The following is a 72,089-nucleotide window of genomic DNA, read 5'->3' as shown; positions in this document are numbered from 1 at the left end:
AGATCAGCTCCATGCTTTTTGTCCACCTAGAGGGGTGGGATAGGGAGGGCGGGAGGGAGATGAAAGAGGGAGGGGATATGGGGATATATGTATACATATAGCTGATTCAGTTTGTTATATAGCAGAAACTAACACACCATTGTAAAACAATTATGCTCTAATAAAGATGTTAAAAAAAAAAAAAGACTCCTCCAACCAAGTTCTGACCAGTAGAGGCACTGATGCAGAATTAGCCACTCTCTCGTCACAGGATGGTCATCTACACTTCTGTGGCCCTCCAGGATCATTCCTGGTTCCTGGGGAAGTTCCTTGTACTCATGTAGCAACACAGGAAGGGGGTGGGTATTAGGCGAATTGGGAGTGATTGAAGGATCTATCGTAGATAGAGCTCCAAGTCTGAGGAAAGTAGAAGGATGTGACTGGAGAGCACCAAGAATGCCAAATGTGAAATCTTTCCAGGGGAAGAAAGAGTACCATGATGGTTTCTGAACTGGTGAAATCAAATGACAGCTCTTGTTTCTCTCCACTTCTTCGCCTCAGAACTGTAACCTTCCCTTTAGGAAAGAAAGATGGTTTCTCTAGTCTCACAGAATTCTAGGCTCTTAGTATTGGGAGGTCATCTACTGGTCATCTAGTCCAGGCTACCACCAAAGCAGCAGGCGCTTCTGAAATTGCCTTGGTAGCTGGCTGGTTAGCACTTCCTCAAACCTTCCTGGGGCTGCGAGCTGTTCACTGCTGGTGAAGAAGTCCATTACTTTCTGGAAACTCCTGATTTCTTAGACAACTGTCCCTGACGTGGGATTGTCATTTACAACACTTCCCTGTAGCTCTCATTTATTTGTCCCAGTTTCATCCTCTGGTGCCTCATGAGGTAGAGATTTTCCCTTTCTCAAATGAGGGTCCTTCCAATGTTTCAGTGCTTCTCTCAGGTTGCCACTAATACTTTTTCTTGAGACCAAACACCCCCAGTCCTTTAACTTCCCCTTCAGTGGCATGGCTTTGGGACTCCTCACCACGCTGGTCTTCATCTCTCAGTTGGTCATGCAAGAATGACACACCCAGACCTGGACACCACATTTAGGCTGCAGGCTGACCAGGATGAGGAACAGTGGAACTATTCCCTCCTCTAAACTGGACACTCATGATACAACTACTCTAGCCTAAGATTGCATTCGTCTCTTTAGTCTGATGAGGCTATAACCCCATCTTCTGGGATTTCAGTGTACTACCACTTAGCTCTGCTTTCTTCCTGTGGTTTCGGAACCAAAATTATGTACGAAACTTGTCCTGAATCCTCTTTCTCCAAAGTCTTGGGCTAAATTCCACACCTCATTCGGATCCCTGGGAAATTTCTCATTACCAAGTGTCATGTTTGTTGCTTCCATTTCCCCAACTGAGATGTTACTTCAGTTTCGTTTAGCGATATTTGTTGAGTCATTGCCGTGTGCCAGGAATTGTACTGGATGCTAAAGTCGGAGGAGAGGATACAAATGAATCAGGGTATGCTTTCTACCCTAGCACAGCTTGCAACACAAAAACACAGCATAATAATGCGATACAGGAAGAATTGTAACATATAAACACAGTGTTTATGGGGGTCCAGATGAGCGACTCTTGGCCCAAAATGGAAATTCAGGGAAGGGTTCCCAGAAAGAGAAGTATCTTGACTGTTGGGTAAGAATTAGAGGGCACTGGGAACTATGTGGGAAGACAGCAAGGACAGAAAGAGTGAAGTCAAGGAGGCAGAAAGCATGCTGGTGTATGTGAGGAGCTACAGGCTCTTTGGAAGTACTAGAGCATCAAGGACCAGAAAAGGAGGGGTGAGGTCACCGAAAACCTTAATCTCCACCTTGGGCTTGACTCAGTAGGCATTGGCGAGCTCTCAAAATGTTTCAAGAAGATGGGAGAGTGATCAAATTTGCCTTTATCACTTTGGTCTCAATATAAAAAATAGATTTCAAGAAGGTTAATCTGGAGGCAGGCAAATGGGTCGGGAGTACTTAAAAGTCTAATGTGATAATTTAAGCAAGAGATGTTGAGGACCTTAACGAAGACAGTGGTAGTAGGATTAGACAGATCAAGCAATATAATGGGTACAATGGACAGGCCTTGGTTTTGGAGAGCTATGAATGACAGAGAATAACAATAACAACAAAAATTCAGATTAGCTCCCCAAAATCTGGATTGAATGGCTAGGAGAATGGTGATACAACCAGCTGAGAGGGTAGCGAGATGTCTGGGGAACGATGAGTTCAAGTTTGAACATGTGGAACTTGAATTGCTTATCGAACATGCAATTATAATGTCCAACAAGTAATTGGGTTTATGTACCTGAGTGTCACAGGAGAGACCAGACTGGGAGATGAGGGGCTTTGGTTCCTTGGTGGGAGTTAAAATCATGAGAATAGTTGAGCCAGTATAAGGAGAGTATGTAAAGAGATAGCCATGGCGCCAGAACACAACTGTGAGGTACACCAATATTTAAGGTAGATTTTACAAACAAGTTCAGCATGTTTTCTTTGATTCTGTGGCCAACATTTAACATCAGAAATTTCATCTGAAAATGAGAATTTCCAGATTCTCTTAAAGTCAGGGGCTCTGGACCCCCTGGACTTGCATTTTCACACAGCAACATTCTACCAAAACTGAGCAGCAGCTTCCCGTTTTGAATGGGATACATGTTCTCCAACTGTTTACAGCCCCCACCACTCACCGCTGTCTTTCTAACGCCAAGGCTAATGTCAACTCCCATTAATTATTACTATGGTGCTGCTGTTTCATATACTTGCTTCATTTATTTATATTACTTCCCTGGTCCTGGTAGATACTTGAGTTTTTAATTCCCAGCTTAAAAGGTGAGTAAAGGAAGAGGAGGCCCCTAGAGAGATCAAGAAGCACAGTCAGAAATGGCAAGGAACCAGGAGATAAATATTCTAGTTGCCAAGAAATTTCAAGAATGAGAAGATCAATAGTGTCAAGTACTACAGAGAGGTCTAATAAGATAAAGATTAAAAGTGACTATTGGTTTTGTCAATATGAAGACCATTCGAAATCTTTGCCAGAGTAGAGATCTTGGCCAGAATCATTTTCAGCAGAAGGATGGGTGAAGGAAGTGAGATCTCAGGGATGTGAGGACTGAACGCAAGGTGAGCAAGTGGAAAAACAAGTGAATTTTCTTCTTTCCAGAAACTTGACTAGAAAGGGAAGCTTGACTAGAAAGATCTGGGCAGCGGCCAGAGGCATTGGAAGGTGGAGAGGGTCAAAAGAGATTGTTTCTTTCCAAAAGAAGTCTTTGAACATATTTACGGATTGTATGCAAAGAGCCAGTAGAAAGGAGAACAACTGGTGATGTGTAGGAGAGATGATAGGCATAGAAGACGATGCCAGAGATGAGAGGAAAAGGATCAAGAATACAGGTGAAGGGGCTGGCTTTGAACTAAAAAGGGAATTCTTTATCCCCATGAATGGTGGAGAGGAGAAAGTTATGGGAAAAGGGAAGTTTGTAAGGTCAAACTGTTTATGGATAATCACTTTCTTGATAAAGTAGAGGGAGGGTCATCTGCTGAATGTGAGAACTATTGGTTGGAAGGGCTGTCAGAATTCCTGGGTGGGAAGGGGAGTAGGGGCTCACTGAGAATCATCACAAGGGTTGTTGAAAGGTCCCAAGGGCCCAGCTGAGGCTGGAGGTCAGTAATTCCCAGTGACGCCAGTGGTTTGAGTGGTTGAGTGATCTTCTCTAGCACCTGAGGGACATGCTCAGCTACGCAGCGTATTTACTACAGCACATGGCAGTACTATCTTTAGGGGTGGCAAATACTATGGCTAAAAATACAGACCTAGTGAAAAAGCATGGATGACTGTCATCTTCAAAGCAGGAACTGTTCAAGAAACCTCAGTTGAACTCTTGGTATCATCTTTGACACATTCCCCAAGTTTTAGCATCAGGAGGAAGGTAATACTTGGCTCAAGAAGGCTCTTACTACAATTGTTTTTTCCAATTTTCAGCTGACTGAAGGTGCTCATTCTCATCCAGGGTAAGTGGACCATGTTTCAGGGAACTTCAAGACAGAAGACGGAAGCAGAGTCCGGAACCTAGCCAAGGGGCGGGTTAAAACTTGAACTGAGAAGACGGCATCAAGAAAGAGCCAGAGAGAAGGCAGTAAAAATTAAGGGACAAAGACTGAGGTGGAGAAGGGTTAGGGACAGAGGGGACAAAAGAAAGTGAGAAAACAAAGAAAGAAGGGGGGAAGGGAGAAGTCTGAAAAGACAGAGAGACGGAGAGGTACTCCAAAGAAAAGTGAGGAATGAAGCAAGAAGGAAGAGGCTAACTCCGACTCTGGAACCAAGAAGGCTGCCTGGGAACCAGCCGCTCCCATCCATCTGCCTTGGGATTTGGGTCTGGGGCCTCACCTGCAAAGCTCTCCTGTTGGTACCACAGATGCACACCCCTTCCCACCCATGGCCTCCACCAACTGCTCAAAGTCCAGGCCTTTTTCTTTTAAGGTCTCTGTCAATTAAATGGACAGTGGTGTCCAAGAAGCTACAAGTATATAACTCAGCAGAAATTTCTCCCCTTTTTATTTTTTAACCTCCATGTAACCATAATAGGACCCCGCTAAGCCTCAAAACCAGTCTATTTTGCTGACAAAAGTTAAAACAAATTGAGAGTTATAAAACTTCCTTCAGGGCTTCCCTGGTGGCACAGTGGTTGAGAGTCCGCCTGCCGATGCAGGGTACACGGGTTCGTGCCCCGGTCCGGGAAAATCCCACATGCCGCGGAGCGGCTGGGCCCGTGAGCCATGGCCGCTGGGCCTGCGTGTCTGGAGCCTGTGGCCACAGCAGTGAGAGGCCCACGTACCACAAAAAAAAAAGAAAAAAAAAACTTTCTTCAGCCATTGGCTGGTTAGGTAATCCTGGGTCCTCCACTTAAACTCTGAGTCCCTGTAAACTTTTTTTTAAAAGTCTGTAAATCCATTCATCTCATCAGTCTACAAAATGACCTTCTCTGAGTATGAAGGTACAAAGACCTTGTAACACCCTGTTTTCAAGGAGCTTATTAATCCGTAGAGGGTGAACATATGTGTGGCCACAATTTTTTTAGGTTATGTCACCCTCAGGGTGTCTCTTATTCAAGGAGCTGTTAGCTTCCTCTAAATATCCCTTAGGTGTTACTCCAGTTTTTTTAATTGTTATTTTGTATTTGTTTTAAATAACAGCTTTATTGAGACCCACACTAGCTTTTTATGTGGTGTCCTAAGCTACACCACCACCATCTTCCAAATGGTTTGCCTTCTTAATCCCCTTGTTCTAGAAATTCCGGAGTTCCCAACTGTGTCATAGGTCCCCAAGACCACACCCAGTTTTGGTGATTCACTAGGACTCACAGGACTCAGCAAATAATCATATTCATGGCTGCGATTGATTATGGAGAAAGGATATAAAGCAATCAGCAAAGGGAAGAGGCACATGGGTGGAAATCTGGAGGAAACCAGCATAGGCTTCTAAGAGGCCTCTCCCAATGGAGTCACACAGGATGTGCTTAGTTCCTCCCACAATAAATTGTGACGTCACAGGCTTCCCAGGTGGCGCAGTGGTTGAGAATCTGCCTGCCAATGCAGGGGACACAGGTTCGAGCCCTGGTCTGGGAAGATCCCAAGTGCCACGGAGCAACTAGGCCCATGAGCCACAACTACTGAGCCTGCGCATCTGGAGCCTGTGCTCCACAACAAGAGAGGCCGCGACAGTGAGAGGCCCGTGCACCGCGAGGAAGAGTGGCCCCCGCTCGCCGCAACTAGAGAAAGCCCTCGCACAGAAACGAAGACCCAACACAGCCATAAATAAATAAAAATTAAAAAAAAAAATTGTGACATCACATGTGAAATGTTGTTTCCCAGGGAAGCTCACTGAAGATTCAGTGCCAGGGTTTTTACTGGGGGCTGGTCACACAGACATCCTCTGCCCAGCACATACCAAAATTCCAGACTCCCAGAAGGAAAGCAGCTGTTCAGACAGTTTAGGCAAGTAAGCCACTCTTACCGCTCGATTTTCTTCCAGTGTAGAGAACGGTTTACCATTCAAGTTCCCAGATACCAGCCAAGGACCAACCTGGCAAGCGGCCTTTTTAGGCATAGCAGCCTCAGCCTTGCTAGTTCATTATTTTCTGCACACCAACATTATTGAGATATTTATTGGTTATAATAAATTCACTCCGCAATACTACCTTGGAATACCTGTCACTAACTAAAATCATAATATATTGTATATGTTATTCAGTTGCCTACTTGTTTATTTTCTGCCTCCCCTACTAGAACGTAAGCCTTGGGAAGGTAAGGACATTGTCACGTTCACTGCAGTATCTTTCACACCTTGAACAGGGCCTCCCCCACCATAGGCACTCAACAAATAATGGTTGAAGGAATAAAAGGAGAGATCAACAGTCCAGCCTGGGCCAGATTCAGGTGTGAGCTTCCCGGGAACATCTGGGGAGTAAAACTCCTTCATGGGTGACAATGACCATCAGATAAGACATGGGCCTAAGGAGTACTTTTCAAAGGCAGTTTTGTCGCAGAGATCCCTGGTCTGGTAGGCTTCTAAAGTCAGAGTCTCTGCCATGCAAGCAACGTAAATGTCCATCAACAGATGAATGGACAAAGAAGATGTGGTATATATATACACAATGGAATATTACTCAGCCATTAAAAAGAATGAAATTATGCCATTTGCAGCAATATGGATGGACCTGGAGATTATCATACTAAGTGAAGTAAGTCAGACAGAGAAAGACAAATCTCATATGATATCGCTTATATGAGAAATCTAAAAAAAAAAAAGACACAAATAAACTTATTTACGAAACAGAAACAGACTCACAGACATAGAAAACAAACTTATGATTACCGAAGGGGAAAGGTCGGGGGGAGGGATAAGTTGGGAGTTTGGGATTGACATATGCACACTACTACATGTAAAATAGATAACCAACAAGGACCTACTATATAGCACAGGGAACTCTGCTCAGTAATCTGTAATAACCTAAATGGGAAAAGAATTTGAAAAAGAATAGATATTTATGTATATGTATAACTGAATCACTTTGCTGTACATCTGAAACTAACACAACATTTTAAATCAGCTATAGTCCAATATAAAATACAATTTAAAGAAATAAATTAATTAAATTAAAAACATAAAAATAAATAAAGGTCAGGTCGACTGTCAAAAAATAAATAAAGTCAGAGTCTCTGGGATCTCACCTGCAGCTGAGTCAAGAACAAAATATAAGAATGTTCTGTATCTGCTTATTCCTTTCCCTCTCTTACAAAAGATAAACACGGCGCCAGTGAGGTTTTCACGTGTTCCTCCCCACTCTCGGAAACATTTCCAATGCCCAGATTACGTAGCTCCTGGGGGTAGGAAAAACCATGTTCCTTGCAAAAAATGGCAATCTGTGCAGCCTTGGAGAAACCCTCAAGGACTCATGAATGGAAAGGGATCTCCGGACCGAAAATCAGTTCTCACTTAATGTCTCCTCTCGCTGTTGCTCTGACAGTTGAATGGGGTCAGTCTTTCATCTTATGTAATATGATGGGACAATTCAGCTTCCAATGAGTGTAGCAAATTTCCCTAGAGCTACACAGGACGGAGCGAAGCAGTTACATAAACACATATGGAGACTTCGAAATTTTAAAGAGAGGCCAGATACTCGGAGGGACGTGTTGCCCGCGGGGGAAATTAACAGCTGGGTCAACAAGCAGAACCCTCCAAGTTCCACGCGGATCTGGACACTTTACGACTGCACCTCAAGAAGAGGAAATGGCTTTAGGTACACATTCTTTGCGCTCACTCTGAGAAGAAGAAAATAAACAACAACATTTTATCTCAGGACACCAGGAGGAAGAAAAAGTAATACTGCCAGAAATGACCACCAGGTGAAGGATTTGGGGTCAGAACAATGTATCAGTTGGGGAAACACACACTCAGAAGGACTGGCTGAAAGAATTGAATGAAGGGACTTGTTACAGGAGTGTGGACAGGTTAAGTGAACAAGGAGTGGTCAGGCACCTAGGCACTAACAGCAGCCGGAAGCTTATACTACGTTTAGGCCTGATGAGAGCAAAGGGCAGAAGGGGCGTCATTGGAGCCAGCAAGCTCCGTAGTCCTGGAAGAGGAGCCACCCATTAGAGCTGCAGCTGGACGCCGACAGGGTCGGAACCATAAGAAAATTTGGGGGGAGCAGGGAAGGGGGATGATAAGTATCCCAGTCTCTTTTTCCTCCTACTCGTCAATCTCCCACTGATGCCTCTCACTGGCCAAGGGCAACGGGAAGCCAGGGGCAAGGAACTCTGTGTGAGACAGAACACAGAGGTCAGCTTCCTTGGGCTCAATCAAGTCAGAGAAGGGATGAGCAAGCCGGAGAGCGCATGTGCACAAAAGTCAGCACAAGTGAGCTCTGCTACCCTCACCAGCCCTCAGCTGCCAACAATGGTTGACATCTGTGGAATGGGTTAGGCACTGTCCTGTGTCCTTTACACGGATAATCCTACTGCCTACTCGTGAAGTGATTTACCATGAAACGAACCAGCTTGAAGCTTCAGGGCCTCTCACTTGCACAGACATCTTTGAAGATCTGTAGTGGGATCCTAAAAATGAGTTCACACAGTCACATTTTTAGAAAGTGTGTAAGCGGAAGACATATTTACCTTAATCAAGATGACTGACCAGGCTTCCCTTCTTGTCAGGGGGCATTAAGTATCTGTGGGAATTTTTTGGATCTGACTAATGAGAAGTTGAGTTGGGATGACACTTAATTTGGATGCAGTGGAATCTTTTGAGGTGGTTTATAATCATCCCAGTGTAGGGATGGCTTCTAGGAATGCTCCTTCTGTCCACTCTGCTGATTCATCATAAAACAAAGCTCAGGATGAGGGATCATATCCTGAGATGAAACTGACCTACAGCACATGGTAGTGGATATGTGGGTGTGGAAGAGAAGCAAGATTTGAAAGAAACAGAGCCAGAAGCTAGTCTTTGGAAAATTCTTCCAATCATCAGATGTGAATTCTCATTGATGCCTAGACAAGATGGAAGTTCTCTCTTGGCAAGAATGATTCAGTGCATACAGTTGTAACTTCATTGTACTTTTCCCTCCATTTTTGATGGGAATTGTGTGAAATAATAGAGTTCCTGTGCCTGTGGGGCATAAACCAATATCACCACCAATTATACGCAAGTTATATAAGTTATTCTATATCTTACTATGTATTTTGTAAATTATATAAATAAAACTAGAGAAAAATATGTAAATATATTCTAAAATAATGTATAATAATAACAGCTAATATTTACAGAAACTATACGATGTGTCTGGAACTGTATTAAGCACTTGATAGATAATTCATTTAATCTTCACAAGAAATTTCTGAGGTAGGTATTGCCGTTATCCTCTTCCTGGCTTTTATTTTCAAAAGCCGAAACCCATTGTGGAGACCAAAATTAAAGGTGAGAGATGAGTACTTTTCCGAGAAGCATGATCAAAGAAGGACTTTTCTAGAACAAAGCCCCAGGGACTGGACCTCAGTGGCTGGGCCCCAGGCTGTAGCCATGATGTGCTATAAGGATCAGCGAGGCCAAAGTGTGGTATGGAAATAGCTATAAATTAAAACAGGATAACCATTAAAACATTGTACAATGGATAACCATGTTTTATGAATTCAACGAGTACATGGAATATTTTCATGTCTGTCCTAAACAGTACTTTAAACACACGTAAGAATACTCAGTGGTCATCAAGATCAAATGAAATCAGCCACCATCCCATGTAAAATAGTAACATTTAGCAAATACTAATGTATGTGTGTGTGTATATAAATATATATGTATATTTTTTATACAAAACATGCATTAGCAAATAACACTAATACTTGCAGACCCTAAGGAAACACTTGGTCTGGAACAATGAGGACTTCAGCAGAAATTAGTCGAACATCTAACAGGACAGAGGCCTGAAATTGTGATAAAGTTGCTTTATGAACATTTTAAAAATGAATTTTTTTAGACCTCTGAGTTTGAGGACTAAGATGTATATCTGCTATCTAAGTTTAACGCTGAAAGCTGAGTCGAAAGAATTATACAGCTTAGCTTCACCTCCTTTAGTATCTGGGTTAACTGACAAAAAGAACATTGGCTTTGAGCCAAAAATAACTAGCTTCAAATCCCAGTTCTGCTATTTATCAGGTAAGTGACCTTGGAAAATTTACAAAGTCTCCCTGAGCCTCAGTTTCCTCAACTGTAAAATGGGCGTCATTGTAGGAAATCACTTAGGTAGTACCTTTAAAACTCCCAGCTAGCTACTATGTAACAGGCACTTAAAGATCGGTTCCCCTTTTAAAAGAAAATAAAATCAACACATTTTCCGGAGGAAAGTGTTACAGAAGCACAAATTATATAGTCCTGTTCCAACACCACCTAGCTAATATGTTTTATGAAGAAACCCAACTGTAATTAAAAGAAATTTTGACTCACCCAACATTTTCCCCCTGCTTTCTAAAACTGGAAACCAAGGAGGTAACATGTATCCATCTGTGCACCCACACCCTTCTGAATATGAAATTTACATAAAAGCCTTCTCAGTCTGTTTATCCAGCCCTCCTTGGCTTTGAGGCAGATATATCTGCTTCAATTAGAACCTAATCCTGCTCACCTCATACTAAAACCAGTGAGAAAGAAAAACAATAGTCCATTTAATTAAATTATGCTAAAGCCTGAATTCAATCCATCGGTGTATTAAGAAGGAAGATTTTGAATATTGATTACTGTTCCCTGCATAAAAGCCCCACTACCTGCTCCCCACTCTCCCCCTAGTAAACAGTGATGTTTCCCCTCCCCCCCAACCCCGCCCTCTACCCTGGCAGATTTTATTTTATTTAAAAACAAATTAAATAGGTCCAGTTGTAGACAAAAAAAGAATGAGAGCTTCCCCTTCTCCCTTCTTTCAACAGTCTGTTTCTGGTTTCTGGGACTTTCTGTCTGTCCTTATCCCAACCACACGATGCTGGGGGAGGAGGGGCACCGTCCTCCTGGTGCCCACTGTGACTTTTCATTCCTTGGACAGCACCCTGGCCTACTAGGGTCTCTTTCCTCTCTGCCTGCCCTGTTTGTTCTGCTAACTACCCTTAAAGAGAGGCTTGGCTCTGCTTGGGCCCAGACCCTGAGCTACACCAGGCATCTCCCTTTTTTGTTTGCCTACAAGTTACGCAAACGGTTGTGCATAGAAACCTTGAGTTAACTGATGTCCTGCTTCTCACCTGTTTGGGATGATTTGGAGGCTCATACAGAATCTGCACCCCAACCCAGCTCTGAAGGAAGGTGCACAATAAACTTCAGATTCCATACTGCTCTGTGTGAAAGAGGAAGGGGCTCCCCCTTGCAGGAGTTGGCTAAGGAGGAAGAATTGCACAAACAGATTGGATTCCGGATTAGAGATTAGGGCAGTTACTTGCAAATCTGATTGTACCATGGAATCATTCTGGGAACTTTTAAATAATATTGAAGTCCTAGCCCCATTTCACCCGATTTAATTCATCTGGTTGGGACTTAGGATGTTATATATATATTTTTTAATTGTGGTAAAAAAAAACTCCACATAACATTTCCACCATAACCATTTTAAAGTGTATACGTTCATTAGTGCTGTGAAAGAGATCACCAGTTCTCTTTTATCTTGCGGCTCTGAACTCTAACCCCACTAAATATCAATTCCTCTTTTTCCCCCCTCTCTCCAGACCCTGGTAACCACCATACCACTTTCTGTCTCTATGAATTTGACTACTTTAGATATTTCATTTAAATGGACTCATGCAGTATTTGTCCTTTTGTGACTGGCATATTTCACTTAGTATAATGTCCTCAAGTTTCATCCATGTTGTAGCATGTGACTAGTTTCCCCCTTTTTTTTTAAAGGCTGAATAATATTCCTTTGTATGTTTGCACCATATCTTGTTTATCCATCTGTCTTTTGATGGATATTTGGTTTGCTTCCACCTCTTGGCTATTGTGAATAATGCTGCTTATGAACACGAGTGTGCAAATCTCTCTTCAAGACCCTACTTTAGATTCTTTTGGATACACATCCAGAAGTAGGATTGCTGGACCGTATGATAGTTCTATTTTTAAGTTGTTGAGAAACCTCCATACTGTTTTCCATGATGGCTGCACAATTTTACATTCTTATCAATGGTGTACAAGAGTTCTAATCTCTTCACATCCTTGCCCACATTTGCTATCTTGTGGGGTGTTTTTTGGTTTGGTTTGTAATAGCCATCTTAATGGGCGTGAGGAATGATGGTGATATCTCATTGTGATTTTGATATGAATTTCTCTAATTAGTGATATTGAGCATCTTTTGATATGCCTGTTGGCCATTTATATATCACCTTTGGAGAAATATCTATTCAAGTCCTTTAGCCAATTTTTAATCAGGTTATTTAATTTTCTGTTGTTTTCGAGTTGTAGGAGTTCATTATATATTCTGGATATCAATCGCTTACCAGATATTATGATTTGCAAATATTTTCTTCCATTCCATCGATTGCTTTTTCACTCTGTTGATTGCATCCTTTGATGCACAAAAGTTTTAAGTTTGACGTATTCCCATTTGTCTATTTTTGCTTTTGTTGTCTGCGCTTTTGATGTCATATCCAAGACACCATTGTCAAATCCAATGTCATTAAGGTTTTCCCCTATGTTTTCTTCTAGGAGGTTTATAGTTTTGGTTCTTACATTTAGGTCTTTACTGTATTTAGAGTTGACTTTTATATGTGGTAAGGGTCCAACCTCATTTTTTTTTTTTTTTTTGCATATGGTTATCCAATTTTCCCAACACCTTTTTTTTTTTTTGGCTGCGTTGGGTCTTCGTTGCTGTGGGCTTTTCTCTAGTTGTGGCGAGCGGGGGATACTCTTCATTGAGGTGCACGAGCTTCTCATTGCGGTGGCTTCTCTTGTTGTGGATCACGGGCTCTAGGTGCTCAGGCTTCAGTAGTTGTGGCTCGCGGGCTCTAGAGTGCAGGCTCAGTAGTTGTGGCACACAGGCTTAGTTGCTCCGCGGCATGTGGGATCTTCCCGGACCAGGGCTCGAACCCGTGTCCCCTGCATTGGCAGGCGGATTCTCGACCACTGTGCCACCAGGGAAGCCCCCAACACCATTTGTTGAAGAGACTTTCCTTTGTCCATCGAGTGGTCTTTGTACTTTTGTTGAAGATCATGTGACCATATAGTAAGGGTTTATTTCTCTATTCTATTCCACTGGTCTATATGTCTGCCATTATGCCAGTTTCACATTGTTTGGATCACTGTAGCTTCATAATATGTTTTGAGATCAGGAGTGTGAGTCCTCCAACTTTGTTCTTCTTTTTCAAATTGTTTGGACTATTTGGGATCACTTGAGATTTTATGTAAGGTTTAGGATGAATTTTTCTGTTTCTGAAAAAAACTGCCACTGGGATTTTGATAGGAATTACATTAAATCTGTAGATTATTTTGAGTAGTATGGACATCTTAATAATATTAAGTCTTCCAATCCATGAAAACGATGTCTTTCCATTTATTTCTGCTTGTATTTTCCCCAGCCTCAGTAATTTCTTCAGAGATGGGTTCATTGCCCCTTCAGAGCCAATGAGACACAAGGAGAATTTTATTGAGATTTCTGAAACAAAAGCAAGCTCTAGTCCCATGTGCCTTGAACCTGAGGGGATAAAGAGACTAAATATGTTGTTACCATCAAGCCATGAAACCGGAGATGGATGTCAACACAGTAAAAGGCTGCGATAAGAGATGGAGTGATATTGAGCCTGGATGATTTCCTCTGAGCCCTGAAGGCATCACTACTCCTGATCTTTTCAGTTATGTGAGCCCAAACTGTTCCCTTTCTGCTTAAACAAGTTTTCAGGGAATTCCCTGGTGGTCCAGTGGTTAGGACTCCATGCTCTCACTTCCTAGGGCCCGGGTTCAATCCCTGGTCGGGGAACTAAGATCCCACAAGCCGTGCAGCCAAAAATAAATAAATAAAAATAAAATAGTTTTCGGTTGGCATTTCTGTCACTTGCAACCAAGATCCTCACTGATTTAGAAAACAAGATAGCTGTCAAAGAGTGGGTGGCCAGGCAGCCGGAACCCAGGCCAGCAGTCCTGGGCATGAGCTTTCAACGATCAGAATAATGCTGCCCTTGAACAGAACTTGATCACTGGTTGAGGCCAGTCTGCAATTCGAAAAGGTAGCCCAGCTTGCCAACCTTGCAAGAATCTCCAGAGTCCCCAAGCCCATCACATCTGACTGATTCTTGCAGATTGCTCCTCTCTTCCTCCCAGCACTAATCTATTCTGCCCGTCAACACTGCTCTCAGGGAAAGATGTCATTAATTCATTCACACTAAGGTTTACATGACTCATATGTTCCTACCTGTTAGAATATCTACATTTCAAAAGGGGGGAAAATATCCCAGTAACGAATAACATTTCTAGTGATGGAATGTTTTAACATGAGAGTAGTTACTTATTTAAAATTTTAAACTGTCTTGGTTCACTGTACCATCTTTGAAGCACAATTCATTGCAGACAAATGAATTTGTCTGTGCCTTTATAGCTCTATACTGATCATATAACTCAGTGATACAGTACTTTATTAATCATTATAGAATACAGCAATTCACAGTAGGCTCAGTTTACTCTGAGCCTAAAGTACCCTCAAAAACATCAAGGAAAGCTCAGCATCATTGATACTTATTGAACACTTATTACACGTTCTGTATGCTAGGCACTGTTCTAAGAACTTTACGTAGGTTACCTGGTCTAATCCTCACTGGTACTCCACGAGGCAACTACCTTACGAATCACATATCGCAGCTGAGGAAACTAAGGCACAGAGATGTTAAGCAACTTGTTCAAAGCGGCACAGTTACTTTTTAAGAAAACTACAGAGCAAAAAATTAGAGGCTCCAGGGTGGAGATGGCCTCCAGGGTTCCTCTGAGGTCCCCCAGGATTCACAAGCTGGAATCTAATGAAACTGTGAACTGAGAAAAATTATTTTAGGATCACAGAAAACAGGAGCGTCCAATGTGCCATTAAAAATACAAGAAAAATGAGATCCAGCCCGAATATCAGAAATAAGACGAGATCACAAAGCTGGTGCTTCCTAGTCTGTGCTCTTTGCATTCATTCATTCACTTATTCATTCCTTCAGCATAAACATCCCACAGAAAATGTTCATTCACTGCACATGGAAAATGTTGGGGGGGCCAAATTTTAAAATGTAAATATATAAGAAAAATAAATAAATAAGCTCTTTGTCCTCAAAGAAATAATAGTGTTGGGGGAAAAGTGTGAAATCGTTGCGACAAAGTGTGATGATGCACTGATCAGCCGCTTGGGAAGGGAGGATGAAGCCAAGACAGGGAAGGGCCGTCCAGAGAGGGAACCACAGAGGCCAGGAGACAGGGTGGGAGACAGCACGGGAAGTGTTCGGGGAGCTGCAGGGGCCTTGTTGCTGAAAGTGAGGCTGGGAAGATGGGCAGCCAGGGTGGTGAGAATTCTTACAGCAGGCCGAGAATTAACTCTTTTGGGGGGGCCATGGGTGTTCTTGGTCACATTTGCAATTGGAAACAGATAAAAGTCTGGGATTAACATATACACACTATTATATATAAAACAGGTGAACAACCAGGATCTACTATATAGCACAGGGAACAATACTCAGTATCTTGTAATGACCTATAATGGAAAAGAATCTGAAAAAGAATCACTCGCTGTACACTTGAAACGAACACAACATTGTAAATTAACTACACTTCGATAAGAAAATTTCTGTGCAGAAGAGGTTAGAGCTGGGTAGGTGTGCTGAGCGGGGGATTTCGAGCATGGAAGTGACCTGGTTAGATTTGTTCTTAGGTTTGGGGTGAGGTGGGGAGGCTTCTGAGGAGCTGGGAAGAAAATGGATGAAGTTACAGGGGGTCGGGTTCAGAGGCCATTGCCTTAATCAGACGAGAGCTCACGAGCTCTCACGAGGGCTGCAGAGATGGGAGTAGGGGTGCACTGAGAGATACACAGGAAGTAAACTCACAGGGCTTGGTTACTGAGCATATCAGGTATGGGGGGCAAAAGGGAAAAAGGCAAGTCTGCCCCCTGGTTTCTGAGCTGGGAGATGGAGAAGATGGTAAGGCCTCGGGCTTCTTTTCTGCATTAGTACACGCAGGCTGTAAACAATTCAACCAGGCAGACCTGGAAGAAGCAACAAGTAACAGCTCCCTTCTCTTCTTCCTGCCTCATCTCCAGTGCCACTCGCAAAGACAGAACCATTGTTAGTGCTATCTTCGTGTATTCCTTCAGATGTTTTTCTATGCCCATGCTGAACTCAGATAATTTTTTTGTGTGTGTGATACGCAGGCCTCTCACTGCCGTGGCCTTTCCCGTTGCGGAGCACAGGCTCCGGACGCGCAGGCTCAGCGGCCATGGCCCACGGGCCCAGCCGCTCCACGGCATGTGGGATCCTCCCGGACCGGGGCACGAACCCGCGTCCCCTGCATCGGCAGGCGGACTCTCAACCACTGCGCCACCAGGGAAGCCCTGAACTCAGATAATTTTTTAAACACAAAGAACGATTCTGCTACAAAGACATCTTGCTAAATTGTTGAAGTTTCTGGAGAGAATGTTTGCAATCAACTATGCCTATCACAGTGTTGGGCAAAGTTTCAGGAAAGGGGGCAGTGTCAGAGATGACACTTCTGGGAACCACATCGCTGAGAGTTTATTTGGGGCTATGACACAGATTCACCCCGTGTGACAGCACAGTCCTTCAGAGGACTAAAAAACTGTCACACGATGCCCAGGTATAATGCACCAGTAATGCAATTAATAAACCTTCTTTGTTAACAATTCTCCTATAATATAGGTATATTCATCTCCAAGAATTAAATATAAAAATACATCCTCTTTGGTATTCAATGCCCTGGAAATGCCAGCAGAATTGTTTGTGGGTACATCAGCTTTCAACTGGAGAATTGGCTTTGGAAATTTTTCTTTCCCCTGTGACCGAGATAATATTACTTCTACAAATTAAAAGTAAGGTAAATGTCATAAGGATGTGAAGAGATGATTTTGATAGCATATGCAACTGCAGTTAAGTGGGATCTCTCTCTCTCTGTATCTCTCTCTCTCTCTCTCTCTCTCTCTCTCCACACACACACACACACACACACACACTACATAAAAGTTGCTCAAATTTTCAGAGGAAAAACAAAGTCTACCCTTTTTATGGAGCTAAAATAAATCATATTGCACACACTAAATTGTGCATGTTCCTATAGGGAATTCACTGGTTGGGAGCCGCTATCAAGAACTAAAATGGAACAAAATAGCCCCATTTAAGAACTCTAAATCTTTCTACAATTACGTTTCAGAGAGAACCTGTAACAACAGTTATAGTAGAATGGTAACTAAGAATATTAGGGCATTGGGCAAGAAAAATTTAAGTCTTATGCTTAATATTTTTAACTTGACGTAAAAATAGAAACTAATGTGTAGCAAGTGTTAATTCTTGGTCCCTTGGTTTTCTTCAAATGTGCTTATGATTTTAGCTATTTCCAGTGAGGCATCTCCCCAGTTCAGGAAGTAATTATCATATGTTATAATATAACATCTGTTACTATGATAAAGAATAGATAACATTCACTGAGCATTTATTAGGTGCCAGGTACTATTTTAAGGTGTTTGTATCATTATTCTATTCATCCTTGCAATCCATTATTATCCCCCATTTTAAACATATGACCATTCCTGACTTCTAGTATTGGGTAATATAGACTTGAGGGCTGCTTAATCAGGGTATTGTTTTGGGGTGACAAAACATTAAAATGGTTTCAAAAACATTCGTGCAAGGAATCCCGTCCAAATCAGGTATTTGGGGCTGCTTCACAGCTGAGAGTAAATTGCCCAGGTTGGTAACGGCAATAAAACGGAACTTAAAGCATTTGGTTCCACCCTTGGCACACAGAGAGTCCAAACTCAGAAACATTACCCTTTTGCATCTTGGACTACGGGTTGCCAGGATAGGGCATTCAACATGAATCCAGAAGAGAACTGCTTCCAGATCTCAAATTAGGGAGAGGGTGTGTATATCCTGGGAGGTTGCAGTGGGAAGCTGTGGATACGTGCATGGACAGGGTGCATACTTCATCAATGAGATCCCACCACAGAGTCAGTAAAAGTTTGTTGCTGTCAAAACAATCAGACCAACCAACCAAAACAATCATATATATGTTCCCATTAGAATGTTCGTGAAGACATTTTATTAAACGAAAAAGCCAGATGTAGAAGAGTCTGCGTGGTACATTATCAATTGTTTAGAAAGCAGGCGGTGGAGAGAGGATGTATTTACATCTATGCTAAGATGGTCAGTGAATATAACAGGAAAGTTTCACAAGAAATCACCTCGGGGGAGAGAGCTTGGGAAACTGAAGGTCAAGGATAGAAGACGACTTAGTTTTCACTGTTTACATTTTTAAATTTTGTAAACCATGTGTATACATTACTACTTCAGTTAGATAGATAGATAATAGAAGGATGGATGGATGGTGGTTGGTTGGATAGATAGAAAGATAGATATTTATAGTCAGCAAGATTTCTTACATTTCCCCCTTCATATCCATTTCCCCTACATATCAATTTTCCACTCTTCTCCACCATGCCCGATGCCCTGAGAGACTGACTTTTGGTTTCCAGTTAGGTTTGGCCAATGGGAACACCAGTAGCAGATCAGAGGAGAGGAAAAGGAAGTGGCTCTCTCCACACAGCCTTCTTTATCTATAGATTCTGAGAACTGTGCCCTCTCCAGTCCCCTTCACTTCTCATAGAGGATGACATCATCCCTTGTGATTCCTCGAAACTCTGCCCACACCTTTGTAAACTGTCCCTTTATAAACTCTCCTGCTCAGATTACCACGTTTGAGTGAGCCGAAATTTCCAGCTGGGACGCTAAGACAGACAGAGATGGTAGACTGAGATAGATAGATAGATCAAAGGAAGGAAAGGAGAAAGGAAGGAGGGAGGGAGGAACGAGGGAAGGGGAAAGAAAATAACTTTGAAAGAAGGTGGTTTAGATGTGTTGGTTCACCAGGGCACCCCATTGCAGAGTCTGGCACTCAGCATTTCAGACGCATTAACTTCATTCTGCTAGGGCTCTGAGAATGGTTCTCTTCTTGGGGGTAGACTCCCAAAGGTCACAAAAGACTGAAGAATAAATCAGAACACAGGTTCCTTATTTAAGGCACAAACCAGAACTCCCAAAGGGACTGGCCGTTTATCTGCTCTGGACAGCACCTTCCTCCCAGGAGAGGAATCCAAGGGTAAAGCCAGATTACCCTCTGGGAGCAGACAACTAGGGTCAGAGCAGTGGAGCTCAGCGAGTCTCGTGTTTAAAGGATCAGGGTGTCATCATCTTTTTGTGTCCATCTCTGTTGCAGGAACGTCTTTCTATCAGGAACACAACATATCAGGTTTAAAGGCCAAAACCTCCCTCTCCCAACAACTGAAGGCACGTTGCTAACTTTTTCTCTCTCTGACATTCTCTTTTATATTTTCTCTGCTGATTCTGATTGACCTTTTTTTTTTTTTTTGGCTGCATTGGGTCTTCATGGCTGCACGGGCTTTCTCTAGTTGTGGCGAGCTGGGGCTGCTCTTTGTTGCAGTGCGCGGGCTTCTCATTGCGGTGGCTTCTTTTGTTGCGGAGCACGGGGTCTAGGTACGCAGGCTTCAGTAGTTGTGGCATACTGGCTCAGTAGTTGTGGCTCACGTGCTCTAGAGCACAGTGTCAGTAGTTGTGGCTCACGGGCTTAGTTGCTCCGCGGCACGTGGGATCTTCCTGGACCAGGGCTTGAACCTGTGTCCCCTGCATTGGCAGGCGGATTCTTAACCACTATACCACCAGGGAAGTCCCTGATTGGCTCATTTTTCTCTTTAGACATGCTAATACCATTTACTCTGCAAAGATTTTAGACAGGCTATTATTGTCAGATTTTGCTTGTCCTTCCCGCTTCTGATCTGGAGAAACATTTTGCCTACACATGCACCCATTTATTCAGTTAATGGTATTTATTTCGGGTCCTCCCTGTGTCAGAAGATATGTGTTCCATGCCCTGGAGACATAGTGGAGAACAAGAAAATTTCCCTGTCCTCATGGAAATCTTATTTTAATGGGAGAAACAGACAATAGTCAAGTTGACCAACAAACAAATTATATAATACAATTTTAGGTGGCAATATGAAGAAAATAAAACAGAGCAATGGGACAGAGTGGTTGGCCAAGGGGTGCTTTCAAGGAGGGTGATCCAGGAAAGACCTTCTGAGAAGGCAATGTTTGGGCTGAGATCTGCAATGGAAAGATGGGACCAGCTATTGGGAGGTCTAGGGGATAATCATTCCCAGCACAGGGAAGGACAAGAGCAAAGTCCCTGGGGCCCACACAGCACTGACTGTCCCAGGACGAGAAAGCAGACAGGTGCTGAGCCCAAGGAGAGCGGGAAAGGGTGGTAAGAAGAGATTTCATGGGGTAGATAGGCTGGAGCCCAGAGGAGCTTGTAGGTCCCAGTAGAGTCCAGATTATATTACGAGTGAGATGGGATGTCACCACAAAGCATCCATCAGGTGTGTGATGGGATCTGATTTACATTTATAAAGAATCATTGTGTTGGCCAAATTGAGAATAAATTGTACAAGGGAGAGAACCTAAGAGGTAATTGCAAGAGCCCAGGCTAGAGCCAATGGTGACTAAGACGAGCATGATAACAACACCCAGTCAGTATCAGGATATAATTTGGAGACGGAGATGGAAGAATGTACTGATAGATTGAATGTTGCAGAGTAGAAGATTGAATTTTGCAGAGCAAAAATCAAGAACAACTCTGGGGTTTGACCTGAGCTGAGGGGAGACAGGGATGCCATTAACAGTATGGGAAAGGATCAGGATTAGGGAGTGGGGAGGAAGCGTTCTGTTTTGGTTTTGTTAAATGATTCTTCCAATCATTATCATCTGATGGTTCACGTCTCAGAGTTCTGGGGGGAGACCTGGCTCACATTCTTACTCTTGGAATTCCTTGCTCCCTCTTTTATCCCCCCATAATACAAGCAAGCAGAAAAGACAAATAACTGGATTTTTTTCCCCTTCCTTCTATTTCTATGAAAAAGAAACACATGACAAATAAACCCAAATCGATTTATTTAAAATAGAACTTGCAGAGTGTCATAGGGTCAGCACAGTTTCAGCCTAGTGCTCTGTACCATCTGTACTCTCTGCTCTGCTTGGGGGGAGCTGATGGTCCAAGTGACCGTGGTGATGATCCCGGGACGCTGCAGGGTATGTGTGTCTTCTGAATCGTCACAGAAAGATGAACTTCTGTGCAGCCTCAAGTTAGTGTTAGGTAGACACTGTTTTACCCACATTATGCTCTCAGCCAAATCCCAGAATGAACTAAAAGGCTTCATGGTGATTATTTAATATAATAAATTTTCAAACAAGTAGAGGGTGACTCCCTCAACAAGTTCAGAGGTGTGAGAGCTTTTAAAATGTCTCATTACCGGGACATCCCTGGTGGTCCAGTGGGTAAGACTCTGAGCTCCCAATGCAGGGGGCCTCGGTTCGATCCCTGGTCGGGGAACTAGATCCCTCATGCATGCCGCAACTAAGCGTCTGCATGCCGCAACTAAAGATCCCACGTGATGCAACTAAGACCCAGCACAGCCTAAATAAATTAATTAATTAAATATTTTTTTAAATGCCTCATCACCCCCCAAAGATACTAAAATGACCCCTTGAGGGTTATTTTCTCCCTTGGCTGCTTCCCCTAACCTGTTGGAAACCACTATCTGTGATGAAAACTCCCCCCAATGACAGTGGATTTTATCTGCTGCTTCTGCATAGGCAGAAAAAAAGGTTGAGAACTATGAATCATGTCAAATTTACCAGTGTGAAGTAGGAAAAAATAAAAGCCAAAGAGGAAAATTACTTGTCCATGGTCATTGGATAAGATAGTGTCAAGACCTTTAGTTGAACCCAGGTCTCCTGACTATGCCACTTCTAAAATACCTTGAAGGTTTATAGAACAAATTTTGAAAGAAGTATTTCTTGAATTATAATTCCTTTAGAAGCAATGCTTCCTGTTAAACAAAATATTGAGTTGACGAATATATCCTGTTTTCCTATTCTAAGAAAAAGGTTAATTTATGTTTAACTTTTTTAAAAATTAATTAATTAATTAATTAATTTAGGCTGCATTGGGTCTTCATTGCTGTGCACGGACTTTCTCTCTAGTTGTGGCGATCGGGGGCTACTCTTCATTGCCGTGCGTGGGCTTCTCACTGCGGTGGCTTCTCTTGTTGCAGAGCATGAGCTCTAGGCACGCGGGCTTCAGTAGTTGTGGCTCTTGGGCTCAGTAGTTGTGGCTTGTGGGCTCTAGAGCGCAGGCTCAGTAGTTGTGGCCCAGGGGCTTAAGTTGCTCCGTGGCATGTGGGATTTTCCTGGACCAGGGCTTGAACCCGTGTACCCTGCATTGGCAGGCGGATTCTTAACCACTGCGCCACCAGGGATGTCCCATGTTTAACTTCTTGCACGAGGAAATATACGGAGAGCTATATGTCGAGTGGTGGCATTTCAAGATATTTTCTTTTTTTTCCCTTTTGGGGGATATAATTTCAACATAGTAGAATTCTCCCTCTAAAGGAGAATTAGGTATGCAGTTCTAGAAATGTTGACAAGAGTTTTCAGGTATGTAACCCCACCACAGTCATCACCCAAATTTCCCTTCTGCCTCTTAATAGTCAATACCTGCCAGCCCCAGATTCTGACAATCACTGGTGTAATTTTTGTCCCAATAGTTTTGCCCTTTCCAGACATCATATAAGTGAAATCATACAATTGAGTCTGACTTCTTTCACTTGGCAAAAAACATTTGAGATTTATCCATTTTGGTGTGTGTGTCGGTAGTTTGTTTCTCTTTGATCCTGAGTGGTATTTCATTGCTTAGATGTACCACAGTTTATCCATTCACAGTTGGTGGACATTTAGGTTGTTTCCATTTGGGGGCAATTATGAATTAAACCACTATAAACATTTGAGTACAGGTTTTTATGTGGCCATATGCTTTCGTTTCTCTTTGGTAAATATCTAGAGTAGATTACTGAGTCATACTGAAAGTGTATGTTTAATTTTTCAAGGAACTACTAAACTTTTTCCCCAAGTGGCTGTACCATTTTGCCTTCGCACCAACATGCATTAGAGTTCCATTTGCTCTGCATCTTTGCCAGGACTTGGTGTTGTCAGGTTTTTTGTTGGTTTTTTTTGTTTGTATGTTTTATTTTATCTTGTTTTAATCATTTTATAAGTGGATTATAGTATCCCATTGTGGTTTTATTTTGACCAATGATATGCAGCATCTTTTCAAGGGCTCATCTGCCACTCACATCTCTTCTTTGGTGAAATGTCTGTTAAAAAATTTTTCCCGCTTTCTTTCCTTAGGATGTTTATTTTCCTATTGTCGAGAGTTCTTTATATATTCTATATATGAGTCCTTTATCACGTACATATTTTTCATATATTTTCTCCCATTCTGTGACTTACCTTTTCATTTTTTTTACAGTGTCTTTCAAAGAGTAGACACTTGTATCAATTTTTTAATTTTATGGTTCATATTATTTTGTCTAAGAAATCTTTACCTAACTTAAGGTTACAAAGATTTTGTCCTAGAAGCTTTAGATTTTAGGCCTCATATTTAGACCTATCATACATTTCTAATTAATTTTTAATAGGATATGGTTCTCCTTTTAAAATATCTTTGTTAAAGGAATCTTCTTCATAATGATAAAACATTTCTTGTGTCATCATTGATATGAAAACGTCATTGGCTAGCGTAGCTTTCATTCCAACAGAAGTGAAGACACAGAGTGAAGTGTGGTTCTCTTTCATAAGCCTCCCAGGTTCACTGAATTTATATCTATTCTCTGTAGTGCCCACGGCTCAGTGCCCAGGGCTTTGACATCATTTAAAGACACAGCGTCATGTCTGATCTGACTAGCTGGTCATTTTCAGCACATGACGAGTCAAAGAGTTTTGGCTCCTAAGTATGGTAATTCCATAGGCTCTTCCCAGACCAGCTTGGGTTTCCCAGCACTCACCACCCCTTTATCCAACCATGGGTGCTCATCTTGGAAAGAGCCTTTAAAGATAAGGCATCTGTAGCCTTCTAGGTTGCTTTGTCTACAATTTGCTTTTATTATTTTTTCATATAAGGACTATGCACAGAGAAGTCAGATAATTAATAAAGATCTCATGTCCATTTCGATCTGAATTTCCTGGTAAGGGCCTCTTAACCTAGAAGTTTTGCCTTGCTTTACAAGAGCTTAATGAAGCTATCTTGGCCACCAGGTTTAAACTGTTCAGTTTTAACACTTTGATGTCCTAGTGACTAGCTTATGTTTTACCATCCAAGAGGACAGTATTGTTTTACAAAGGTGAATAAATATGCACTTGGGCAAGATCTTCTCACGGGTGAACAAAGTATTTATTTTTCTAATTAAGCTGAGGAAGAGAGGGGTGGAGAGGCGGGGAGAGAATGGTTATGGTAGAAGGAAAGATATGTGAAGATTAATTCAGGTGTGATCCGCCCTGAGGGTGGGCGGAAAAGATCAGATCTGAGTAGGGCATGCCTTGTTGCTTGCAGATTTGCTAAAGGATATTACAATCTGGGAAGGCAAAGAAGAGGAAGGGACCCAGTATTCAGCAGAGAGTATAGAGGGAAACTGAGTTTGAGCTAGGGCTGGGCGTGCAGGTCAAGTCCCAGATCGCCATACCTAACTGCACTGTTTTGGGGGGTTTTTTTAGTAACCATTTTTAAAATTTAAGTACAGTTAATTTACAATGTTGTGTTAGTTTCATGTGTACAGCCAAGTGATTCAGATATATAGATATAGATGTATGTACACACACGCATACATATGTTTGTACTCTTTTTCAGATTCTTTTCCATGATAGGTTATTACAAGATATTGAGTAGAGTTCCCTGTGCTATACAGTAGGTCTTTGTTGTTTATCTATTTATATACAGTAGTGTATATATGTTAACCCCATACTCCTAATTTATCCCCCATCCCCTCTGGTAAGTTTGTTTTCTATGTCTGTGAGCCTATTTCTGTTTTGTAAATAAGTTCATTGTATCATTTTTTTAGATTCCACATATAAGTGATAGCATATGATATTTGTCTTTCTCCAGCTGACCCTAACCGCACTGTTATACAATCCGTCTCAGGACCAGCTAGTGAGGCCCCACGCTGAAGGGCAGCCAGCACACTGCCAGCTACAGAGCCGCAGCAGGGTTGCTTGTGTGTGCCCAGGACTCAGTTCAGCCCTACCTGCGCCCTTCTGTTCTTCTCCATAAAGTTAATCCCAGGAAGGTCAGCAACCCAGGACTCTTGTGGTTCCTCCAGGGTTGGAGCGGGGGGTCCTGGACATCTATGGGGGTAGGGACAGCATGAGAGGGAAATGCTCCTGCTTGATGAAGGAGGGACCAACTAAGACCAGCCTGAGCAAAAGTTCCCATGAGCTAAGGCAGGGCGGGACACAGGGCCTTCATGCACTGCACATGGGGTCCAAGGTTGATACCACACACCCTTCACTCAGGTGACCCTCCCAGCCAGTTCCACCTGGTGCAACAAACCAAGTACCAGACTTGGTGGGAAGAGCTGAAATCTGTGCTTCTCAGGAAAACAAACAAACAGATAAAAGACTTAAGAAAACTTGGGCAGGGGAGACTTACATTTGACTTCTGGGAAGAAGGGTGACAGCTGGCAGAAAAACGGAGCAATCAGCTAGAGCAGTAGAGGACACTTCAAGGCCCTCTTTGTGGGGCAAGACTGCTTCCTTCTTTCTGCAGACTGGCCTCCAAAGCTTTGACCTTGTGCCTCTCAATTCACCTCCAAGTTTCCAGGAGACGGACTCTGAGTGATCCAGATGTCTATTCCTAACCAATGTAGGCGAGAAAGGGTGGGTCACACAGTACAAATGTGGTAGCCACAGAGTTGATATCTGTGTGTATTGAAGGAATTTCTCAAAGGAAGTGCTGGGGGCCGTGCAGACACCCCAAAGGCACACGTGTTACACTGCAGTAGCACCTGCAGTAGTCATTTCACGCTGTTGGCTCCGCGGGTATCATTGTCTGGTTAATTGTCTTTTCCCGTGAAGCCCTGTCAACCCAGATTTCCCCAGGCAATTAACGTTTTCAAACCTGAAGATATCTTGTGGCTTTGGTCCCATCCTTAGAAACTCTTAAGACAATATCGAGTCTCCATTTGGCCATCTACTACTTTTAGCCCTCTCTGCCCATAGTCAGTACTCAGGTAAAGGTTTGATATGAAGCTAACATTTTGAATGACAGACTAGTCTATGTTTTTAAGGAAGTCACTAATAAAAATGTATGTCTATGTACACACTGCTATATTTAAAAGGACCTACTGCATAGTACAGGGAACTCTGCTCAATACTCTGTAATAACCTAAATGGGAAAAGAATTTGAAAAAGTGTAGATGCGTGTATATGTATAGCTGAATCACTTTGCTGCACACCTGAAACTAACACAGCATTGGTAATCAACTCTACTCCAATATAAAATTAAAAAATTTTTAAATGTCTTAAGTTTAGAATTAACACAACATTGTTAATCAACTATACTTCAATAAAAAATAAATATATTTAAAAAGAATATGGTAAATATGTAGAAAATATTAAAAATCACTCATTTTTAATAAGCCATGTTTATTAATTTTGCTTTAAGCAAAATAATATAAATAATAGTGTATTATGGAGTTTATAACAAATGTAGAAATAAAATATACAACAACAACAAAAATAAAATTTAGAGTTAGTCTAAATCTCTCTCTAGCTAGCACAGCTCCATAAGTCAACACTCCTTGTTTCTACAGATTTGACAAGATATAAATCCACCTAATTGTACTATCATTCAATTCTCCAAGTTGAAAATATTTTAGGAGACTTTGTGATCTGCCTGACTGAAAATTAAGCTATCCTACTACTTGGAACATCTTAACCAGAGAAGGGGTAGGAAATCTAATAATTGCCCCAGTGTGTCTGAAAAGAAATGAGTTAATACGTAGAATAACAGCTGAAACAGAGTAAGCCCCACTATGTATTACATTTTTGTTAATATTATTTTGATGCAAATCATCAAGGAAACTGTCAGGATTTTAAGTGTCACACACCCACACAAAAGAAAACATTTATACAATAATAATAGCTGGTAATGACAGATTCAAACTACTCAAAGTTTACCATCTCAACACACCTACCCTGGGTTATATCAACGAGGAAAATTATTACTATTTCCCTGTACTGGAAACTGGTTCATCTATTCTTATTAAAGGAGGTACCTCAGACTGTGTCTTCCTTCTGTAATAGCTTGGGCATCCTGCTCGGTTGAGGTTTACGAATCAACCTATCCTTGTAATGAGATACCAACAAGAAACCCAGAAATATCAGGGGTATCACACATCTTATCTGACACAGGCAGCAATCTTCCTCCACTCCCGGCTCTCTGGCTGTTCTGTATAAGAAGCCCAACTCTTACACTTATCCCACAGTCGTCACCAACCCTGAAAATCCCACACTGAATTCTCCCTCCAGTCCAAGTCCACAGAGGCTTCATCTGTATTCTGAGAGAACTTTGTTTTCTTTTCCTTCCCTTCCCTCAACCCTTTTAATCCTCTAGTTCAAGCAATTAGCTCTACGAATATGAGCTCTCATCAAGGTCTAGCACATGCGGTAATTTTCCCCCTAATAAATCAATCAGCTCTTTCTGTGGAGTGGTTTCTTTTCCCCTTACAGTCATTAGAGAATGACAATGCTACTTCAGGATCCCCGGCAACTTGAATTAGTCGAGGAACGTCAATCAAATTTGCCAGATTTTGCTTTAAAGATGAGAAAAAGGGGATAGATTCACAAAGGCCTCTTGTCTCAGAATAGGAACCTGGATAAACCCTTGCTGAATCTCTCTGAGAGACGCCTTGGAGTATAATGATCCATTTGGAAGAAAATCGAAATCACTCTTACTTGTGACAAATCAGACAAAACCCAGAAAGGCTCACCAAATAATCTAACAAATAATAATTGGAATAATCAACCATCCGGTGTTTCTCAGCCGTGCCATGTTCTATGATACATAACAGGTTAGTACGGCAGATAAAGAGGAGAAATAATCTAGCAAATGGACACATTTTAATACTATAACTTGTGAGAAAAATGTTTTGTCGTTAGAAGGGAATTAAACGATCGTGTGGTCCATGCTTATCACACTTTAGGGTTGGGATGGGGGGGTCTTAGGGAATAAGGAGCGAGGGGGGTGCCCAGTGACAAAGCTCCTGGGTCCCCACCTCTCCCCATATAAAAGCTCGATGTTTATCTCTTATTACACCCAAGAGTTCAGTTGAGGAAACGGTTTCTCCAGTTAAAAATAATTTGAGAATGGCTATACATATAGCCAAGACCACTCTTTTCATAAATGACTAAAACAAATGCCAGAGGAATTAAAGAATTCTTAATTTAGTGAGGGACCTGGAGCCAGACCCTGGAGCACATCTTTCTCCCCAGCTCTCTCTCCACACCCCACCATGCCGTGCTACCTCTTACTCTCAGGGGACAAGTCAGGTGAGAATCTCTACGCCTTTGGATTGGAGCCTTTTTTTTCTTTTTTTTGAATGACCATAAGGAAAACCCAATGAAGCCAAATTAGCGTGAGAAGAGACACAAATACTATATTGGAAGTAAAAACATCGACTGCGGTTGTACTCCTTTCTTGATATTGTTTCCAGTCACACTGGGGAATTATATCATCATCCAGCACCGGAAAGGGGTCACTGGGGAGGGTAGAAAGACTTAGCTCCCTTTTCTTATGTCACCAAATGTATTGCTATTAAGATTGAGAGAAGTAAAGAATACTTGGTGAAAACTTGCTGACATTAATGACTCACGTTCTCAGAGAGGCTGCAAGGAAAATGGTGTCATCACTGTCATTCAAGACACTTAAGATGGAATTTCAAAAGAAGGCTGTCAGGCATAATGACTGCCGGGTTCTATTATATCATTCTCAGAGGGTGGATCACACACACTACTATGCAGCTTGTGGGTGGTTGATATTGAAGTTTGAAAGGGAGCTGCGCAGAGAGGAGGGGAGACGGGCGTAGGACCCGAGGTGGGCCCTTCACAACCGGGAGACATCACCACTAACGCTCGTGTGGTGACTTGGGGTAAAGCTATGATCCACGACCTGGTCTTTCATCTTGGATAGGCTGAAACTTGACCTCATCAGGACAATTCGACAAGATGATGCTCTTGGTGCTGAACAGAATTCAGGAAAGTCTGAGCTGTAAGTGGTTGTGCCAGTTTATTAATTTATAATGAGAAACTTTCTCTCAAGTGACCAGATGGCCATGCCTGATACATTCCACCGCTGAGATATCTGCAAAGCCCAGTCAGTCATCAGAAGGCAGCCGTTTAGAATGGGGTCTGAACCCTGGCTCCGAACCTTGACCGCACAGTGCAATTACCTGGTGTGATTCGCCATGAAGGCCATACTCGAATATCAAACAAATCTGAATTTCAGGGATTAGAACCCAGACATCAGCAGTTTTTAAAAATCTCCTCAAGTGATTCCAATGAGCAGCTGAGAACCACTGGCTTAGGGCAAAGAGACCAGCCAGGTCACCAGGAGGTTTTAGGCCTCCTTGTTTCCACAAGGGGATCCGTAATTTGTATGTCATAGACAAGTAGTTTTTTTTTTTAACAGGGAACAGATATAGTTTTGTCAATTTTTTAGCTTGCCAGGTAAGATGTTAAAAATTCAACTACTATTATTCCATTAAAGAAAGGAAATCTTAACAAAAATTAGGAAAGACAAATTTCAGAATGAAAGGTGAACTCACTATGCTGTATTTATTTTTCTCACGTTTCTACAGATCAGGGAAAACTTCGCTATAGACTGATGCAAACTTAAGAACTGACGTGATCTAACTGCTGTCCACACACATAGCCAGGGCTTTTCTTCTTGGACAGCTTCAGGTACATTTGACAGGGTTTTGTTCATGAAACCAACATCCTACGCTAACTACCCCTCTCTTACTGTGTCCTTTCTGTAGAGGTATTCATTGTATTGATTAAGTTGTAGGTGACTTCTGCTTCTAGGATTGGACATGTTCTGTCTCCTCCAATTACAGAATATGTTGATTTAATTAACTTAGCTCTCCTTAGACATCTTAAAGTTTCTGGAATGGGTGTGGCATATGGATCCTCACATAACGGCTTACTAGGGGCACTGGTGCCCCCTTGTTTTGCTAGTAGACAATCATGGCAATTATTCTAAATCCACTGGAGAATTCATTGGGAAGCCAAATGAGTCGTTTATTCTGTGTGTCAAGTTACATGAAATAAATAGGCTTACTTATATTGTAAACCTAATTTTGAGTGACTCTTCGGAATCTTGTGTGTGCCCTGTCCTGTGGCCATGGTTTATGTTCCCCCCTCCTCCCCTGAAGGGACATTGGAATGATTGAATTGGTTCTATACTTAGTTGTCTATCTCCAACAAGACAGCCTCTGGCAACTACGAAAAGAGGGTAGCCGTGCCAAGAAGTCCAAGAGTATACCTTAAAGTCCCCCTCAAAGAGCTATTAACCTAAGACTCATTTATGCTGCCAGTGGTGTGGAATCTTCACAGATTAATTTCTTCTAAGCTGCCATGCTTAAAAGTGCATCAAGAGACTAGAAGCTAGCGCCAACAGGTGCTTCTGACCAACTGGGAAAGTTCTATTTGCAGATGTCTGTGTTTTCCAGGCACCCAAGATGTATAACAGATGATGGGCTACCCTGCCATTACTCCCAGCCCAACCCAACCCAAACTGAAGAGCCGGCCATCTCTTCAAGGTCAAGGGCTGCTACGAATAGCAAATAAAGCTCAGGAAGCCTGGATTTGAATCCAGTTCCACTACTCTCTTGGGCAAGTTGTTTGCTTGTTCTGAGCCTCAGTTTCGTTATCTGTGAAATGGGGATATCATCGTGATCTTCTTCCTCATCACTTTATACACTAATCGTGAGAATTAGATAATTTAGATAAAATACTTAGCAAGGCACCAGATGTAATAAGTTCTTACTAAAAGTTCAGTTTGTAGGTCAGAGCCTAGCACAATAATGTGGCATAAATAGACATTCATTAAACACTTACACACACACACACACACACAAACAAGTACTATATCTGTTTGCAGAAAGAGGAATCTCACTGGAAATGCGGTTAAAAAGCTGTCACTGAATTCTGAACTTTAGTTTTCAGATCTCGACAATTTAACCAAACTCACTTTGCTATTTAGTATTGCTCACACCTTGGTCTCTTGTCTCTCTGACCAGTTACCTCTGCTGGGACCTGTGCTTTTCAGTGATGAATTCTCAGTGCCTTCCATCTGACTACAATCCATTATTTCCATGACAATGCCTTCGTCTTCTTTCCAGATTCTTGTGTTTCTCAGATCCAGAACCACATTCCCTTGCCATTGTCCCAAAGCAGCCAAATGTTTTAAAGGAAAACATTTAGAAATCTAGATATTTGCACCTGCCTCTCCATATTTTTGTGTGCCAGGAAAAAACTGAATCAAACTCTCTATTGACACACTGGTTCTAAATCACTGATCTGGGAGAAAAGGAGCTAGGAGCCCCGGTGGCTTGTCTACGGTGCTTCAGATCCATACAGAATCCCCTTCCGTCCATTATTTTATCCTGCTACAATGAACATTTTCCAAAATCAATTAATTGCCAATATATGTGTGTGTGTGTGTGTGTGTGTGTGTGTGTGTGTGTGTGTGTGTATTCTTCCTACCTCTAATGACACTCCTCTTCTCTCCCCACCAAAAGCAAAAACAAAAATAAAAACACATCAATAAATGAACTTCTCAAGTTGCTGAAAATTTACCATAGGAGCCAAGCCCGTTTCTGAAAGTTTCAACTCACCCAATCAGACAAAAGGCAGAGGAGAGGGGAGGCATTCATCAAGTTACACGGAGGACTCCATCTGTTATCTTAGACCTCTGTTACCAAGGGACACAAGAGGAGCTACTTGAAGGCAGTTTGAAAGAGTTTTATTTTACAGATTCTTAGTCCAAAGATTTCAAATTAGAAGCGGCGGCAGAAAAGGAGAAAAAAAACAAGTAAGCGTGATGAAGCCACCTTCATCCTGGCATTCTGACATTTAACCTGGTGAGAAACACCATCGATGGTGAAGTTGCCTTTTCAGCAGGGTTCTGTCTGTTCACCTTCCATAATAAATGCAGTCAAAGGGGCAGTCACTTCTCATCGGTCACAAAGGTCTGGTTTTTGAACCTCACCCTCACAAGAGCCATTTCTCATCATGCCAAGCCAACAGAAGAAAGTCATTTTTTGCATGGCTGGGATGTTAAGCTTTGTGTGTGCCCTCGGAGCTGTGGCAGCCCTGGGGACACCTTTGTGGATCAAAGCCACCTTCTTCTGCAAAACTGGGGCTCTGCTCGTCAATGCCTCGGGGCAGGAGCTGGACAAGTTCATGGGCGAGATGCAGTACGGGCTTTTCCATGGAGAGGGCGTGAGGCAATGCGGGCTGGGAGCAAGGCCCTTTCGGTTCTCATGTAAGTAACTATTGCATTTGAATTATTTAATACTTTAGGCGAACTCTTCCAAGTGTTGCAAGAAATTATTTTTAAGAGCCTGGCCCTGTCTATTGCAGGATGTTTTAAACAGGTATGAACTACTTGAAATACCCAGGTCTCTTCTGGACGGTTTCTTCTTCCTAGTTTTTATTATTCCATTCTTGCTATTTTTCTTATGACAATTTATAGTTCGTGAGTTGCCAGGGAATTAAACTTTTTGAAAAGACAAGCAACTAAAATTCTTAAATATTAATATTTATGTAAGAAATTATGGGCTCCGTTTTTAAAAGGGAGGAACTTGTGCGACAGGAAAGCTGTAAGAGATGATCTTGGTTTTGTTCTTTAAAAAAGAACCAGTGTCATGGGCTCCTTAACCAACTCTAGCTGCTTTCCCCCCTTGCACAGAACTTTGTTTCCTGTCTACACCCTTATTTTCCCTCCTAGGAGCTTTGCTGTTGAAAAATATTCTTTTTTTTTTTTTTCCTTACCCAATTTGGATCATTTGACTGTAGAAATTTAAAATGATATGCTGTGCTAACTGAGAAAGAATTAGAAGCCTGTTTAGGATAGAAAATTTGCCACTGATTAACCTTCGAATCACGTACAGAATGTGAGACAGATTTTCCTGTCGCGATATTTGTGAAATGGAAGTGTTACCTGTAGTATTTACAACCTGTTTATCTTAAGAAGAGAATTTTTAAAAAATTACCATGTGAATAGGCAACTCATTAAATGAAAATTAATAAAAAGTCATTTGTTATATCTCTCCTAGTGCACATTCAGAAATTATTATTATTTCAAAAGGGCTGGTTTGGAACAATCTTATGAAGACACAGCCAGGAAATTACTGCATAAATCACTCTTCAGGAAAGGAGGTTACCAAGTGAGGCATTTAAAATGAATTATTATGTTGCCTGGGTATTTTTTTTCTAGCATAGGTAGAAGGCTAAATTAATTGAATTTATTATTAACGTATGCAGTGTCTAATTAAATTTCAGTGCTGGCCTATTTATATTTCTGCAACATTCCTGACAATTTCTTAGCAGTCATTGGACACCAACCTTCAACTCACAAAGGCTGTTAAGTGATATGAATTTGCATAGGGCTCCAGAAAATCCCCAAGAATTAGTCTTCAGCTTTTCAAGAAATTATCATCTACTAGATTTGATGAAGTGGATACCCACCCTTTTCACTGCATGGCTTTAGTTCATTAAGGTAATGGGGCTCTTAGAGTTGCTTAGCTTCCCTTAGGGGGGAAAAAAAGAACAAAGCAGAATGTCACGTGATTTGCAACTGTATTAAAAAACAAAAAAGGAAAAAAGATGAGTGAACCGATTTAACCATGAGTCATTGGCAGCTAAAGTGTGAGTAACGCTTCTCACAAATGAACTTAGACAAAAGCAGGGAGCCTACAGGGGACTTTTCTGGAGCTTCTGCATTTTGTACAATGAAATGAAGATAAGCTTCACTCATAGCACAGGACATGTTCCAAAACGATATGTCTTCTAAACACTTACTTCACGGTAAGTGCTATGCATATCTTGTCTCATGTAATCCTCACAGGGCCACAGTCCTCTCTGGTTCAATGAAGGATTTTTTGTGGCTGTGTCCCACGCCGGCCCTGTCTGTAATGAAGCTGTTCTAATCAGGTGCCCCTTTGCCTTCTGTGAAGCCTCACAGAGCTGGTGGGGTTTAAACAGTACCCTACCCTATCTCACAGGATTGCATTAGTCCCCATGATACTCTTAACATCTTCCCCAGCCTAGTGAAGAAAATCTTGCATTGGACGGTGCAGATTTAGTTGGAGGTTTACTCTGAATAAATTGGGCATTGACAGTGTCCTTATTCTACATGAATTTTTGCTTGGTTCTGCTGTACAAGTTGATGTGTGTTATTTTTATGTGCAATGTATGTGTCCCTCTTAAAACCCAGATGTATGGTACAACGTGAGGATGAAGAATGGACCAGAAAAATAGTTAGGTGATGTTGTCATATTTGTTCCTATTAAATGTTCCCTATTGACCATTCTATCTCTTTTAATTATAACAAACATCTTCCCTGCCAGCATGCACAATTATGCTGGGAAAACTTCTGCCTCGTTTACTCTGGCTGATTCTCATCCATTTATGGGTCAGTGATTCATCTTCTAGAGGTCACTAGCCTTCCTACCTAGCACACAATTTCATTCATTATAATGAAGGACTGTTTTTCTTTCTAGGCAACACAACTTGGTCGGCTTAGTTTTTCCTGATATGTCACCCGTAAAATTTTAATGATGATGTTTCAACTCTAAATGTAGTCATCAAGACAAAAAGTACTGGTTTTTGAGCGCAGGGTGTGTGGGTGTGTTTCTGTTTTGGTTTGAAACAGTGCAGAGCGTCATCAAAATATGATACCCAAGAATCATATGGTGTCAATCATTCCTAGATACGCTGATCTCTTCATTGCCAAGACAGTTCAATGAGCTGGGGAAAACATATGGAATTTTTTTTTGACATGCGAAAAATAAAATTTAACCAATCACGTATCACAGCTCGCAACTTGAGTCATACTTTCTAAAGCATCTTGGACCTTATGATGGAAAATTTGGAAAAAGCTTAGAAGAAATTTAGCTGACTTCACGTTTTAGAGAAGCAGAGTTTCTTGACCAAATGAGGCATATGACCCAGACAGCAGAGGGAATGTTGAAACTACTTCGGTGAGCAAGCAGGTGGCTTCTCAAACGTATTTTGGCGTAGAATAGTTGGGATTCAGGGTCTCTGTGACCAACACTGAGAGTTGGCACTCTGTCTCCATGGTCCCCTGCAGGTGTGACTCCTGTCTCCTGCTGTTCCCACCTGTTCCAGGTGATCAACTTGCATCTCTCCCATCACCCTACCTACACATGGCAGAGCTGCAAAGGTCTTTGATGTACCTCCTTCTAGTAACAATGCCTATCTCTCCCCTCTTCCTTAGCGCACCGCCTGTGTGGAAGCAGGCACAGCGCAGGTAGGAGGGACACCTATTGAGTTTGAGGAAGACTACCTGGTAGGAGGGAGGGGGGCAAGGAAGCCACCTGTACTGTGTCACCCAGCATGCAGGGCCCCTCTGGCCTTTTAGCTCGGGGTGTGGGGGAGGGGCTACTGTCTAGTCTCACTCACCCATTGAAACAGTCCAGCTAATAGTGATGTTGTTTTCCTCCCATTGGGGGGAAAAAGTGATTAGTGGGATAGCAGATCGTAATGTTTAGGAAACACTAGCATGAAGGGGAAAGCCAAATTCTCACAGTTATATCCTTTCCAGACCTTAATGTTCACTCTGTTATTTCAAATCACCTTGTACTAAAAGTGTCTGAGGATGTGTGTTTCACTGCAAGGAGAAACGGAGCCCCAAGAAGGCAAGGGGATGTGTATCCCTCAAACCATCCCGTTTCTCCCTCAAACCAGGACCTAGCATGACGTCTGTCACAAAGGGATACTTAGTAAATGTTTAAGCCATTTGCGATGCAATTTGCCACTCGCTGGAGGTTAGACTTCCAGCAAATTATTTCACTTCGTTGGTTTTCAGTTCTTGCATCTACAAAATGGGAGGTGAAACTAGGCTATTTCTAATGTCTCTTCCAGTTCAAACACTCTATGATCTGTATAACAAGGGGCTGGCTGTTCTAGACAAGGCCCTTCCAGCTTTAAATTTGCATGACTCTTCTGGCTTCAGTTGCTTGAAACCCCCACTGACAGATTTTCGCCACCATCATTAGAAGTGGTGAGTTTTGTGTGCCTTTGCTCTTTCGTTTTCAAAGCTCCTGATTTTTAAAGTGAAGTATTCTGAGATACCTACCATTTATTAGGACCCAGATGAATTTCATTATCAAAGTGAATGCTTCTCTTTTTTTCCCCCCCTGTCACAACCTTTTACTTTTTGTGTAGAAAATTGCAGGTTAAAGAAGGAGAAAATGAAAAATGGGGAATTCTGGAATTCTAAGGAAATGGGTTAGTGGGTTCCAAAGAGCAGGAACAGCCATAAACACTCAAGTAATTAAGAGAGAATTATTGAGAAAGCAAAAAAAGGAGAAAATCAAAAGGCAGGGAGAGGCGGCCCTACTTGCTTCCGTTTTTTTCTTTCATTTTTCCTAAAACTCCTCTTCCATTCTCACTGAAAAACTCCTCTTTCCTGAATCTGATTTCATGAACTGGTAATGGCAAGAAATGAGGAGTGACTAGTATATTTAACACTCCACAGGTAGTCTTTACCCAAAGGCAGAACTTAAGCAGAAATTATCCTCAAATTAGCGAGAAATATGGAAAAGGTGTTTTTGAGAAAAGGCACTTCTGGCTCTCCTTGGCTAGTACAGGACAAGAACATTTATTTCTCTCTCCTCCCTAACAACTACCTCTAATATCCTTACCAGAAAAATAATCCACAAAATCAGCCTTCTTTGACAATTGTAATTTTGCATATATGTGTACACACACACACACACACACACACACACACACACACACACACCTTCCTTCCCTTTAAATTACCCTCCACTCTAACAGCCAGTAAAGCCATTGACCTGGGCTTTCCTGAGAGATGAAGTAGAGGCTGACATTACGGGGCTGCTTCTGAGGTTCTATGTGGCAGGTCCTCAGTGGAACTTCCAGAACTTAACCCTGGAGTGTGAACTTTACCTGTTGGAGGATGACTCCTAAATTGTCCTCACAATTTGCTGCTCTGCCTTCTCTTTTGGTCTCTGAGGGTGACTCATCGTCCCCAAGGACTTTCAGACAATCCAAAAGAAAAAAATACTAATTTCAGCTGCCCGATTATTGGGTGTCTCACGGGTGCCAGGCATTTTGCAGATATGAACTCCAACCCTTACACGGGAGATGTTATGATGCTACTTCTCTTGAACAAATATAGAAACTGGAAACTCAGAGAGATCACAAAACCTTCCCAAAGACACAGACCTAGTAGGTAGCAGACCTAGGATTGAAATTCTTGATCTGCTCATTCCTCTGCCACATTCTGTCTCCTTACGATACGCAAAAAAGGATGCAAAGAGTTGAGGAAAATGTAAGAGTAGGACTCAGTTTCACCACCTATTTAAAATATTATGTTGGGTTGGTGAGGGTGTGGAGAAAAAGGAACCTTTGTGCACTGTTGGTGGGAATGTAAATTGGTATACCCACTACCCAGTATACTACGGAGGTTCCTCAAAAAATTAAAAATAGGACTACCACACGATCCAGCAATTCCACACCGAGATATTTATCCAAGAAAGCAAAAACACTAATTCAAAAAGATATACACATCCCTATGTTCATAGCAGCATCATTTATAACAGCCAAGATATAGAAACAAAGTATCCATCAACAGATGAATGGATAAAAAAGATACGTTTTATATATACAATGGAATATTACTCAGCCATAAAAAGAATGAAATCTTGCCACTTGTGACGATGTGGATCAAACTGGAGGGTGTTATACTTAGTAAAATGTCACACAGAGAAAGACAAATACCGTGTGTTTTCAATTATATGCAGTGAATTACAAAATACAAACATAACAAAACAGAAACAGACCTACAGATACAGAGGACAAACTAGTGGTTAGCAGACGGGAGTTGGGTGGGGCAGGCAAAGTAGGGGAAGGGGATGAAGGGGTACAAATTCCCAGTTTTAAAATAAATAGTTATAAGGATGTAATATACAACACAGGAAATATAGTCAATATTTGTAACTTTGCAGTATAATCTATAAAAAGATCAAATTACTATGTTGTACACATGAAATTAATATAATATTGTAAGTCAACTATACTTCAATTAAAAAAAAAAACCTCAAAGATGAGAAACAATTATGTTGGTGCTTCACAAGAGCTAGTTCTCATATGACCAGGTGATGGTACTTGGCCTTAAGATTTGAATTCATTCATTTCCTCTTTATTTCACATTTCAGTGGCCCTGATATCTCAGTCCCAATCTTTGACCTTTGGAAAGTAAAACTGTCAAGCCAAGCCTGTTTAAGAATCTAGGTTGAGCAGGTCACATGGGTTACGTAAGTATATCACCTTGACGTTGATAGTTTACGTTGAAGGCAGAGATATCTGACCGCACATGTGGTTAGCTGAGTTAAAATCTGCCAGCGAAAATCTACACGGTACGATCTTCAAAGTTAGCTACTTGGACTACAATAAATATTTCACCACAGCAATGACGAAGATGGCAGGCTCCTTCCTGAGGTGACATGAACAGTTTCAAAACAGAGGCAGGGATGGAAAAAAAAAAAACAAAACAAAAAGCAGGTACATTTGATTCACTACAAAAAAATGATACTTTTTAAATGAGGAATCAGTGGGATAGATGGGATAGAATGAGTATAAATCCAGATCTCTTTTTTCAAAAGATGAAAAATAAAAACTCATTTTAATCTCTGAACTCTATCAGGGTTTTCATAAAGCTAACGGCATATTTCTTTTAAAAACAAAACTCATCTAAATTAAACAATGACAAATGTGCCTTTCGTCTAGTCGTGCAGCTGAACACCCAGACTGGTTGTGGTGTGATGCTCTCTTATTACAGGTATGATAGCACTGACGAATAGCTGACTGTACCTGGCAGACGAATGTATGCAGGATTCGTATTCCGCTCCCCCTCAGCATGTTATAACTGTGGCAAAGCCATTCTTGGGAGTTATTACCCCAATATAATCACACCCCGTGGATTCAGAGCAGTTAAGTGGGTTCTGTTATCAGAGACACAGATGCACCAAAGCATCTGCTGTCCCTCAGCCACTGTGGGTGATTAAGACTCACTCATGGGGCTGCTTCCAATAGGCTGGAGTCAGGTAGATACAGTTCAGCTGAGAGAAATTCAGGCGCGGTACCAAGAAAACTGTATTTTAAATGCTTCTATCATATCATCATGTCTCCTCCTTTTAAGCGCTGGGGTCATGGATTTCATTCTCCCTGACCACGTAGCCATCAGAAGCCTGGCTCAATACCTGGGTGTGCGACTAGGGGTGATATTAAGGGAGATGAATGCATTGAGTTTATGTCAGGGAATGTCTTTTACTGGATTTTCATAATGACTAGTGGCAGATGGGCTGAGGGGAAAGTCAGATCAAGAGCATTTCTGTAAGAAGAAAAGAAATCTTCCTCCTTATTCCCTTTCAAGAAAATGAATAGCTGAGCACCAAGGGGCCAAATACAACTTCTTTTTGAAACCTACCTTTTATGTGAAGGACAAGTTGAGAAGAAAAACAGGACCTCTGAAGCTACCATCACGGCTTTAATCTGGGAAGAAGTGGCGGTACCATTGCTAACATCATTATCAGAGGGGCTGCTTTCATTCTGAGAGCTTCACAGATGGCGTTACCTGCAGTTTACATCTAGCCAGATGAAGACAAATAGGGTCGATGCGACCTAAACCATTAGATCAGTGGTCTGTAACCCTGGCTGTGATTTAGAATCACCCAGGGAGTCTTGAAAACTACTGACGCCAAGGCTCCACCCCAGACCAATTGAATCAGGATCTCTGGAGGTGGGACCTGAGCACTGGATGGTTTAGAAGCTCCCCAAGTGATTCTAATGTGTAGCCACGGTTGAGAACTATTGCGGTGGATGACGGCAAAACAGGTAGAATCAGGTGAGGCCGAGAGTCAGAAGCCCTCAGTGTTAGGGCTGGGCAGGTCACCAGAATGAGGGCAGTGAGGAGAAGCAGTATTTAGTATTGTTTCCACACAGCTGGGAGGTTTTCTGGTCACATTTGAGTTGGGATGCTTGCCTTCCATTCCTTTAGCTGCGTGTTTCTGTGAAGGGTCTCACGCTTCATCCACACCCACCTGGCCTCGGAGGGAATGAGAGATCTGATTGATGGGTTTGCAGTAAGCAACTGAGCATACTTGGCTCCCAGCCCCAGCGGCTTCAAAGGCTTCCCCTCTTTCCAAATCTGCCCACCAGTTACCGGAGTCTGCTCTTCCCCTGGCCAGCCTGTGGCTGGCTGAGAGTCGGGGAGAGGATCCTAACTCAGCGGAACTGGGCGGACGATCTAAACCACATTCCTCAGCACTGTATCAGAAATAAAGCGAACGTCTTGGCCTCCACCTGCGTGTCTCCTGTGGAAGGGCTCTGCTCCCTCTAAGAGTCAGGAGCCCTCTTTGGAGGTGTGTCATCAGCCCAAGCATCATTTTAGAAAACCATTACAGAGAATGTGCACGCAAGTGCACAAGGGAAACAGAAGCGAGAATGGGGACAGTAGCTCAGACACTGAGGGGAGTGTGTGACAGGGAGCAGATCAGTGATTAACTCTAAACCCAAAGCTCTTGGATTACGGACAGCAATAGTCACCCACCAGGTCAGAAAAAAAAAAACAAAACAGAAAACTCTGAGCTACAAGATAGTTTGCCTGACTTCCATGTAATCTAAGGGCTCCTCTGGGAGGATCTTAGGTCCTAATGTACAGATATGACCCCACCTGTGGGCCAAGTAACTCCTTTCCCTCCCAGTGATCAAGGCTGAGACTTGAAAATGCCAGCACTCACCGCACTGAGTTCTTACATCCACCGCTCTTGGTGGAACTATAACTCTTCGGCCATTCTTGTCACGTTAAAAAATATTTAAGTGATTACGTACAATTTACAAAGAGCTCCCACATAAATGATCTCACTGTGTCTCTCAAAAATTCTGTGACTTATTTCTGTTACCACCCACGTTTACAGGTAAGGGAGCTGAGGTAGCAGAGGCCCCCATGAGCAGTAAATGGAAAAAACAGATTAATCTCAGACTTTCCTAATGCCAAAAGCTGTGCTTTTCCAGACCTGCCATTTTGTCCTTTGGTTAATGCCTGGCTATTTTTCTCTCTTCACACCAGCTCCCCGCCCTTCTTGCTTTGGTCATGCATGATATTCTAACCATCTCATAGTCTTGGTTAGTGCCTAAACATAGGTTTAGACCGGGTTTACTGATTCCTGTTTTAAGAACTGCAGGATGAAAGATACGACTGCTAGACTGGAATCAGTAAGAGATAAAAAGAGAACAAACTTTCAGGATAAAATATAACAGAAGAACCCAGGAGATAGAAATAAAATAAATTTTAAGGCAAGTGAAATGAAACCCATACATTTATAGCAATCAAATAAAACATGGATTAATGGCAAGTAATAAAAGAACATACTTAGCAGTTAGTAAAAACAGTTTTTTTTATCTTATTACTTTCCAATGACCTACTGAAAACAGTGTAACCTCACATGTAAAACACAAATGCTTTGTAAGTTAGAGTACATGTGCCCTCATTCCTCTCACCCCCCACAAAAAGATCATTGGTGCTTATGTGCTCAAGTGTTCTTCTAGACTCTGAGGACACACAGGCAATAAGAGAAACAACTAAGAATCTAGCAGAAGTGTTTTTAAATAACTGACCACTTATAAGAGCTGTACAGGTTCCTCAGTCAAGAAGGGCTAGGTTGTGTTTTAATAAGAAACACGCCCAAATGTTATAGGTCTAAATCGACAAAGAATGGGAGTTCCCTGGCGGCCTAGTGGTTAGGATTCCAGGCTTTCACTGCCATGGCCCGGGTTCAATCCCTGGTCGGGGAACTGAGATCCCACAAGCTGTGCAGTGCGGCCAAAAAAAAAAAAAAAAAAAAAAAACCAACAAAGATTGATTTCTTGCTCACAGTACGTATTCGTCAGAGATTAGCTATAGGTGTGTTTCAGGATGCAGCCACCGTCCGGAATGTCAACAGCTGTTGCAACAAAGAGCTGTGGAGGCTCTCACACTGGTAACTAAATTCTCCGACCCGGAACTGACACATGCCACTTCCACTTATATTTTCTTAGCCAAGGTTGTTACCTGGGGCCTCCAAAGGGGCCAAAACGTGCAATCCTATCATGAGAACAGAATGGGGAAGAACCAGAACTATGGATGGGGGAATAGCACCCTTTACCATCACCATGAATGTTGTTGTTCAGAAAGCTCAAAGAAGGAGAATTACTCTCTGTCAGGCCAAGGCACAGAGAAATCAGGAAAGGAAGGATTAGAGTTAGATTTCACTAACTGGCATTGAAGAGGCCAATCTGAGCAAAGGAACAGCATGGGCCAAGGTATGAAGAGCCTGCTGTGGCCAGAGTGCAGAGGGTGCCTGAGAGACAGGTGGAAGAGGAAGGTAAGGCTGGAGACGGAGCAGGGACCAGGACGTGAGGGACTTCGCGGAACGGAAGCAGTTAGCTTTATCCTATGGGCATTGGGAGACCCTTTAAGGATGTTTAGCAGGTATGTGTCCGGACAGAAGACGGATTGGAAGATCAAAAGAGAGGTGGGGAGGATAGTCAGAAGGCTCCTCCAAGATCTGGAGGTCCAAACCAAAGCACTGTCAGAGGGCTGGAAAGGGGAGCAAATATTTCCAAGATAATCAGAAGAAAAATCAACAGGACTGCAGTGGTTGGGAGTCCGCCTGCCGATGCAGGGGACACGGGTTCGTGCTCCGGTCCGGGAAGATCCCACATGCCGCAGAGCGGCTGGGCCCGTGAGCCATGGCCACTGAGCCTGCGCATCCGGAGCCTGTGCTCTGCCACGGGAGAGGCCACAACAGTGAGAGGCCCGTGTACCGCAAAAAAAAAAAAAAACCAAAAACAAATCAACAGGACTTGGTGACAGAGGATGAACCCCAGATTTCCTCTGGAGGGACGGTTGTGATCGTCCACCAAGCTAAATACAGAAGGGGAACATTCAGAGAGAAGATGAACTTACTTTGTGTCATGTTTAATGAGGTTCACTTATGGGCCAGCAACAAGAGACATCCATCAGTTACGCAGAGCTGGAGGTCATGAGCGAGGCTGCGGCGGAGGCACAGTGCCGGGAATTGGCAGATTGGAGGTGGCAGGTGGAGCTACGGCTGAAGAGGAGGCTTCCCAGAGAGGGGGATCGAATGAGAAGGCGAAAGAAGATGTGTTCTGGAAAAGAGCAATATTTCCGGGTAGAAGAGGAGGGACTTGAGAAGGAGACTGAGAGGGGATGATCAGTGAGCTGGGAGGGAACTGGCTGAGGGGGAACCGTGGGAGGAGCAACCTTCCACCAGGAAGCGATGGTCAACAGTCCTGACCACCACAGAGGCATCGCGTGCGGGACAACGAAGATAGCCCTGGGACTCTTCCAGACGATCATGGGGGACCTTTGCTAAAGCAGTCCTGATGGAGTGGTCCTCCTTTAAGAAGGGAGGTCCTTGGGGCTTCCCTGGTGGCGCCGTGGTTGAGAGTCTGCCTGCCCATGCAGGGGACACGGGTTCGTGCCCCGGTCCGGGAGGATCCCACATGCCGCGGAGCGGCTGGGCCCGTGAGCCATGGCCGCTGGACCTGCACGTCCGGAGCCTGTGCTCCGCAGCGGGAGAGGACACAGCAGTGAGAGGCCCACGTACCACAAAAAAAAAAAAAAAAAAAAAAAGAATGGAGGTAAGGTTGGCCTGGACCAAAAAGAAGGGTGGCCCTGGGGTACTGAAAAGTTGAGGTAATTCCTCTGATAGCCTCTGTTTTCTCTGTGAAATGGAACAGTTCGGTTCGCTAGATATTTTCGAGCCTTTTGTAGGCCAGGCAGACAAGACTAAGGGAAATGGAGTGGGGATGTGACAGTTGCTTAAAAGCGGGGGGAGGTTTGGAATATCTGACGAGGGACAGAAGAGGGAAAGACTGGAAAAGGCTTTGCAGAAATGGGGGTGCCACAGATCAGAGGCTCAAGGAGAGTGGGAGTCCAGAGGCAAGACATACAGCCCAAGGAATGGAGCCTCCCCCCACCCCGGCCAAATGACAGCAGGAGAGTAAACTTCCTAAAGAGAGCATCCCTGTGACTGCGGTTTTACTCCCGGTCATTAACCTGTGACTTCCTCAGCTCTGTTTCATAATAGTAGACTGTAGTCATGAGGGTACCACAGCCTTCCTCTGTGCTGAGCAAGCTATGTGATATGGGTTCCCTTTCTCTCCTCTCCCTCCTGTGACGTGGCTGCCTTCTATTCTATTGGTAGAGTCAGTCCAATGACTAGTTTCTTCTAGCTGTGTTTCTGACTCGATATCTTGTCAGAAATCTCCACTTTCCAGACTTCACAGAGGGGAAATTGAGCTGTGAACCAGGAGTTTAACATGTATGTTACAGACTGTAACTCAACATCTTTAGGTTCCCTCGACCTTTACATATCTAGATAGCGTTCTCTTAGAAAGCATGCTGGCCCAAGTAAGTCTTTTCCTGGGAATTCATCCAGAAAGGTTATTCCTGCTCATCACCCACCCTCATAATAAGAGAGAAAAAGGTATGTGCTTGAAAACGTTCATGGAAGCATTAGCTATAATACCGAGATAATGGAAGGCTACCTAATGGACAATACTGCATCAGTTTGATGGAAAATTCATGTAGTTATCTAAATGGTAGTTATGAAGACAATCTGTATGACATGGGAAATGCTTATATTCTGAATAAAAAGAACAGAATGTGGCCTTAAAACTTCATTATGATTATAGTAATGTACGAAATAAATATTAAGATGGACTAAAGGTTTGAAAGGAACAAAAATAAAGGAAAAGCTTTGCTTTTTATGTTGGTGAGACTGTGAGTGAAATTTGTATCTTAATTTCCATTTCACTCTTATAATGTTGTTCAATTATAAGATCCCTCCATAAACAGTTGGACCTTTGCTCAAACTAACAGAAATATGGAGAGAACAAGTCCATCTTCCCCCATCCTCCTGCCCTGCTAACAAAAAAGAGCTGTGTCATGTTCAAGTCTGAGATGGATTCTTTCACAAATCCCAAACTTTAAACCTTATTATTAAACAGCCATCAGTTTCCATCTAACATGTTGACAATCTCCCAAGTATGTCGGATTAAAATTTTTCTTTTAATAAAGAGATTTGAAATTCCACTCCAGTTGCCAGCCAGGTCTTTCAACTTCTTAAAAGGAAAAAAAAAACCCCACAAAAACACACACTGGCTCCTATCATCCCTTTGGCAAACTATTCTATTTTATTTCCGCATTGTCCCAGATTCTCTCCAAAAACTCAATTCAGCTTCTATTACCACCAACCCCAGAAACAGCTTATATCAAGGTCACCAGTGACTGCCTGACTCAAAGGACAAATTCTGGTTCTCAACCAGAAACTCCCAACATACTTAAAACTGCCAACCCCCTTCTTCTTCTCCTTTGGCCCTGAGGTCGCTATCTGTACGGTCCTCTCCTCTCCTTCCTTCCCTCCTCACCGATGTGGCACTAACTCCTTTCCATCAGAATCACTGGCTTCCACCAAGAAACCCCAAATCTGCTAACCAGACTCCGTCCCTGCGTCCTACTCCAAGGAAAACGTATCCATCCAACATATCTGTGTCCAGAAGCTACATTATGCATTCTCCACAGCAGCAGGACCCCCTAAGAAGGTGAAAATGGATTCTTGGGGGCAAGAAAATATCCCTTACTCCTTAGAAAGTACGTATTATATGTGTATAAAGTACATATACAAATACAATACAGAAACCAATATACAATGTATCTGTGGTATTAAAATTTCATGAGTGGAGGGTGATTAGGAGGAATGTCTAAAAAGACTCCTTGGGTAAGGAGCAACAGTGAAAACAAAAGGCTGAGAAATACTGTTTGGCCAGCATTTTTAGGTGCTAGGAATACAGCAGTGGATAAACCAGACCAATGCACCTGTCCTCATGTTACAGGGGAAACAAAGAAACAAATAAGTAAAAATATGCCACTTATCAAACGGTGATAATTGCTATGGAGAAAAATAAAAACAACACAAGGTGCTGGGAATTCGGGGGTGGGGGGGTGACTGGGCAGGGGGTTGCAACTTTAAAAAAAGAAGGCCTCCCCAAGAAAGTGGCATCTAAGTAAATACACGGAGGTAAAGGAGCAAGCCATGAGTTATCTAGGGAAATAATACAGGCTGAGGGAACAGTATGTGCAAAGGCCCTGAGGTAGCAATCTTCTTGGCTCGTTTGAAGTACAGTAAGGAGACTAGTGGCTGGAGCACACCAAGCAAGGAAGCGGGTAGCAGATGAAGTCAGAGGTCTGACAAGAAGTCCAATCATGTACTGCCTAGTAGGCCATTGTATTGACTTGGCTTTTACTCTGGGTGAGATTAGAATTTTCTAGAAGGGTTTGAGCAGGGGACTGAAATAACCCAATTCACTTTTAAAAGATTCCACTGGCTACTGGGTTGAGAGCAGATTGCAGGATGGAGGGGTGGAAACAGGGAGACCAGTTAGGAAGCCCTTGCAGTCCTCCAAGTGAGAGATGGTGGTGGCTTAGACCAGGTGGAGCAGTGAAGACAGGGAGATGTGGTCAGGCTCTGAAGATGGTGCCGGGAGGTTTTCCTGATGGATTAAACATGAAATGTGAGAGTTAGAGAAGAATCAAGGGTGAGGCCAAGGAAGGATCGGACTGCCAGCAACTGAAGGCTTTTGCTAAAGGAAGAAGGCTAAAGGAAGCAAGGGTGAGAAGAGGAGATTATGAGTTCAGTTTGGGACACATTGAGATGCCTATTCAATATCCCAGTCAAGATGTTCAATAGGTAATTGGACGACATGCAAGGGTGGAATTCAGGGAGAAGTCTGGGCTGGAAACATCTGCTTGAGAGTACTTCCAGTTAAAGCCAGGATACTGCATAGAGCACCAGGGGAGTACGGGAAGAGGACGAAGTGGTCAAGGAACTGAGTTGTCCCCTGGGTGGCTCAGGAGATGAGGTAAACCAACAAAGTAGTTCAAGATGGTAGCCAGGGAGGTAGCAAACCCAGGCGAGTGCAGTTTCTGCAAGCCAGGGGGAAGAAAGCGTTTCCAGGAGGAGGGAATGAGCCACTGTGTCAAACGTAGACTAGGTGAGATGAGGAGAAAGATGGACCATTGGGTTTGGCAGCTTGAAGCTCTTTGGTGCCCTGGGAAATGTAGCATTAGTGCAATGGGTTCAAGAGAGAAAGTGGAGAGAGGAATGAGATGCTGAGAGTGTAGGCAACTCCCTGAGAGCGTTTGCTGTAAGGGAAACTGAGAAAGAGGGTAATAGCTGGAGAAGGACTTAAGTGAGATTTTTTGTTTTAAGATGAGAAAATGATAGCATGTTTGTGTGATGATGGAACTGATCCAACAGACGGGGAAAACTGATGCTGTGGCAGAGAGAGGAGAGAATTCCTCAGCAGTGTCTTTGAGGAAGTGGGAAGGGTGGACTGTGGTGGAATTGGCCTTAGGGGCGCACCACAGCAGACCTCTACTAAACACCTACCATGCACTAGGTTCTCCATACGCTGATGTCATTGAATCCTCACAGACGGGAGAGAAAGGTGGGATTAGTCTTATTTTTCAGATAAGGAAATCAAGGTTTAGGGAGTTCAGAGAGTTCGAAAAGAAGCTGAAACATGAACTTCCTTTGTCAAATTTCAAATGACTGGGGCTTCCCTGGTGGCGCAGTGGTTGAGAGTCCACCTGCCGATGCAGGGGACGCGGGTTCGTGCCCCGGTCCGGGAAGATCCCACATGCCGCGGAGCGGCTGGGCCCGTGAGCCATGGCCGCTGAGTCTGCGCGTCCGGAGCCTGTGCTCCGCAACGGGAGAGGCCACAGCAGTGAGAGGCCCGCGTACCGCAAAAAAAAAAAAAAAAAAAAAAAAAAAATTCAAATGCCTGGTCATTGGCTGCCCATGGAACACTCTCATTTTACAGAGAGAAAGAGAGACCAATTAACCTGCTCAGGGTCCCATAGTGGACCAGAACCTGGGCGCCTGACTCTTGGCCCAGTAATCCTTTTCTTCTCTCTGACTAAGCTCTTCCTTCCTCCATGCCAAACGGTCACCTTTGCTGAGGCTATCACTCACGTCTGGAGGACCCTGCTCATTCTAGACCTTGTTCCTCCTGCTTTTTTTGGTTTTCAGTAAGGCTTATAGAGGTAAAACTGCATACAATACACCTCACCCTTTTTAGGTGTACAGGTCTATGAATTTTGACTGATGCATAGAGGCATGTAAATACCACCACAATCAAGATATAGAACACTTCCGTTACCCCCCAGATATCCCTTGTGCCTCTTTGTGGTCAATATCCTTCCCTACCCTCCAACCCCGGGCAACCACTGATCTGTTTTCTGTCCTTATCATTTTGCTTTTTCTAGAATGTCACATATATGGAATCATACGCAGCCTTTTGAATTCACTTACTTTCAGTTAGCATAATGCATTTCAGTACACCCAACCTGCTGTATGCACCAACAGTCCGTTCCTTTGTATTACTAAGTAGTATTTTGTTGTATGGACAGGTCACAGCTTGTTTGTCCATTCACCAGTTGATGAATATTTAAGATGTGTTTCAGTTTTTAGCAAATATGAATAAAGCCACTGTAAACATTTACATACAGATTTGTGTGTAGACATATGTTTTTAATGCTATTAGGCAAATATCTAGGAGTGGGATTGCTGGGTCATATGTTAAGTCTATGGGCTTTTAAGTACTAAAACAATTGGATATTCATATGCAAAAAAAAATTTAACCTTGGCCATGTACAAAAAATAACTCAAAATGGATCACAGACTTAAAGGTAAACCTAAAGCCAAAAAATGTCTAGAAGAAAAACATACAGGAAATTATTTGTGACCTTGCATTAGGGAAAGACTTCTTAGATTTGACCTCTAAACGTGACACATAAAAGAAAAAAACTCATAAATTGGAATTCATAAAAATAAGGACTGCTCTTCAAAAGATACTGATAAGAGAATGAAAAGACAAGTCACAAACTCAGAGAAAATATTTGTGAATTACTTATCTGATAAAGGGCTTGTATCCAGCATGCATAAACAATTCTCAAAACTCAATAATAATAGTAATAAACAATTCAATAAAAAACGCACAGAAGGGCTTCCCTGGTGGCGCAGTGGTTGAGAGTCCGCCTGCCAATGCAGGGGACGCAAGTTCGTGCCCCGTTCCGGGAAGATCCCACATGCCGCGGAGCGGCTGGGCCCGTGAGCCATGGCCGCTGAGCCTGAGCGTCCGGAGCCTGTGCTCCGCAACGGGAGAGGCCACAACAGTGAGAGGCCTGCGTACCGAAAAAAAAAAAATGCACAGAAGATGTGAATAGACACTTCAACAAAAAAGATATATGGGGTCTTCCCCGGTGGCGCAGTGGTTGAGAGTCCGCCTGCCGATGCAGGGGACACAGGTTCGTGCCCCGGTCCGGGAAGATCCCACATGCCGCGGAGCGGCTGGGCCCGTGAGCCATGGCCGCTGAGCCTGCGCGTCCGGAGCCTGTGCTCCGCAATGGGAGAGGCCACAACGGTGAGAGGCCTGCATACTGCAAAAAAAAAAAAAAAAAAAAAAAGATATATGGAAGGCAAGTAAACTCACAAAAGGATGCTCAACATCATTAGTCATTTGGCAAATGCAAATTAAAGCTACAAGATAAACTACACTTCTATTAAATGACTACAATTTTTAAAAACCTGACAAGGGCCAGTAAGAATGCAGAACACCTGGGACCCTCATACATTGCAAGGGGGAAGGTGAAATGGTACAGCCACTGTGGAAAATACTTGGCAGTCTCTTATAAAGTCACACATATAGGAGCTGGGGCTGGAGGACGGGTTGACTACAAAGGGGGAACAGGAAGCTTTGGGAAATGTGGAATAGTTCCATAACTTGATTGTGGTGGTGGTCACATGATCGTAAGCATTTGTCAAAACTCACAGAACTGTACGCTAAAAAGAGAATTCTTTTTACTGTGTTAATTTTACTTTGGTCTTAACAATAGGGGGAGAAAGTAAAAGCCAAGGCAGCAATGCCACTGTGTGACTTTACACAAATTACTCAACTTCTCTGCGCTTTTTTTTTAACCTATACACTGAGGATAAAATAGTACTTTCCTTATATTGTTGTAAGAATTAAGTGTGTTGATTTATGCAATATACCTAAAGCACATGGTACATAGCAAATGCCATATAATTAGTGGCTGTTATTTTTATTCGTATTATTATTACCCACATATTTCTCTTTGAGGAAGTCTGGTAATGAAATAATGAAGAGAAAAGAAGGGTAATTAGGGGTTTGGGGTGGTTGAAGGATGAGGAGACCTAGACACACGGACTCATAGACAGAATGGAGGAAATCAGTGATAAGGGAATGAAAGAGAGAGAGAGTAACGCTGAACCCACAGACCAAGCCTGTGCTGCTAACGTGGCATCGGCTGCCCGTTTTCATAAATAACTCCCCTTCCCTTGTCAACAGCTAATCAAGTAATTTCTCAAGGCCAGAAGCAACGCTGGATTAATGACAGTCCCTCCACAGATCAAAATGTTCAAATCCTTTTCCTGTGTTGTAATCCTACACCTCAAAGAATGGAAAGGACCGGACAAATCTACCTCCTAGATACACAATATCCAATATCATTAAAGTGACACCTCCCAATATTTATTTGAATGGTCTGCTCTCATCTTCTGCAAAGGAAAACTCATATTAGTGTTGGCTGGAAAATGGAGGGTTGTTATCAGAGTTCTGATTGGTCATTACAGACTCAGGGAATTTTCATCAAACAAAGAAACCTGATAAAATGTAAGCATAACATGCAGGGATTAGTGCACTCCTGGGTGACTTTGTCACAAGAGTAGGAATTTTAAGAGACTTCATAAGAATTAATATGCTCCACATGAAATTTATTTTAGCTTCTGGCTTTTCTTTCCAGGAGGCAAATCAGTGCAGTTTCTTCTGCCTTTGTTTCAATTCGGTAACAAACCTCAATTTTCAGAGGGGCTTCACCTAGCTGCCCCATCACACACAGAGGTGGCTACATTTTCTACAAGTGGGGAGATGGAAGGAAGCAAGGTTTTTGATAACTGCTAGTCAAAACCAAGTCAACAGCTACCCAAGTGTAAGAATAACAGGTTGGATTGATTGAGCTATCTCAGCAGTTGGAATCTCTGGAGGGCTGGTGATCATAGACCAGCTGCTTCGCTCTGCGCCCCCAGAGCACAGGGTAGCGTGGACCAGTAGAATCACTGACAGCCAAGGCTCAGCCCCTGTGCGCTTCCACACCCCGTGTGCCTCTGCACCCTCTTCCAAACAAAGCAGAGGCATTTTCTTGTTTTATATTTATCCATCCATTCATCCATCCATCCATCTATCCATCCATCTGATTTCTAATTGATAAGGACTTTTCAAAACACAATCACAACACCTTTAACATAACCAACAAAATCAATAATAGTTACGTAATATCATCTAAAACTCAGTCCATGTTCAATTTTCCTTGGTTATCTCAAAATGTCTTTCATAAAGTTTTGTTCAGATCCCAAATAATACCTATACGTTGCATTTGGTTAGTACCTCTCCTAAGTGTCTTTTAATCTAGAACCGTCGTGGGAATTTTTTGTCTTCATTTATCCTTTTGTTTTTTTAAAGTATTCATGTATTTATTGAATAGATAATGCTTGCAGAGTGGTAAAAATTTTTTTCCAAACTGTACTAAAAGGTACATAATGAAATATCCCTCAGTCTCCTCCCCCAGAAGCAGTGTTACCAGTTTCATGTGTAATCCTCTAGAAATAGTCTCTACCTAGACAAGCATGCCTGTCCCCAGGCTGTAGCCTGGTAGATAAGAGTGAGGACATGAGTTCAAGTCTGTACTCTGCCACTTACTAAGTAAAAATCTTGGGCACATCGCCTCTGAGTCCCAGTTTTTTCCTCTGGTAAATAGAACTAATAATAGTACCTATCTCATGGCATTGCTGAGAGAATTAAATCAGATAAGTTAAGTACCTAAATAATTACTTGTTATTATATACATTCTCCTTTGGCTTTTACCCAAATGATAGAATGAGGCATTTTTCTTTGTTTGATGTGTTTTTTTCATCTAACATCGCATTTTGATGATAATTCCATACCTGTTCTTAAAGATTTGCTTCATTGTTTGAAATCATTGACTTAATTCTACTGTATGGATGTCATACTGATAGACACGTAAGTTATTTCCAACCTTTTGTTTTTACCAAAAAAATGCTGCCATGAACACCCTTGTAATATTTTATTGGATTCATATGCAAAATATCCGTAGGATAAACTCTTGGCAGTAAAATTGCTGAGCTAAAGGATATGTGCATTTTAATTCTTTATAGGTAGTGCCCAACTGCCCCAAGGAAGCTGTACCAATTTACACTCCCAAGAAAAGTGCACAAGGATCTCCATTTCCCTACACCTTAGCTCACACAGGATATCACTGAACGTTTTCATCTTTGTCAATATGATTTGTGGAAAATGGTATCTCATAGATTTAGTGTGCATTTCTCTTATGGGAAGGTAAAAGAAATATAGCGCAAGTAAACCTCAGTAGTCAAATGACCGGCAGGGCACAAACAAATGACCTTGTCGGTACTCGTGGAGAGGATGTTCCCTAGCTGATAGCGCTAAGCATGTTTTATGCATGTCTGTAGGTAGTTAGTTATATCTAGCAGTGGTGAAAGGTTTGTTCTGAACCCTTCAACCGGGTTGCAGCTCCTTCACCTGGTTGCTTTCTGACACGTGGTCAGGAGCACAGCGTTGTGGCCTTAGGACATGTATTTGCACAGTCGACCACTTCCTCCTTGAAACATTTTCTTCCCTTGGCTTCCTGCTGTCCAATCCATGGATTTGCTCCTAACTCACAAGCTCTCTTTCTCTCCTGGGCCCTTCTCTCCTCTAGCTACAGCTTCTCCACAGGTGATAGCCATTCCCTTGGCTTTAAATACGAGCTCCAGAACCAGGGTGAGGCCACGGAGGCACCTAGGTCATAAAAGTTAAGGAGACATTTACTCTTGGGCTTGTGCAAGGGCAGGCTTGGCCCCAGAGCGTGACTGTCTCCTTAAGTTTCCCTATTTGCCCTAGGTACCTTGCTTTCCTCACCCTAGTTTCACCTCCTTAAATACCTCCACCCTCTCCCTGGACCTGCAGACAAATCCTATTTGTCATCTCTACTTGGATATCCGAAACACAGCTCAAACTTAAAATAGCTAAAACAGAACTCTTGCGTCACTTCCCCCTCCCCTGGCCAAACCTGCCCCTTCTACTTATCTGTCTCAATAGCATCACCATTTATTCAGTTACTCTAGTAGGAGTTATCCTTGATTTCTTTCTTTCAACAAGTTCTATCTTCCATCTCCACATCTGACAAGCTCTCACCACTTCTACGGCTACACCTTAGGCCAGGCCTCCATCTCTTATCACTGTAAATACCTGCCACCTCCCCACACCCACCCCCAGTATCCCCGCTTCCACCCTTGGCCTCTCCCTCCCCCTCCCCCTCCCCTCCCCTCCCCTCCCCTCCCCTCCCCCGTCTCCATCCCCTCCCCCTCCCCCTCCCCTCTCCCCCTTCCCCCTCCCTTGTGTACTCATTACTCAGCAGGCAGAGCGATCTTTTCACATCCTGAAGTAGATTAGGTCACTCTCCTACTTAAAACCCTCTAGTGGGAAATAAGAGATACGGGAACATATGTGTATGTATGACTGATTCACTTCGTTATAAAGCAGAAACTAACACACCATTGTAAAGCAGTTATACTCCAATAAAGATGTAAAAAAAAAAACCTCTAGTGGCTTCCAAATGAATTCAGCCTAAAGGCAGACCACCCCCCCCACCCCCGCCACCACGGTCAACAGACCAGGATCTAGCAGGAGCCGAGAATCTGATCCCAGCCTACAGAAACCCACTTCTTCCTCCACCTCATTCACCAGGAACCGCGGCCCACGCCGGCACACCGCTGCCTCAGCTGCATTCCCCTTCCCTGAAACGCTCTGCCCCCGACCTTTATACAGGCACTTCCTTCTCAACATTCAGGTGTCAGCTCAGGTGTCACCTTCCTGACCACCCCCATCCACTCATCCAGTCACTCAAAACCCCATCACCCTGTTTTCTTTCTCCACAGCATTATCACACTCTGAAAGTGTCTTGTTATCAGTGGGTAACAGCCGCTCAAAACTCAGGGGCTTGAAACAGAAATTTACCAGTTCGGCTGGGCAGTTCTTGATTGGGACTTTCCCTGTTGCAGTTAAACAGCAGCTGGGGTTGGAGTCATCTGGAGGCTTCTCTGGGCTGGATGTCTAAGGTTCTTCCCTCCCTTGTCTGGTGCCCCCGTGCTCCTCTGGGTGGCCTCCTTTTCCAGCAGAGAACTGGACTTCCTGCATGGCAGCTCAAGTCTCCAAGAGAAAAGAAGTGGAAATGGTTGGTCCTCTTATAAGCCAGGCCTGAAAGTGGCACCATGTATTTCTGCTGCCATATTCAAATGGTCAGAGCAGTCATAAGCCAGCCCAGGTTCAAGGGGACTGAGGAATAACTTCTACCTCTTAAAGCAGAAGTGACATGTTTGTAAAAGGAGGAAAGGAATTGATGGTGGCCTTCTTTGGCAATCAACTATCACGTTCGTTTACCTGTTATTTGTCTATCAACTCCCATTAGGTTATATAAACTCCATAAGACAACAGGGACCTTGTCTATCTTATTTTATGGCTCTATTTCCAGCGCCTAGAACAATGTCTGGCACACAGTAGGTGCTCAATAAATAAAGTCTGGGAAACTAAAATGGACTAAACTAAACTTCTCCAGTTTGGTTTTTCCAGATTCACTGACGCTAAGCATGCTGACGACTCACCAGATAAGAGAAATCCTACATTTATAAAGTATTTCATCTCTTCTGCAAACAAGAAAAACTTGCCCTGAACGCAAAATCTAGAAATAGATTTGGCATGTTTTCTAAATGGAAAATATTTCTTGTATCCCCAGAAATTATTTTCCCACAGCTTGTGCTACATCAAAATATTGAAGTTGACTGAAAATACCCCATTCTTTAATCTTGGTGTGGACAGGAAACAATTTTTGTTTTTGTATCAAAGGAAATATAGAAACCTCCTGACGTTTGAACTCCCCCAGTTCTGAAAATGTCATTACAAGTTAAGATAGACCTTTTTTTTTTAAAGACTAATGAGAAATGTCATTAAAAGTTTGGTCATCAAAATGTATAGATTTTGATTATAAAGCCAGCACTTGTTTATTTAAGTAATTACATATGAGCGAGGGCAAAAAAAAAAAAAAAATGCCCTCAAATCTCCCCCTTTGCTAGTTTTTACTGGTGAGTTCTATAAAATAATCCCATGTTTAAACCTTTTTGTAAATCCCTTGTAAATTAGTAAGTGAGAATGTATTCCTCTGAAGGATTTTAGTGATTTTTGAAGTTAAAAAAAAAGGATTTCATTTTTTTAAATTACACTTGCAGATGACCGCTGATGAAATTTCCTCTAATCTTTGTTTTATCTTCAGTTTTCCCAGATTTGCTCAAAGCCATCCCAGTGAGTATCCACGTCAATGTCATTCTTTTCTCCACGATCCTCATCGTTTTAACCCTGGTGGGGACGGCCTTCTTCATGTACAATGCTTTCGGCAAGCCCTTTGAAACCCTGCATGGTCCACTGGGGTTGTATCTCTTGAGCTTCATTTCCGGTGAGTACAGAATCCTATCTCTGAAGATAAATGCGCTTTTCAATGTGCAAAAGACAGAGCTACTCAAATGTAAAGTGACAGTACATATATGTGGATGTCCACGGTGGCACTATCTATGAGAGCAAAGAGTGGAGGTAACTATACTTATCCAACAATAGGGAGTTCAATAAATTCATTCCGGGGATCTATTTGACTAGAGGCATTGAACTATATTTTTGAAGATGAAATCAAAAGGACAAGTGCTTGTATCAAAAAGTTAAGTGAAAAAAGCCATATATAAGATTTTATAAACATGAACCTAATTTGATTTTATATATAAATATAGAGAATATATACATATATTGTATATAGACTCTCCATATATATAGCCTCCATATATAGATACATAAATACGCACACGTATATATATATATATATACATAAATACACACACATATATATATATACATAAATACACACACATATATATATACATAAATACACACACATATATATATATACATAAATACACACACACATATATATATATACATAAATACACACACATATATATATATATACACACGCACACATAGAGAGAGAGAGAGAGAAAGAGAATGTATTCTGTTGGTAGTAGTTATCTCTGAGCAGTAAAATTATGGGTGATTTTCATTTTTTCTCATACTTTTTACGATTTCCAAACATTCAGTAATGTGCCTTTATTTATTCCTAATCAGAAGAATAAATAAAAGCCATGAAAAAAGAGTAAAGAGCCAGTGTTCCACCCACACATGAGTTGCCATATTCAGGCCTATAGGGTCTTTGTGTAGCCTACGTAGGTGTATCTGGGCAAGGAGAAAACTCTAAACCCCAAAATTAGTTCATTAATGAACACGTCCTGCTCAGTAACTAGGGCTGATGGGAAACAATATAAAACCCAGGCAGTGCCACAGGGTGCTTAGGATATATTTACAAGAAAGAGAAAGAGATGAGAAAGTTGAAAGTGTCTACATAACTCACATGCACCATCCTTCAGTGGGAGGTCTCTGATTTCACCCCACTCCAAACTTGCAAAAAAGACTCAATGCTTTGTCATAGCCCCAGGAAGCAAGTCATTGTATTAATGATTTCATGGAGAGATGAGAGAGAACGTAACTCACACCAGCAAACAGTGTATTGAAGATCCCTATCAGACTCTCTGCTTCTCTGCAGCTGCCCTTTGGCTGCCAGCCCCCAGGCCACCAGGCCCCTTCCCTCTCTTGATACCACTCCCTTCTCCCTGCACAATTCAACTCCAGCCACAAACTCTCATAGCTCCCTCTCTATCAAACAAAGCCTTGTAGTTAACGGGTGCTCCCTTGTCTTAGAAAGCAGTATATGAGCCTCTATTCATGATCACTTGAGCACCCTTTGTTACCAACCTGGGTTCTTGGGCTCCTTAATCAATAGAAATTGGTAAAATGCGGAATTCAGGCAAGGCTTTATGGGGACTTGTGCTGAAGCACAAGGGAGTAACACCAAGTAACAGGTGCCCTAGCTTGCTCGCTGAGGTGGGGGGAGCCGGTTCCTTAAATGGGGTGAGGGTGGGAGCAGATCGGTGGGTCAGGCTGGAGGGGTGACAGGTGGTCTGCTCACCCCCTTGGTGGTGCTGTGTGAAGGGATCCTGCGCAGTACCCCGCTTTTGCTCCCCGCAACTCAGAAGTGGCAGCTGCGCTCTGACCTTTTTGTATCTTATTGTTCATAATTTGCCCCACGTGCACATGCGTGCAGTGATTTTTAGTCCCTTGTAGTTTCTTTGTATTCTTTCGCTCGAGGAGACAAAGGGGCCCAGGTCTCAGCCTGTCTCAACCTCTTGGGGTCTTCCACCATCTACATCTTGCTATTCAAATTATTTACCCAACCAAAATAGTTCTGTCTCTAGCGGAGGTTCTGCTAATATTTTCTCCATATTTTTCACAAGCAAATAATACAGTTTCAATTGTGCAGAAATGATTACCCTATGACGGCAGTGTCTAAGTCCTTCTCATCTTTGGATCGCTAGGGAAAGTATCCAGCATGGTCCTCTGCACACAATAAACGATTCAATACGTATTCACTGACTTGCGAAAGCAAGCCCAGAAGGAGATGTTAGGCCGGTCACTTAAACAGCACAGAATGCGAATGGGATGGAATTAGCAGAGTAGACCTGCAGAGGCGGTGGGACAAGATCCAAAGAGAGGGAACAGAATAATGTAAAGGAAGGCCAACAGCTTTGCAATCAGGGCAGAGGAGCTAGAACGCAAATACAGGGTACACACAGACAGACAGAGGTAGCGGTTCAATCTCAAGGGAAGGTCAGGTTAGAAGTGGGTATTGGGATTACTTCACCCCACCCACGACAGCAAACCAAACTGGAGGATCTGGGTGGTGTGCCGTTTCAGTGAAGGCCCTTGAAGCAACCAGGGACCAACTAGACAACAGGATACACACTATTTTAACAGAGGGAATATAATGTTCAGGAGTGGTTCTTCAAGGGGAGTCCCCAGACCAGCAGCACCTGCATCACCTGGGATCTTGATAGAAAAGCAAATTCTCCAGCTTCACCCCAGACCGCCTGAATCAGAAACTCTCGAGTAGGGCCCAGCCGTCTGTGTTTCACCAAGCCCTCCAGGTAATTCTGATGCAAGTTCAGGTTTGAGAACCAGGGCCATAGGGAGTTGATTAAATAGACGTTGGAGGACTGAAAAACAAGGAGACGCTGAGGTAACTCAGAGATGGCCATGTCACAAAGCAGTGGCCAGCCCTAGGGCTAGGGAACCCAGGGAAGCGTTTAGTGTTACCAGAACCTAGAGGCTTAAGGAGAGGCCTCGGGGCACTGGGTCTCAGACCTCTGAGGAGGTGGCACTGTCATGTGACAGCAGCAGGCAGCTCTGGCAATGTGGAAAGGGCTTGGGAACTCCTCAGCTGAGGCCCAGAGAAGTGCTACCCAGTGGCAAGGCCAGCCAGACCTTCCTCCCCTGCCCTGGTATCCTCCCTGTTGGTAGGACTGGGGCAGGTGACAAGGCAGAACCAGAGTGGGGGGAGTCTGCACCCTGCATCACAAAGCACAGAGAAGAAGAGCTGGTTTGATGCCAAGACACCACCGCTTATTAAGTGGCACAGCCATCTCACACTCTGGCTTCTGGATGAAACTGAGAACAGCCCATTTGGAAGACAAATTATTTGACCGTTCTAACGGACGACCAAACTAACGGTATTTGAAAAGCAGGATGACTCAGAGAATGCAGACTTTAATCCAAGTCCCAGATCTTATCTCGGCTTTTGGCCAAGTCTAGTGCAGAGAAAACCTGAGCACAGAAATATATGCGGGAACACAGGCCCTGGGCTCACACTGTACTGTATTTATCCTTGAACTTGTTGCAAAAGCAGGTGCTCAATAAAGGTCTGTGGACGAGGGAAGGAAGAGAGAGGGAGAAAGGAAAGAAGGAGCCAGCTCCAGATCTGCGTCTCACAGAGGATAAAGGCCCAGTGTTTCCAGATTATCTGTTTCTTTTAAAAATTCTTTTTTTTTTTTTTTTTGCGGTACGCGGGCCTCTCACTGTTGTGGCCTCTCCCGTTGCGGAGCACAGGCTCCGGACGCGCAGGCTCAGCGGCCATGGCTTACGGGCCCAGCCGCTCCGCGGCATGTGGGATCTTCCCGGACCGGGGCATGAACCCGTGTCCCCGGCATCGGCAGGCGGACTCTCAACCACTGCGCCACCAGGGAAGCCCTAACATTCTTATTTTTAAAATAAGAATTCTTATTTTTAAAAACCAGAATTTTCAACAATTTTTAAAAAACTGTGCCTGACAACGAAACACGTTTGAAGGTCAGATGGACCGACAGTTTGTGACCTCTAGAGGTAACAGGTCACTCTTGAATCACAGACTAACTACTTCATTCCCTTTGATCTACATATAGTACCCGTAAGCCCCTGGAGGCTTGGAAAAGTTTATCGAAAGTTGTAATATTCACAGAGACCCCAGCTTTAAACCCCACTCGTGGAAAGGTGGGAATTTCACGGCCCTTATCACAAACACTCGGAATGTGAGGCAATGAATCACACACTCAGAGGCCAGAGCCTGTATTGGGGGGGGGGTCCCTTAATGCCCGTGGGAGTCACACTTCACTAGAGACCTCCTTCCCCTGGGGCAGCTCTCTTCTGCTGAGTTTCCTCCCCCGTTTCTCTACCCCGGCGGCCTCCCTCATAGCCAGCAGAGAAAACCTCCTTCCTCCCTTTTCTTCTTCTCCTCCTACTCAGCCCTGGGTTCCCCAAGATGCCACCTTTCCTTGTGCTGATGTCACACCAGGGCTCTTTCTTTAGCTGTCTACCTCCCTGCTGGATGGGACCCCCAGGCTTGGCATCCTCCTTGGGGGGGAAGAGAAGGGAAAGGAGCTCTTCCGGCTTGTCTGGGACCTTGTATGCTGCCTAGAGTAACAATGCTGTGGGCATCTCCTTGAGTTCCCTGATGCACTGCAAGCCAGACCTCAGGGGGAGAAAAGGAAAAAGGGCGCCAACTTCTGGATGAGGTCAGCAACGGTTTGTCACCACAGCCTGCTTGTCCTTGCAGCCCAATATCCTGTGGCCCTCCTGGACCAGAAAAGTGCCTCTTCCACTTCTCACGGCCTTCAGTCTGGTTCACATTCCTCAGCCTTCTTCATGTAACTTTTCTTCCCACTATCATTGTTCCATGAAACCCACCCAAGTCAGTTAATTTGCTCTTTCTCATCTTGTCAATCATAACCCAGGCCTGAGAAGTCTTTCCCTGAGTTAGGATTTTAGTAATATCTTAAGGATCTCCCATGGTTCATTTTGGACAGTGATTCTCTTCCCGGACCACGCATTAGAATCACCAGAAGTAAGTTCCAAAAATACTGATGCTGGTCCCACATCACAAATTGGAGTCTCTGGGGGTGGAGCCTGGGCACTGGTCTTTTTTCTTTTTTTTTAAGGTTTCATAGGTAATAATTCTAATGTGTGACCAGTGTCAAGAACCACTGATACAGGTGCACTCATTTCATTTATTCAACAAACGCTGACTGAGTGCCACCACGTAGCAGCCATTATGAGAGGTACTGGTGTTACCACAACCCATCAGGCACACAGTCCTGCCTTCGTGGAGGCTAAAATCTAGAGGGAGAGTCAACAGAAGTTTACACAGGGAATTAAAGATCACAATAATGGTGATGAACAGGCTGTCATGACAGAGAATGAAGGGAAGGGAAGATCGGGTCTTGATATGGCGGTCGGCAAAGGCTACTCCAGGTAGCTGAGTTCTAAAGATACAAAAGAGCTAAGGATCCTCAGAGAACTTCCCAAGGAGAGGAAAAAACACACATGAGGATGCTAGGGAAAGAGGCCAGCTTGTTGTAGGCACTGAAAGAAGGCCCATGTGGCTAGAGAACAGGCAGTGAGGGGAAAATGGCCAAAAAAAAAAAAAATTAGATCAGTTGACGTCAGTTAATGTCAGACCTCAAAAGCCACGGCAAGTCTTTCAGAATGGATTCTAATTGCAATGAGACACTTCTGAAAGTCCTTAAGAAGCTGTCTGATAGCTGATTTACCTTTTAATTTTTTATAAATTTATTTATTTATGGCTGCATTGGGTCTTCATTACTGCGCGTGGGCTTTCTCTGGTTGCGGCGAACGGGGTCTACTCTTCGTTGTGGTGCACGGGCTTCTCATTGCTGTGGCTTCTCTTGTTGTGGAGCACGGGCTCTAGGTGCGTGGGTTTCAATAGTTGTGGCACGTGGGCTCAGTAGTTGTGGCTCTCGGGCTCTAGAGCGCAAGCTCAGTAGTTATGGCACATGGGCTTCGTTGCTCCCTGGCATGTGGGATCTTCCCGGACCAGGGCTCGAACCCGTGTCCCCTGCATTGGCAGGCGGATTCTTAACCACTGCACCACCAGGGAAGTCCAACTGATTTCCCTTTTAAGAAATGTCTGGTGAAAGACTAGGCTGTTGCATTGGAGATGGAGAGAGATGAATGTATTCTAAGAGCATTTTGAAAGTAGATCCAAAATGTTTTGTAGGTAGCTTAAGCAATTAGTAGACAGTGGGGGCATTAACCCAGCTGAATAAGACAGGGGAGGAACAGGCTTAGAGTTTAGGGCAAAAAAGAAGTGGGGAGAGGAGCTTAGCATTAGAAATCAAGTGTTCCATTTAGGGCATGTCCAGTTTGAGATCCTATGAGATGTTCAAGAGGACATTTCAAGTAGACAGTCAGATATATGAGTCTGGAGCTCAGAGAAGAGGTCTAGACAAAAAACATAAATTTAAGAGTTGTCAGGATATAGATATCACTCAAAGCAATGAACATGGGTGAGATCATCTAGGAAGAGAATGTAGATAGATAAAAATTGGCCTAGGACCAATCCCTGAATAACACCATCAGTTAATTTTGGGGTTGAGAAGAAAGAGGAGAAGGAGGCAGCAAAGGACACTGACTAGGTGTGTCTGGAGAGGATGAAGGAAAATCAGGAGACGTGGTGTCCCAGAGGCTACAAGAGGGGGATGGTTCAAGAGTACAGGCCAACAATAGAAAACAAATTTATGGTTACCAAAGGGGGAAGGGGGTGGGGAAGGGATAAATTAGGAGTCTGGGATTAGCAGATACTGACAACTAGATATAAAACAGATAAACAGGGCTTCCCTGGTGGGGCAGTGGTTGAGAGTCCGCCTGCCGATGCAGGGGACGCAGGTTTGTGCCCCGGTCCGGGAAGATCCCACATGCCGCGGAGCGGCTGGGCCCGTGAGCCGTGGCCGCTGAGCCTGTGCGTCCGGAGCCTGTGCTCCGCAACGGGAGAGGCTGCAAGATTGAGAGGCCTGCGTACCACAAAAACAAACAAACAAACAAACAGATAAACAGCAAGGCCTACTGTAGAGCACAGGGAACCATAGTCAGTATCCTGTAATAAACCATAATGGAAAAGAATATGAAAAAGAATATATATACATACATACATACATATATATATAAATAACTGAATCATTTTGCTGTACACCAGACACTAACACGACATTGTAAATCAACTCTACTCCAATTAAAAGTTAAAAAAAAAAAGAGTACAGATCAACAATGAAGTATGGGAAAGGGAGGCCACCTGAGAGAGTCAATGAGAGGGAGGGAAGGGTGGCAGGGGAAGGCAGAATGGGGAAAACAGGGAGAAAAACACTTTCCTCAAGGTTTATAACACAGTAGGAGAGAGAGAGGCCCTCAAATTAAGGAGGTGGAGAAAGAGCAGGTGCCCAAATAGGAGGAGCTGAGTATAGCAGCAGCTAGACCCATAGTTTCACGCTGGAGCACTGATATATGCCTTTTACACATTCCATTCGAGAAGGTTCCCAATTGATGATAGAGAGTTTACCCCACATATGCATGTAAGAGAGCAGGTTACGTGGAAGACTCGCCATGGATCCTTAGTGGGACATCCTAGACAGTTCAGGGAATATTCCCTGAGGATGCTATGAAATGTATCGGTTCAGGCCTTTTAGAGGCGATGGAAACCACCGAAATGTGGACTTATTGCAAAGCGTATTTATTATGCCTTGTCTTACATGTAGCATCATGTTTGAGTTACACCAAGCAAGGCAAACAAAGAAAACAACGGCCTTTCTTTAAAAAGGGGATACTCCTAATGTGGACATAATTAATTACGACAATTACAGCCGTGGCATGGAACATACATAAGCTCAGTCATACGTAAAACAAGAAGACAGGAAAATAAAGAGCAGCACAGGGATAGAAGGGTGCTTCACGTCATACATCAGTTTCAGTATTAATCACACCCTGGCCTCTGTACTAAGTCTAGGGCATATTATTCTGCAACTGTTGGTGAAAAACCATCTGCAACTTAGTTCCACTTCAGTCCTTATGGAGGAGCTGTTGTTCAGAGTCTGAGAAAGATCCAGGGACACCTGGGCATTAAAGCCACAGAGCCTGAGGAAGGATAGGATTGGTCGTAGGAAAAGTCAGCAACAAAAAGACTAGTTTCTCAGCATAAACTTTGGAAGGAGGCCACAGAAGGAAGAGAAGTAATATTAGCCAGCCCGTGATGGTCAACGGACAAGGAATTTTGTTTTGAGATACAGGGCAGCATCTGAAGGGGCAGAACCGTAGTGACGGGATTGCATTCAGGTCATTCACGGCAAGGACGCGACAGAAGGACTGTTGAACTCACTTTGCACGGGGCCCGGCCGTGCATGATCTGGTGCAAGGAGACGCTCAATCTTGTCCTGTCACAACTGCAAAGAGACTCCTGTCCTGTTCAGAACATGCACAAGTGTCTCCCCTGTGTTTCATTTAGAGTCACAACCCAAGTCCTTGCTACGACCACCAAAGTAGCACTTGCTGTGCCCACCCTAGAAACCCGCACACATACCTCACCTCTTACTCCCCTCCGCCTGGTTCTCTTCTTCTCTCTGCTCAAATCCCCTGGTTCCCTTTGCACTCTCTGTTCCCTCAGCTTGAAATGCTCTTCCCCTCCAATACCTACCTTCTCACCCCCGACTTCTTCAAGAGGCACTAAAGTGTCATCTTCCCCAGGCCATCCCTCTTCCCTGCTTTATTTTATTCTCCTTAGTACACATCACACTCTGATAAACTACAGAATGGAATTACTTATGTTGTTATAGCCTCTCTCTCCACTCTCTCTACCACTGAGAGCTCCATGAAGATAGGGATTTTTGTCTGCTTCATTCAGTGCTGTATCCCCAGTGCCCAGAATAGTTCAGTCAGCATCCAATAAGTATTTGTTGGTAAATGAATAAAACAGAAGCAGCTCTACATATTTTCTAGTAACACGTGACAATCTCCTTTTCTGAAAATCAGTTCCAATGAGAAAAAGATCTTTGCATGAATCACTCTTCTCACTAACATGACATCTGTAAAACTTAAGTTAGATATGGGCTCTTCAACTCTCCATTACAGAAGACATTATATCACAGAAGAAGGGGAAAAGCTGAACCCAGCTGGTGTTATAACTTCCTCCTCACCTGCTCTTTGGAAATACAGGACCAAATTGCTCTCCATTATGACCTCAAAATCTACTCTTAGATATTAGCTTGCTTTACTAGTCTAGATGGTAGCCATTGGTCTCTAAAGCAGTTTGGAATTGGAGCAGCTTCCATTTGGGGAAGAAATCATTGCTGGAGATCTCACCAATAATAACTGACTTTCTAGTGAGATTACATAATTTCACAGAAAATTAGCACTTACACCTGAAGTGGCTTTTTCAACCCCATGTATCGTCTCTCAAGACTCCTTAAAGAAGGAAATCTTCAACTTATCATGCTGTAGAGGAAATGGAATGCCTCTAACAGTTGTCATTGTAGGGGAGAAAGTTTTCACTCTTCCTTTCCAGGTTCTTTGGCTGCCTCGTAATTAAATTGACATAAGACAGGTTAACAGGAGAAGAACAAATTTCGTTTCATACGTACAGGAGATCATAAAATATGAGACTCAAAGAACTGACCCAAGCAGGCCGCGTTTATACCTTTCAGACAAAGAAACAATAAATTTGTGAAAAACTGACCAAAGTAGTTTGGGCTTGGGGTAGTAAATTAGTGAAGAAGTAGCAAGGTTTGTTTATACAGCCATCTCGGCCCTGAATTCCCTATCTCTGGTGTTAAGGATGCCTTCTACCCTCCAGGTGCAGGGAGGGTACGCTTCATATGGGAAATTTATTTCCTGATTTCAGGGAGACAGAGGAAGGTCAGAGTGTCCTTCTTGCACTAGTTGTTTCTTAAGTAACTTTAATTCAAAATAATCAATCTGTTGAAGTGGTATATTTGGGAGGGGCAAATCTTGCTTCCACTCATCAGCTCTAAGAGAGTTTAAAGATGACATGTTAGCTTTCTGGAAATCTTGGCCATTACTTTAAATGGAATAGAAATTCTAATTTACTATTTCCCAGATGCAATCTTAGTGATAATAGGAGAAAGTTTCAGAGGTGTTTTTCACCTTTGAGAACACATGTCTACTGAAACCCATGGTACCCTAGACTCCCATGGACCCTGGCAGGATCTTCCCACCCATAAAGTATAGTCACTCTCAGGGGTCACCGAGGGATAAAGAAGCAGCTTTCTTGTTGGCTGTGAGCTTCATTCCCTATATTGTAAGGGACTGGGGGGGGAGAGGTGACCGATTCTGTAGTCTCAGCTGCCAGAGGAGAGCCCTGAGTGTGTAGTGTCTAGTACATGACACATGTTTGTTAATTGACTTATAATTCATGGTGTGACAGCCCTATAACTCAGCTCTCCTATTCAGTCAGAAATTAACTCAGTAATCAAAGTCATTAAAAGGAGAAGGGAAAAAAAAAAAAAAAAAAACACTACGGTACCAGCCAGATGGTGGGGAAATCAAACACATGAAAGGAAAATGGCTCGTCTTTGAGTAAGACACCCGGCAGCAAAACCTCGTTTGCCTGGTTATATTCCAAATTCTAGCTTGAGCAAGGCTTGTCAGGTTTCCCTAAATTTGGTGTAAACTTTAACCTTTCTTATGAGCTGCAGCAGTGTTGGTCAGATAGACAGACAAGGGGGAAATCTGTCCAAATGGCCCCAGCTGAGTTTGGGCTCTTGGGGGACATGGGTAACTGGGAGGAAGCATGCAGGCTTGATCCTCCTAACCCTTGGGCAAGAGCACGAATGAAAGCCCACATACCACGTGTCTCATCATTTAAAAGTTATAAGCTAATAGACTATTCAGTGAAACATGTTTATCCTTCACCCTTGACACACGTCTCTCTAGGACCTGGACCTGGAGGCCAGATTCAGATTTAGACTTCTTGAGCCCTGGGAATTCTGCAGCTGATGTGGTGATGAGAGGAGGGCCGAGCCCTGTCTATTCGTCTCTCTTCCCGTGGCTGGTTCCATCCACGCCGTAAAGGGCCTCGAGCATAAGTGTGTGGACACTCCACCGCGTATCTGAGCTCTGACCATGCCCCCCAAACAGCCGTTCCTTGGCCACCCTCAGGCCTACAGCAGAAGCCACAAAATCCACCCCTGTGTAAATGGACCCAGGGAAGATGCTCGTGCCAGCCCAGGAAGTGTGCTCAGGGCTGTTTGTGGAGGAAATTCCTGGGTCCCAGGGGTACCATCTGGCATGGAGTCAGGGACTCCAGATGGCCCCATCCCACTGACATCAAGCATTCCTCACCCCGTGGGGAGGGGTGTCAACAGGAGAGAGAGCAGGACCCTCTAAATGTGGGACCCATAGCAGGAGCCCCCTTGCTGGAAGCGAAGGGCCAGACCGGAAAACGTGCTGAGCCCTGTTCCCACCACCACTCACATCCCTTACACACCTCTCTTCATGTCCCCAGCAGCCAGGCCACAAACAGAAACTCTTTCTGGGTATCTCTTTTTTTTTTTTTTTTTTGCGGTACGCGGGCCTTTCACTGTTGTGGCCTCTCCCGTTGCGGAGCACAGGCTCTGGACGCGCAGGCTCAGCGGCCATGGCTCACGGGCCCAGCCGCTCCGTGGCATGTGGGATCTTCCCGGACCGGGGCATGAACCCGCGTCCCCTGCATCGGCAGGCGGACTCTCAACCACTGCGCCACCAGGGAAGCCCCTTCTTGGGTATCTTTTGGTCCATAATCCATAAATAGGTATTGGTGGTCCCACATTTCATTTAGAGCCAGGGACAGAGAGAGGCAAAAATATCCTAAATTCACACTGAGTTGTTTCCCTCCGCGTGTCCTAGCGTCACTGAGGGGTTGGCAGAGACTCAGGCTGGGTTTCCATGCTCTGACTCTGAAATGACCAAGTTGACCTCACGGACAACCCCAGACTCCAAGAGCAGAACCTCAGACCGTCCTCTTAACAACTATATCGTGTTTGGGGAGCTTGCATGCTTGAAGTATTAGCTCCAGTGAAGGGCTATGGGTCTTAGATACCCAAGCAACTTTTACTTTAAGAATTTGAAATGCAGTCTCAGTGTGATGCTTTCTCCTTAACAAAGCAGTACCTTTAAAATATTTAACAACTTGAAAAAGAGAACCGAGCTTGAATTTTCCTTTCAAGCACCAGGGAAATACAGTGTTTCGCTTCTGTCTGAAATTCACCATCTCCTCACACAAAGAGGTTCTCATGGTAAAAGCGATGGCATTTTCTCCACAATTTTCAAATAAAAGATAAAGAGAAAACAGCATCTCAGCCTTTTTGTTGGATCTAACAATAAAGGAATAATACAGTATTGCCAGGGGAGAGCTCTGGTTTTAAGCTCAGAATACAAAAATAGGCTGACAATTTTTACAAAGGAATATTCTCCAAGGCTGGTGGGAAGTGACGTTTCAAGAAAATTATATCACTTAATTACTTGGGGATGTATGATGGTGGCGGGAGCCAGTCCCAGGTGAAATTCTCACAGAAGAAATAGAATTTCACCTTTCCTCCTCACCCCCAAACCAACCCCACCCCCATCTTACCAACCCAAACCCAGCCTTCGGAAAAGGAATGGGAACATCATTTGCATGGTAGCACCTCATGTCTGGAGCGTTCTCCCCACACGGCCCAACCTCCCTTTGCTAACTTTTCCTACAGCTACTTCCAAAGGACCTTCTAGGATGCTGCCCACCTACTCAGTAATAGCTACCTGCACCTCCCTTACTATGACACCCACTGCAATTGGTTTACAACTGTTTTATCTGAGTTCCCTGCCCGATTATACTCTCTGTTACAGCAGAAACCATCTGCATTTTCTTTAATGTTGAAATCTCCACCACTATTCCCATGCTTGGCCCGTAATAAGTCTCATGGAATAAATGAATGAGTGAATTAATGAATGGGAACTTAAGCCACTATGTTGCTGCTCCCAGGGCATTTGAATTAACTGTAATTGAAGGCAAAAGCACTTACCCCTCCTCAAGGAGTCATAAACCTAATGGGAGAGCATGTGGAGGAACGAGGCGCTATAGTGTCAGTACGTTCTCTGGCGTGGCCTATCTGATGGATTCAGGGGTTTTTTTGGCGTGTGGTGGAACGAAGACTTGCAAGATGAAAAAATACATAAAAACCAGAGGAACAGCTACCAGTTAGTGAGCACTTCTATGTGCCAATTCTAATACCAAATGTTAATCTTGAATCATCTTTATTGTCCACATTTTATAGACAAGGAAGTGGAGGCTTGGAGGTTAAAATTGACGACTTTCACAAAGCTACTAGCGGAATCAGGGTTTGAACCCAAATTGGTTTGACCAAAGTCTGAAAACCATCTCAGCAAGTTTCCTGTTAACTAGCACCCCACTGTGATGGCCTAGGATGCAGATGTAGCTGTGGGAGCCCTGGGAGCCCCGGCTCTCCTCAATGCCCCTGACTCTGCCCCTCTTGCCACCTGCTTCTGCCCCCGTGCCATCCACCCATCTGGGGGGCTCTCATTCTCCATCCTCACGGGAGAGGGACTATTAGAGTTTCCAGGCACCACTCAATATGACGTGTTCCTGTCCTGCAGAGATCTCATCCAGGCCACAGCCACACCACTTAAGATTAGAGTAGGTTACCAATGAGTGATAAATAAGGGGAAAATAATAATAATAATAATAATAGGGCTTCCCTGGTGGCGCAGTGGTTAAGAATCCGCTTGCCAGTGCAGGGGACACGGGTTCGAGCCCTGGCCGGGAAGATCCCACATGCTGCGGAGCAACTCAGCCCGTGCGCCACAACTACTGAGCCTGAGGTCTAGAGCCCACAAGCCACAACTACTGAGCCCACGTGCCACAACTACTGAAGCCCGCGCACCTGGACCCTGTGCTCCGCAACAAGAGAAGCCACCGCAATAAGAAGCCCACGCACCACAACGAAGAGTAGCCCCCGCTCGCCCAACTAGAGAAAGCCCATGCGCAGCAACGAAGACCCAACACAGCCAAAAATAAATTAATTAATTAAATAATAATGGGTTAAAAAAATACATGTTTATTATTCTCTCACACAAAAATCTAGAGGTTAAAGTCCACTGAAGACACTGGTGGCTCCCAATGTCTGATATCCAAAATTCCTCCCTTCCTGTTTTTCCATAATATATGTCTTCCATTTCTAAGGCCACCTTGTCCAAAACGTCTGCTGGTGCTCCAGCCATTGCATCCATATTTCAGCTACAGGAAGGAGGACAGGGGAAAGAGAGTGCAGGCCCCTAATACTGCACACTTCAAGGAAACTTTCTGGCCCCTACATCCCAGCCCCCCTCAACCAATGTAGCCCTCATTCAAGTCAGCCACATGCCCAGGTAAAAATCCTGAGTTCTATTACAAACAAGGAGAACAGATACTCTCCGCCTTGACACCTTATCCATGGCTGCCTTTGCTCAGGTACGCATCTGGGCAGCTGTGGCCAGGTGGGAGCCCAAGGAGGGGGAGAAGCCATGTAAGCCTTCTGAAGGAAACCCTCAGCCCTTTCACAAGGGGGCTGGATGACTGCCATTTATTCTGCATGACCTGTGAAGTACAGAGAAATCGTTCTTTTGAAGCCACACCATAGCAGTGGCTGCTTTATAGCCTGATTCCACCACTGTGCTTTTAAGGTGCCCAGCAATTCAGCCTTCTCCTCACGCAAAGTGGAACGTCTCCCGGTCTCTGTAAGATCGGCATGATTCTACTCACACCACCCCCGAAAGTCTTCTCATGCAGAACCATAACCCGGGCACTACCAGCCATTGGTTGGAGAACCAGGCTCGGGATTAAAAATTTGAAATATATTTTTGCAGAAGAATGCACATGAGGATAACGGGAAAAGGCTTTCTTTAGTTTGCACACAAACCGTCTTTCCTGTCCCTTACAATCAGGAAATATTTGTCCCAACATGCTGTTTGTTCTTTCTCTTGCAGGCTCCTGCGGCTGTCTTGTCATGATACTGTTTGCCTCTGAAGTGAAAATCCACCGCCTCTCAGAAAAAATTGCAAATTACAAAGAAGGGACTTATGCCTACAAAACACAAAGTGAAAAGTACACCACGTCGTTCTGGGTGGTTTTCATTTGCTTTTTTGTTCACTTTTTGAATGGGCTTCTGATACGATTTGCTGGATTTCAGTTCCCTTTTGCAAAATCTAAAGACCCAGAGACAACTAACGTAGCTGCAGATCTAATGTACTGAAGGGCAGACATGGTTAATTCTGTCCAACCTTTTAGATGCACAAATTAAAGTACCAAACCCTCTGTGATAATGTTTACAAACTACGTACTAAGGATACAGGCCAGGAAGTCAGGGGAGCAGAAAGAAGGCTTTGGAAGGTTGTTTAACCTGGTGGGAAATTGCTTCGCCCGGGTAGTCAAGACAGTTGACTAGAATGGACAAATTGTTACTCCGTATCCACACCAGAGTGCAAAATGCCTGCTCCGTCAGGTAGGAATTGGAAGGCACGGGGAATATATTTTAATACAAACAAATACTATTTCTGATATATCTGCACATTTGTTGCCACAGGTACCAGAAAATAGAGCTGGAATCATTTTCCTAAAATGATAGTGCATTAAATGAGCATTGATAAAGTGTATCAATGCACTTTTTTAAAGTCATTTAAAGCACACTCTTACTATCCATGCCTATTGGTCAAAATGTATAAACTTCTAAGAGGAAAAAAGAAGAAACACAGTACTTTCAACAGACGTAATTGCTGGGACCACTGAGAAATCGTGAAAAATGATTCTTCCTAGTAAACTTGACGCAGAATGACTCATTGGGGCTGTTGCTTCTAAGTTTTTAGTGTTTTCAAGCACTAATTCCCAATTATGAAATTATATTACATTCTGGGATTACAGCGATATCACTGTCATCTTCGGTTTTGGTCTGTCACAAAAGCATGACTCAAGTCAATTTTTTTTTTTCCTGAATTACCCATGAAATTGATCTGCCGCTAACCAAAGGCCACAAGTGAGCCTAGAACTGACCGTTCCTCTATCCTCCA

General features: G+C 43.3%; 1 protein-coding gene across 2 annotated transcripts; it reads left to right on the top strand.

The window, feature by feature from the left end:
- The first annotated feature begins 32,489 nt into the window (after positions 1-32,489).
- On the top strand, positions 32,490-71,278 carry CLRN1 (clarin 1). 2 transcript variants are annotated; one of them, XM_060010089.1, is made up of 5 exons: positions 32,490-32,742; positions 56,020-56,199; positions 57,391-57,415; positions 58,454-58,467; positions 71,013-71,278. In XM_060010089.1, exons 1-5 carry the CDS (start codon positions 32,490-32,492, stop codon positions 71,276-71,278), a joined length of 738 nt encoding a protein of 245 aa, XP_059866072.1. The 2 variants fall into 2 exon arrangements, with proteins under 2 accessions (XP_059866072.1, XP_059866073.1); XM_060010090.1 differs by lacking the exons at positions 57,391-57,415; positions 58,454-58,467.
- The last annotated feature ends 811 nt before the right edge of the window (positions 71,279-72,089 follow it).

Source organism: Delphinus delphis, chromosome 4 (genome assembly GCF_949987515.2).
Source record: "Delphinus delphis chromosome 4, mDelDel1.2, whole genome shotgun sequence".
NCBI lineage: Eukaryota > Metazoa > Chordata > Mammalia > Artiodactyla > Delphinidae > Delphinus > Delphinus delphis.
The sequence above is the reverse complement of the archived record's forward strand: the minus strand, read 5'-3'. Positions and strand labels throughout refer to the sequence as shown.

Coding starts and splice junctions, on each gene's coding strand:
- CLRN1 (XM_060010089.1), top strand. CDS start 32,490: ATGCCAAGCCAACAGAAGAAAGTCATTTTTTGCATGGCTGGGATGTTA. Junction 32,743..56,019: donor AAGGCCCTTTCGGTTCTCAT/GTAAGTAACTAT, acceptor TTTTATCTTCAG/TTTTCCCAGATTTGCTCAAA. Junction 56,200..57,390: donor TCTCTTGAGCTTCATTTCCG/GTGAGTACAGAA, acceptor GCTTCTCTGCAG/CTGCCCTTTGGCTGCCAGCC.